Source organism: Chenopodium quinoa, unplaced genomic scaffold (genome assembly GCF_001683475.1).
Source record: "Chenopodium quinoa cultivar QQ74 unplaced genomic scaffold, ASM168347v1, whole genome shotgun sequence".
In the NCBI taxonomy this organism is placed as follows: domain Eukaryota; kingdom Viridiplantae; phylum Streptophyta; class Magnoliopsida; order Caryophyllales; family Amaranthaceae; genus Chenopodium; species Chenopodium quinoa.
In genome coordinates, this window is record NW_018744704.1 from 858648 (window position 1) to 919595 (window position 60948).

Here is a 60948-nt window from a genome sequence, read left to right on the forward strand (position 1 = left end):
TCAGTTGGATACCAAGAATAGCCATAACACCCTATATTTTGCATCATATAACAGATATGGAATGAGTAAATATCATAAATTAGTTCAGAAAGAAACATATAGTTCACTTGAGGAATATCTGGATACTGGCTGAAACAACTAAAGGGTTAATATTAAAAATGCCAGTGTTGGTTTAGTTTCGTGGAGAAATCAATTGAAAAATATAATGATGCTTATCATCAAGTGGGTAAACATATTTTAACCATTAACGTTCTGCAAGACAACTCACAAGCTCTAAGGCCTATAACATGCCAAGTTTTAGAAACTTCAGAAGACTAAATATATTGCAACACAAAGTTTTTTAAAAAAAAGTTCAGGGATTTTGGGCTTCTTACCAGGAAGTTATAACTAGGCACACGATGAAAACAGCACCTGTGACAACAATTGACACGTAATTAAGTGGTTCTTAAGAAGTACTTTGTCATGTCTAAACTAAGGCTATATGCATATAATTAAACTGAATGATAGGACTAAAACAAGAGCATATTCAGAGAAAAAGGAACATTATTAAACTTTTCATTTATATTTATACGAGACCATTAACTAGTATTAACCAGTTAATATAATAACATCTGAATCATTGCTTGAAATGCTCAAGTTTAAATAAACTTTTAGCTTCAAACAGGGTTTCTTCCTTTTATTTTCGGTGTGGAAGTATGACTTAGCCTTATCCTTACGGTCATGTCTCATGTGTATGTATGTGTGATTAGCAGGTGTTGAATGGTGCACCTTCATATTGAAAGACGTTGAACCTACTTATTTATCATATTTGCAACATGTTTGATCCGGTTGTTTTTTCTATGGACTCACGGTGAAAAGTAAGGAGAAATCGCTCAATAAAAAATTATAAAATATGGGGGATTTTTGGGTTATTCGAGAGTTACTCCTAACCGAGTAACCCCTCGAGAGTTACTCCTGACCGAATAACCCCTGACCGAACCCCTCAAGTAACCCCTGACTGAGTAACCCCTGATCGAACCTTTCAAGTAACCCCTGACTGAGTAACCCCTTAAGTACGTAACCCCTGGCCGAACCCCTCAAGTAATAACCCCTAACCTAGTAGCTCGAGTAACCCCGACCACACGGTGTGGCCAGCCACATATAAAAAATTGCCATAAAATTAAATAAACAGCACATTTTGCGTACGGTTGTTCACACCATAAGAAAAAGAAAAAAAAAGAGAAAAAAGAAAAAGATAACCCCTATGACACTAATGAATGAAGTAATCTCCATGATAACTAGACACACCATGTGGCCATCCTATATAAAAGAGGTATAAAATGAAATATGACAACAATTTATTACAACTATTCAACATTGAATAAATAAAAATTAGATGGAAAAGGAAAAAAAGTTCGATAGAATATTTTTATTTTTTCCTAAATATTTGACAAGAAGTTCAATTTTTAAGACGTACTATTTAAATCAAATTTTGAAATCATTTAATGAGGATAAGGTCTTATTGATTATTTGAATGACGAAGAAATTATGTTTTTATGCTAAAAGCTAAGGAAATTTAAATTTGACCAAACATTAATTAATTTCAACTTATAAATTGAAATTTATAGGTTCTACTTTAGAATTTTCAATGTATAGCTAGTTATAACGCCTATGTTTTTTTTTTTTTTTTTTTAAAAAAAAAAGAAGAGTAGCTCTTTTAATTTATTAAAGATTATTTGATAATTTTTTACGTTGGATATCGATTTTAAAAACATTAAATTCACCTATTCTACCATCTATAAAATAGAGTACAATTGGATGCAAGTTATGCAAGTAGGTACAGGGTGCATGTGAGATCTTTGGATTTTTGAGCGAGTTGGGAACAATAGCATTTGCCTTTTTAGAGCACAATGTTGTATTGGAGATTCAAGCAACACTTCCTTCTATTTTAGAAAAATCTTTCAAATTAAACACGTGGAAAGGATCATTAGTTGTCTATATAATGGTGATGATGTGTTATTTCTCGATGGCCTTTGTTGGCTATCTTGTATTTGGAAGAGTTGTTGAAGATAACATAATAATTCCACTCGAAAAACCTGATTGACTCATTTCTACCGTTAATATTTTTGTTGTTAGATACGTTATTGGGAGTTATTTGGTATGTCAAAATTTTAATTACTTTATTATAATGTATTCAAATCTTTATAAAATAAATCTAATAATTTTCTGCTACTAGGTTTATGCAATGCCAATGTTCGACATGCTTGAATTTTTTCTAACGCTAAAAATGAAACGCAATGCAAGCATTGAAGGAAAGATCTCATAGATAGCAGTTAAGGAGAAATCATCTGCTAAATTGCATAGTATAGTCTAACTTTGCAATCTTTTTATTTTTGCTAGTACGTTGACTTATTGTGCTATAGTGGTCATTTAAGGCTTGTATGTAAATATTCTGTCAATCAATAATACAAAACAGGCTTGTATATAAATACTCGTTCTATCTATGTGGGTGAGGTGTTTTGATGATTTTTTGTTTTATTATTTTCTTTTTGTATATTCATTTTATCAAGTAGGTAAATGTTTGTAAAAACTAAAAAAATACAAATTATAATAATCATATATAAATCGTATTCATTTTAAGAATAAATCAACTTTTATAATAATTATCAATTTTCACGTGTAATATGTTTACATTATAATTCATTGGAGTACGATAATAATTATAATAAAAAATTCTACGATGCTTTTTGCATGAATTACTTTATTTGTGGGTATATCATTCCCATTTTTCGGTTATCTTCTTAGTGTTGTAGGAGTAATTGCATTTGCAACCCTTCATATTCTGTAATTAGTTTCATGTCACCTCATTCATCCCTTTACACTTATATAATTTTTTTTCTCTCAACTTTATTGTCAATTTAGCTTTCCATCTATGTATTTATCTATCTATTTTTTCTTTCACCTTCCCATGTATTTGTACTACTTTTTCCTCCCCTTTCTTAATTCCCATATTTTTCACAAGTGGAAAAAGCATTTGGGGATGAAGGAAGTACTTAAAAAACACTTTTTTTTAAAATATCTAAATTCATAAACTTTTGTTAGATCATTGAGATGGGCAGGGCCGTCCCAATTATTATGGAGGTCTTGTACAATCAAGATATGATTAGGCCATCCTTAAAGTTCATTGTTTCAAAATGAAAATATTAAACATGGATAAAATACTTTTTAAAAAAAAAATATTTGGTGTAGGAGAGTTAAGAGAGAATATGTACAAAAATGACATTTGATCTCATGTCTTACGTAGTGCACCTCCACCCTTATACCTTTTTTTTTACGGAAAAAAATAATATTGTTGATGAATAGTCATACGACATTTATAATAATAATAAAGATTTATAAACCACAAATTTAGAAAAATTAACATAAGTTATACAATCAATCATGATTTGTAAACCACAAATTTAGAGAAATTAGCATAACTTTTACAATCATAATCATAACTAATTTGCACATTTGGCATAGCTCACACTCCATCACATAATATTGTTGATTTTGATATCTTTGTATCTTTCTAAGTAGGGACCTTCGCATTCTACGCTAATGTTTATTTTGATCGTAGAATTGATTACAAACCCTAAATCCATATGAATCCAAATTAAATCACCTTTTCAATTATTATCAGAACCCTACAAATAAAATTCTCATCCATAAATGAGAATCAAAATCCCATAAAATTGGAAAAACCCAAAAAAAGGAGGAATTCTCACAAATGGAAAAAACAAATCAAAGCAAAAGAAAACAAAAGGCAAACCAAGCAAAAAACTAAATTAAATTAAAGAAAAAGGGTTGGAAATAGTTTAATTTTTGAAGCATGCAAATTTGTTAACCAAGTTGAGGCTTACATGTTTTTATAACCAAAGATAGAATTAGGCGTTTTATTGTTGTGGTCATATGTAATGAAGTTGTTTGCACCAAAAAAAAAAATTTAATTAAGTGTCGACCAAGTCTAATATTTTTTATAATGTGTCATTCTACGTAGGTTATTATTTGTTTCTACAATATAAAATTGTATAGGTTTGGTGGATTCAAGCCTAGCGACATCAAAATTTGGGGGTAAATGGTTTTTTTTCCACAACCATATATGGGATGTTATAAAAGATTTTGGGTTATGATGTTTTTTGTGGTACAATTGTATTTGAATATTTAATTTTACTAGATCGCTTAATTGGTTTATGATGTTATTTTGGGTTATGATGTTATTTGTGGTACAAGCCATACCCGAAGAGCTTTTTTTTTTTTTTTTTTTGGGTTTTTTTCTATGTCACAACTTTAGTTGTTATTGGAGTCAATAAGGGGAAAATAGGTAACCAAATATTTTAAATGTATAAATGTTCTCACACACTTTTTTTTTATTTTTATTTTTATTTGAGGGATCTCACACACTATTCTTAAAACAAAAAAAAAGTAAAAAACAAATTAAAAAGAAAAAAGAAGGAGGTAGTTAATATTAATGAGGGCAAATATGTAACTAAACATATTAAAGACATAATTTTCTCAACAATATTCATAAAAATAGAATAAATATATTCATAAATATATATATATATATATATATATATATATATATATATATATATATATAAACTTTAAGGGGCATAATTGTGTTAACACTATTCATAAATATGACAAATATAATATAAGGGTAACAAAAAAAAACTTTAAGAGGCATAAACTTTAAGGGGCATATTGTCTTAGCACTATTCATAAATGTAACAAATATAATACAAGGGTAAATATGTAAATAAACATTTAAGGGACATAAATATCTCAACACTATTCATAAGTGTTAAGTCATACTTTTAAAAGTTAGGGAAAGGGTAAATATGTAAATAAACATTTTAAGGGGTATAAATGTCTCAACACTATTTATTAGTGTTTAGTCATATATACTTTTAATAAGGTAGGGAAATATCATTGAGCTTTGGATAACACTCTATAGAATTTGCTCACTCCTAAAATCAAATACAAATGACCTCATCCTAAAACGATTTGTTAGAGCAAGATTAGCGCAGTCTTATCTTAATACTTTAATCCATTACCACATCAGTTATTAGTTTAAATTTAATTATTTTTTTAATTTAAAATTATGTTAAGACTCCTTAAGACTCAACCAGATTTATCTCTTCATCCCTAAGACGCATTTTAGATTTCCTTAAAATATTTATTATTTTTTTCCATTTAACATATTATATTTTAATATTAAAATTCACATTAGTGTTACAAATTGCTAATCTTATTTAGATATCATCGCTGAAAAATAATAACAAAATAGATGATTCATAAAAATATATTATAATGGAATTACATGAAATTAAAAGATTTTAAAATACCTGAAAAATTTTTAAAAAAAAAAACATATTGCATTAAAATAGTTGTAAATGTAAATATTGAATAATGTAAAATTATTGATCTAAATTCAAATATAACTTCCTCACAAATAGTTGCTTACTTGACCTTTTAAAACTAATTTTTTTTATATTATTAAACTTGTTTATATGTAGTAACATGTTTTATGTTATTGATAATGGATACAATAAAATGAAGGCCCACAATCCAAGGATGGGTATGGATGCTCTTCAAGTTTCTCCAGTAAGTCTTGCTACAGCTGGATGCATACACTTTGTTTCCAAAAAAAAAAACTACAACCTACAATTACAAAAAAAAAATTTCATATAAATCAAATAATTAATTTTTAAAAATAAAAAAGTTAATTAATTTTTTAATCAAAACGCAGTGTTTTGATGTGTATATAGGTAAAAACACAGTGTACAAGTGTTAATTTGAGTCTTAAGTTGAGTCTTGAATTTTCAAGACTCCACTTGAAATTTTATTAATACCAAGCCACATAAATGCATAAAAAAAAAAAAAAAAAAAAAAGGTCTTGTCTTAATTAGGGGTGAGCAAACCGGGTACTCGGTCGAAATTTTAGAACCCGGACCTGGAATTGGTTAGGACCGGGTCCCAAAATTCGGAACCGGAATTGAAATTGGTTCAACCGGGTCCTTAAATTTAGGATTTGGAATTGGAACCAGCGGGTAACAGTTCCGATTCCGAGTACCCACTTATGTATACAAATGTTAAAATATATTATAAATTATAATACTTATATGTTTTACTCTATTTTCATTTTTAGCGTTTAACACTTGTATTTATATAAGCATTAAGCTATTTTATTTATGTTAGGTATTAATATTTTTTTTTTACTAACTACATACATTTAACATAATTTTATTTTTAAAAACTTATTTAGTGTAACATATGTTGGGTAACCGGGTACCCAACCAGTTCCAGGTCCAAAAAATCGAGAATTGGAATTGGAACCGGTTACAACCGGGTCCTTAATTTATTACCCGGAATTAGAACCACCGGGTCCAATTCCGTTTCCGGACCCGCCAGTTCCTAACCGGTTCCGGTTCCAATTCCGGGTACCCGAAATTTTTGCTCACCCCTAGTCTTAACACCACAAATTCAGAAATTGATGATGTGACCTAGAGTCTTAAGACCTAGGGCTAATCTTGCTCTTAACCCCTAAAGAATTTTCTAACCACTAAATAATTTGCTCACACTTAAAAATTATATACAATTATCCCACCCTAACAGAAATTGCTCACCCCTAAAAATCATATACAACTAGCTCACTCCTAAAGAATTTGCTAACCCAGGCATAATAATTTGTTCACCCCTAAAATCATATACAAATCACCTTACTCTTAATGAACTGCTCACCCCTAAATAGTTTGCTCATCCCGAAAAAAAAAAAATCGTTCATCCCTAAAAAATCATATACAAGTACTTCACTCCTAAATAAATTTTTCTCCCCTAAATAGTTTGCTCATCCCTAAAGAAATTTTTCACCAATAAATATCATATACAATTACCTTCCAAATAAATTACTCAACCCTAAATACTTTGCTCGCCATTAAATCATTTGCCCACCCCTAAAAATTATATATGATTACCTCTCCCTTAAATATTTGTTTTTACTTTTAATACTAAACTAAGAAGTAGTCCTACAACTCGGTGCAAGAAATATTTGCTAACAAGGATGGGGTTGCGATGCTATTTGCTTTGGGCATATCAAAATTGTTAAGAATATATGGTTTTGAATTTTGATTTGTGCAGCAATAATCTATGTGGATGTATTAAATTATGTTAGGCATGTAAAATCTATTACATTTTTACTATTTATATTCTTTCAATTTGATAGTTACATAAGTGATAAATGATAATGTTATGAGAAAGAATGTTGGATAGCTTATGAGAGGAGAGAAAACTTAATATTATTCATGAATAATACAATAGTGTTACAAAAGAGTATTATAGGGTAACATAATCACTAAAATATACCCGAAATCACGATGCATATTAACGATTACCAAAATAAGTATTTAACACAATATATAATCAATATACCAAGGTCTAAGCTACACTAAACGTGGGCCTACCATGCAAGGTAGAGTGATTTTAGAGTTCAGATACTTTACTAAGTTAGGCCCATCCTGTTTCTTTTTAATGGTTAGATGATGTTCAGAGAACGATTAACACGAGAAATGAATGTTAGGCTTACTAGTTGAAGAGTGAAGACATGAAGGAAGTTCCTTCCAACTTTGTAATACTACCTCCATTTTTTTTAGTTGACACAAATTCTTTTTAGGAACTTTATTTTTAGTTGACAAATTTTCTTTTTAGATAAGTTTTATACTTTGTATTTATTAGTCTACCCCTCCCGCTTTATCATTCTCTCTCCTCTCCTTAACACATGTATGTGTCTAATTAAACGCGTCAACTAAATAGAAACAGATGAAGCACAAATTTTGTGATATGTGGAATTGAACAAAAGATGGGAAAAAAGAAGTAAATCAAGCGAGAACACGTACTTTCTGGTCTTGAAATTAAGAGGGGGATGGGGGTACCTTTCCCCTAGTTATGATTCTTAGCTGTTTAGCTAGGCGGCAGGCATGATTAGGAGAGTTGAGAATCTCATAGTAGAAGACTGATAAGTAGTCGAGTGCAAGACCAAGACGAAGACGAATAAGCTGTGTTATAAACCGAACTGCAGAAACAAAAATAATAAGAACGATGTTACCGGGAATAAGACTGAGTCGCGGACTATGTCGCTTTTTTTAGAACATTCACGGTACTGCCTCTAATTTGTGCAAGCAGATTGAACCACAACCGGATGCTCCCCAGGATAAAACAGTCTCTCGAAATAAAAATATACCGATGGATTTGCGCAGAACCACCGGACAAACCAAACACCAAAACTATAAGAAAACTGCTCAAATTCTGTATTTTAGGAGGAAGAAGATTAGAAAATAATTTTCTGTTTTTTTTGAAATGCTGAAGAATGCCGTATATATAGGCCAGCTGATTTGAATGTTTCAAGCAAAGAATTAAAACAACATTAAACATTTTAGCATAATTAAGTGAGAATAAAATCTGCTTAAAACGGAAAGATTGTAAAACAGAATAAATTAATACGGCAGTAATCAAAACCTTCAGCAACAATCAAGGCTTTAATTACGGAATTATTAAGGCAATATTCCGTAATTAAACCTTGTTCAAAAACTGTATAAAAATTATGTTTGTTTAATAAACCCGACCCAACCCAACCCAGCCCGACTCGATTTGACGCGCGCGCGTGTTAGGTTGGTTCGGTAGGTAAGTATTCCCTCTCCACAAAATGTGGGTAGCCCTTGGGCCACACCTAAGTATACCACACTCTACATTATAAAGAAGGGAAAACTTCCATTTTCCACCAATGTGGGACTTTGTGATTTTCACAAAATTCACACCCAAAACACACTTTGTTTCAACAATCCCCCACTTGAATTTTTTGAAAACATTTTCGAGCAGAATCCTTACACATATAGGTTGTGCATAAACAGAAGTGTTTTTCAACTTGAACTTCTGCGTAGTGAATACGATTCAGATTTAACAAGGATAACTCGAAGTTTTGAACCCTATCTCTGACAACATACCACACACGACCTACTCTTGGTGGTATTATAGACCCATGCTATTACGGCCATGCACGTCTATCCCAGTATAGTGAACGCTCTAGAAATGCTGCCACACAATTCATAGGAAGTGGCCTAACTTCCACATTCACATAGGTGAATCTATCAAGAGTACTCCTATAGTTGGGTACTCCACTCCAAATGGAGTATAGACTTCATTAAGAGTTCCTATTAACTCATCCTGGATCGCTTCAGGAATTTATGTCTTTTGAACATAATCAACTCATATCACTCCATAACTTGTTATTACCCATTGAACCTATTTCTTGGGATCTCCGGTCTATAGGTTGAGTTACCATTATGCGTGACTCATTTCAATGGCAATAGTCCCATTTTCTTCGAAAAATTATGGACTTTCTCTCTAGCCAATCCTTTCGTCAAAGGATCAGCCAAATTATTCTGAGTGTGTACATGATCCACTTTAACAGCTTCGATTGAGAGATATTCTCTTATAGTGTTGTGCTTACGACATATTTGTCGTCTCTTATCGTTGTAGTAACGGTTCTGAACTTTTACAATAGTCGCGGTACTATCGCAATGGATCAAGACAGCCGGTAATGGTTTTTCCCATAAAGAAGTCTCACCTAGTAGGTCTCTTACCCAACCTGCTTCTTCACTAGCTGTAGCTAGTGCTATCATTTCTGACCCCATGGTGGACTGAGCCAAAATAGTCTGTTTCTTAGACTTCCAAGATACAGCTCCACCTGCTATAGTAAAAATATATCCACTAGTAGCCTTAGAGTCATCTGATAAGGTGTTCCAGTTAGCATCACTATATCCTTCTAGTACAGCTGGAAACCTTTTATAATGTAATCTTAGGTTCATGGTCCTCTTAAGGTATCTCATGACCCTTTCAATAGCATGCCAATGCTCATTACCCGGACAAATAGTAAACATGCCTAACAATCCCACGACATAGGCAATGTCGGGTCTAGTACAATCAGTGGCATACCAAAGGCTGCCAATGACACTCGCATAATCAGATTACATCACCAGTGTTCTTAAATAATTTTACACTGGGATCATAAGGTGTGCTTGCAGGTTTATAGTCAAAGTAACCATATTTCTTTAGAATTTTCTCAATGTAATGAGATTGATCCAAAGAAAATTCATTTTCTGTCCTATTAATATTAATCCCAAGGATTACATTTGCCTCCCCTAGATCTTTCATGTAAAACTCAGCATTCAACAATAGCTTTACATTATTCACAGTATGAATATTCAAGCCAAAAATTAACAAGTCATCCGCGTGAAAACAAATTATAGTGTGAATGTCATTCTCAAATTTTACATATATGCATTTGTCACTACCATTTATCTTAAAACCATGTGAAATGACTAAGTTATCAAATTTTTCATGCCATTGTTTAGGTGCTTGTTTGAGATCGTAAAGAGATTTATCTAGCTTACATACCAGATACTCTTTTCCTGGGATGACAAAGCCCTCAGGTTGGTCCATGTAGATTTCTTCTTCCTATTCACCGTTCAAGAATGCAGTCTTTACATCCACCTGATGCACTACAAGATTATAAACAGAAGCAAGAGACATTAGCACTCTAATAGAAGTTACTCTAGTTATAGGTGAATAAGTATCAAAGAAATCAACATTCTCCCTTTGTCTGTAGACTTTAGCTACCAAACGAGCTTTATACTTATCAATGGTGCCATCAACTTTCAGCTTTCGTTTCAAGACCCTATTGCAACCTATTGTATTGCAACCTGGTGGCAACTCAGTTAGGTGCCAAGTTCGATTAGACTCAAGTGAGTCCATTTCGTCATTTTACGGCTTCTTCCCATAAGTCACATCAACTGAAGCTAGGGATTCTTGGAGGGTATGGATCCTCCTTTACATTGAGAACTTCAAAGTCCGGGCCAAAGTCTTTTGCTACTCTAGCCCGTTTGCTCCTTGGTTCGGGTTCAACATCCAAGTCTTGTGAATTAGATCTAACTTCAGGAATAATAGAGGAGGATGAACCCCCACTATTTCTAGATTTAAAAGGAAACTTGTCCTCATAAAAATCAGCATCATTAGATTCAATAATTACACGTGCATTTAAATCAAAGAATCTATATGCTTTACTATTAACAGCATAACCGATGAATACACATTCATAAGCTCTACTAGCAACTTAGCTCTTTTAGGATCAGGAATCCTAACATATGCTAAACAACCCCAAGTTCTAAAATAAGAAATATTAGGTTGTTTGTTACGAAGAATTTCATAAGGAGAAACTTTACTCTTAGTCTTTGGAACACGGTTCAAGACATAACAAACGTTAAGAAGGATTTCACCGCACCAATGATCAACAACACCAGAATTTAAGGATATAGCAACTACTAACTCAGTAAGAGTTCTATTTTTTCTTTCAGCCTTACCATTCATCTCTGGAGAATGAGGGGCCGATTTTTCATATATGATACCATGTGAATTATAAAATTCTATAAAAGCATTAGTACCATACTCAGTTCCATGATGACTTCGTAACCTTTTTATCTTCTTGTTAAATTGATTCTCAAATTCTGTCACAAACAACTTAAACATTTCAAAAGCATCACTTTTATTTTTCATCAAATAAACATAAGTATAATCAGAACAATCATCAATAAAGGTGATAAAATATCGTTGTCCATTTCTGGTCAACTTTCCGTCAAACTCACAAATATCAGAATGAATTAAGTCTAATGGTTCTGAATTTCTCAAAACCAACTTATGAGGTGTTTTCGTAATTTTAGCATGACTGCAAAATTCACATTTGTCAAAATTATTAAGAGAAATATTAGGAATAAGGCCTAAATTGCTCATATTTTTTATGAGTCTTTTGTTCACATGACAAAGTCTAGCATGCCAAACATTAATATTGGAACACAACATATAAGCAAAATCAGATATTTTATTAATCTCAACATTCAATTTAAACATACCATCAGTAGCATATCCTTTTCCTACAAACATTCCATTCTTAGTTAAAGTAAACAAATCAGAACCTATGGTTTGTGTAAAACTGGCCTTATTAAGAAGAAAACCATAAACTAAATTCTTTCTCATTTCCGGAGTGTGCAATACATCCTTCAGAATGAGAGTCCTTCCAGAAGTAAACTTCAACTCAACATTTCCAATACCAGCAACATTAGTGGAATGGGAATCACCCAACAACACTTTCTTATCATCGGCCTTTTCAGTGTATGTTTAAACATCCGACGATCATAGCAGACATGGCGTGCCAGTGTCTACCCACCACCCATTTGATCCACCAATAAGGTTGATCTCAGTAATCATAGCCACAAGAGGCTCTTCAATCATGCTTGCCTGCGCAGGTGTAGGGTTAGGCATGTTCCTGCACTTTCGTGCCATATGGCCTGGTTTTCCACACCTATAGGATAGAAATTGACTAGAACCATTCTTAGGTGGATGAGACTATTGCTGTCCATTGTTCTTTTGAACATTCTGTTTGTTTCTGTTGGAGTTATTCTTCCGGTTCTGAGGTTTGAAATTCTTACCAGTAGGTTTGAGTACTGCAACAGATCGCTTAGGATCATTGTTCACAGTGACCTGTAAGATTTCTTCCTTCTGGTCCTATTTCCTGGATTCTTCTTCTATACCAAGTCGGGTGATCAAAATCTCCAAGGAGAATTCCTTAGTCTTGTGCCTGAGATTATTTTTGAAATCTTTCCAAGAAGGAGGCAGTTTGTCAATAATAACAGCAATTTGAAATTGTTCATCTAGAGCCATACCTTCGGAAATTATCTCATGTGTAATTTTTTGAAGTTCATGAGATTGCACTTCAACAGATTTGTCATCGGTCATCTAAAACTTCAGGTACCTACTAACAGCATACTTTTTGACACCAGATTCTTCAGTATCATATTTCTTTTGTAGGGCCTCCCACAAATCCTTAGCAGAATTTTCCATGTTGTAATAATCGTACATGTTATCATATAAACCATTAAGAATATAATTCTTGCACATAAAATCAGTTTCATTTCAGGTTTCAATTTCACTTTTTCAGATAAACTATTTCATCTTCATCAACATTATTAGGAATAACAGACCTAGGAACAGTCAATACAGAATGAACCTTTTTAACAATCAAGAAAAATTGCATTTTTTGTTTCCATCTTTTAAAGTGAGCACCTTCAAACGGAAGGGTTTGTTGAGGTCGTTGGACATAGTCATTTCTTCGGTAGACATAATATTCACGATGGCAGAAAATAATAAGAACAATGTTACCGGGAATAAGACTGAGTCGCGGACTATGTCGCTTTCTTTAGAACATTCACGGCACTGCCTCTAATTTGTGCAAGCAGATCGAACCACAATCGGATGCTCCCCAGGATAAAATAGTCTCTCGAAATAAAAATATACCGATGGGTTTGCACAGAACCACCGGACAAACCAAACACCAAAACTATAAGAAAACTACTCAAATTCTGAATTTTAGGAGGAAGAAGATTAGAAAATAATTTTCTGCTTTTTTGAAATGCTGAAGAATGTCGTATATATAGGGCAGCCGATTTAAACGTTTCAAGCAAAGAATTAAAACAACATTAGAGCAGCAACCGTTTTAGCTCAATTAAGTGTGAATAAAATCTGCTTAAAACGGAAAGATTGTAAAACGGAATAAATTAATACGGCAGTAATCAAAACCGTCAGCAACAATCAAAACTGTATAAAAATTAAGTTTGTTTAATAAACCTGACCAAGCCCAGCCCAACCTGGCTTGGCTCGGTAGGTAAGTCTTCCCTCCCCACAAAATGTGGGTAGCCCTTAGACCACACCCAAGTATACCACACTCTACATTATAAAGAAGGAAAAACTTTCATTTTCCACCAATGTGAAATTTGTGATTTTCACAAAATTTACACCCAAAACACACTTTGTTTCAACAAGATGTGATGGGAGGCAACTACAAAGACTGGCATTAGTCATAAGTTGGCTAACAACACATATCCACGATCCATGTCAATCAACAACCTAACTCTCATATAATGACCAAACAGATCATTCGAACAAACAATATAAATAGTATGTTCAAAATTTAAAAGACATGTTCAAAATAGAACCCACAACCAATAACACAAATACGTCGAACAAATAACAAACTAAAGCCATCACTGAGCCCGGGACAATGATCCATTATTCCATCAGATTGACAATCCTTATTTCAGTATGTAATTGCAAAATTTAAATGTTATATCACCAGCAGGAGAATATCAAAAGTATCATTAACAGACTACAACATCGCAGTTTATAATTTTTTTTGGACATAATTTATCCTAATAATTTTTGAAAGAACCTTTCGACATGATGATCAGATTTACAAACTCAATCGGCTACAAATTCTGTCAAAAATCAAACCCAAATAATGCATGTATGGTGCACATTAAAAGTGAGGAGGGAAAACAGAAAGCAACAAACCAAACTAAAAGATTACCTAGCAAAGAATAATCATCCATATAGTTCGTTCTACTGACCAAGATGTAGGGAAACAGAAATTAACAAAGCCGCAATTGAGCTTAGAGTAAATTTGTTATGTGGAGAAATAGAGGAAAAATAAAAACATAAATCATTGTAAGTATCAAAATAGTCTCCAATTTTCCCAAACTTACCAAATACTAAAATTAACAAAAGTATAACAAAAATTACACCAACCCACAATTTTTTTAAAGAATTAATTAATTGATTAAATAATACTTCGTATGAGAAATCAAGGGCTACAAATCTTCTAACTTCTAACAAAGTACTACGTATTTATATTAAATCGATAGAATCATAGTCCAATGAGGTAACTCAAATAAGATAATTGAAATACAAATAGAAAAAGGAATAATTCAAGGAGATGTAAATGTAGAAATTGCATAACCACTGTAATTATTTTTATTTTAGTTCAAAAACAAGAAATTAAACCTCATAATTAGAAGAAATAAAACATGTAACAATCAAGTATGATCTAAACTAAATTCTAGACTGATATGGAAGATCACAATTTACACTTAGCACAAAATGCAGAAAATAAATTGATAAAATTCAATTCAAGTTCAGATACATTACATGCTTTAGTCATTTCGATACCACAGTCAATAATATACAGGGTCTTCACCCATTGCTAGTCTGCAATATTGATTGTGTTTAGAGAATTGCTTTGAGAATCGCTTTGCGATGATCAAATCCACGTTAGAAGTAAATATGGAAATAATTTAAGACTCCTTCTGAATAATTATGCTGAATTATGCTAACATGTCAGCAATTGGAAATGCGTATTATTCTAAATAGATTAGAATTATTTCTACAACTCTATCCAAAAAGTAAATATGGAAATAATTAAGAATCCTATATTAGTTAAGACACAAATTCTAAGATGGTTAGAATATCCAACAACTATTTTTGCCTCCCTATAGAATACGCATGAAGTGAACTCATAATAATTCACATTCATACAACGTAGATTATCAAAAACTAGAGAGCACTTGCAAAAACCATATTGTAAAAAAACTATAAAAATCAAAATAATTAATCATGGAGGGAGTAGAGAAGAACGAAAACACTAGCTTTGACATAGAAAGTGGAGAAAAAAACCAAAACATGATGGTTGAAAGCAATATTAACATTGGAGAAAAGAGCGAAGTTGTCGGAGTTGATAACAATATTAACAATTTTACTGCCATGGTTGGTGCGGGTATTCTCGGTTTACCGTATGCCATGTCTCAACTTGGATGGTATGATTTTTCTTTCCTCTGCCATATTTTTTTTTTTGATGCATTATTTTTATATGATTCTAATTTTTTATAATAGGATGTACTTTTTTTTTTCTTTTTGAAACTAAGTAATAGGATGTACTTGTATGCAACAGTATTCTGATAATTATAAACAAGTGACTAAAAAAGTTCAGTTTTATTAATTAATTTCACCCAAGAATAAAAAGTATGGACCAGAATTTTGTATATTGAATTAATTTTGTTCTATGCTAAAAAATATTTCCTAAAATTTGACTAAGAGTTTAACTATTTAAAGTTGATAATTTGGTGTTGACAGTGATGATTTGTATCGTACAGTAGTCTACTTCCAATATGAACCGGATAATGCATATCAATCACAATCATTGGAGAGATTGTTACGTACACCGTATACCTATGAGTATTTTGTTCTCATTTGATGATTGTTTTTTCATTTAATCATCAAATGTGAGCAAAAATTAACTTTGGGTGTACAGTTCACCCGGGCATATATAATAAATTCCACAATTATTGTTGCATAATAAATTAAAACGACTATGCAATTCTTTAAAAAAAATATTAAAACGACTAAGCAATTAAATTAAATTATTCTTTTGAAACCCAATTTCACACTTACCGGAATTCGACTTCAAGCACGGAATCGCACAGCATGATTCTTGTGAGTCACCTGAATTCGGAAACAAATAAATTTTTGGAGAAACCATAATTTATGAGGAAATTTTGAAGGAGCAATGATTTTAGAAATTTTAATTTATTTGAACAGAAATTTTTTTTTTCAAAAAAATGTGAAGATATGCGAGTATTTCTACAATTCTGTATGAATCCAATATTGTACTCCGTATGATATAAAGGTAAAAAGCTAAGTAAATTTAACTTTAACCAAATATTAATGGATTTCAACTTATCAATTGAATCTTATATCTTCTACTCTAGAATTTTAAATTTATAGCTAGTTATAATGTCTATGTTTATTTAAAAGAGAGTAGCACTTTTAATTTGTTAAAGATTATTTAACATGTTTTACATTGGATATTGACTAAAGAAAATATTTTTTATTAAATTCAGCTACTCTGCCATCGCTTGGATGGCTTCATCTATAATAGGAGTGCAATTGGATATATACAAGTTATATATATCGTTAATATTATTATTTCTACAAAGTTTACTAATTAACTTCCTTAAAGTTTTCTGATTTTAAGACAGGTTTATTGAGGTGTCTTCTAACTAATAATTTGTTGAATTAGTCTTGTGTACAACGGATTTACATTAATTTTATTGTAAAACGTCTAGTTTGAGCGTAACTTTAATTATTTTTATGGTAAGTTTAACCACTTAAATGGAAACTTTTAATTTGTCGTTGGTTTGAATTTTATTTTAATGTGTAATTTCTTATAGATATTTGATTACATACTCTAAAGACTAATATGATTAATCTAATACATTATAAGTTTTTTGTAAGATAAAATTTATTAATAGAAAAATAATAACGTTTACAGTATAAAGGGTAACTTTAAGTACTTTTAACATAACTTTAATTCATTTTACAATAAATTAACATATGCTCGCCTTTTTGTAGAAATTGTATATTTTGTTTGGAATTTCCTACATCCTAACAACTTGAGGTGGAAACAATTTTTTAATTACTACATAAAAAAAAAAAAAAAAAAAAAAAAAAAAAAAAAAAATTGTTTAAAAAGACAAGGTTATCTAAGCTGAATAAATCTAAGTACTCCGTATTTAGTATGTTGTTACTACAGTACTGCTTTTGTCCGTAAATAAAAATTTCACTTGCCTTTACACACATTTTTAATAAGGTTAATCCAAGATTTTTTGAAAAGTGGGATTTATTTGTTTGATAATATGAGAACTAGCTAGATCTATAAGCAAGTGATGGTGCTTTAAATTCAACTATTTTTAAAGATTAAATACAAAATTATTATAATAGAGATATAATAAAAATAAAAAATAAAAAAATATTTGATTGTGAATAAATAATTTTTGGAAAAAAATTGAATAAAATTTATGAAGTAAAAAATGGGTTTTCAAAAAAAAAATGAAATAAAAAAATGGTGAATAAAAAATTATAGAAAAACTACTCCGTATCATTCATTAATTGTTTATCGAACACAATACACGTAATACAAAATAAAGTAATGTATCATTATTTCCTAAACATAGATAATCCCCTAAAAAAATCGGTGGGATTGAAATTTTTGAGCGTCCTGCAATCCCTAATTAAATCTAGAATTGATCAAGAAAAAAATTTGTACGATCCAGCTTGCAATATGATATCTCTTATAGCTCCAATGGGGGCTAAGATCGTCAGTGATGCGCTAAATATAATACAGAACTGTAATGTAAAAAAACTAAAAAATATAATAAGTACTTGTATAAAGATAAGAAGAGAAAGTTAAAAAAAAAAAAAAAAATTGATAAATTTAATGAAATTTGAAGTTAAAAACTTACCCAATTGCAAAACCAAGATAAACTGTATCGTTTGGGTTTGCAAATTATCAACCACATTATGCTAGGTAACTGTAAGACATATACAATGTATTAGTAAAATATAATATTAGATAAATAAATACATAACAATATAAGAATATTGTAGAATTGTGGAATTCTCCCCTAGGAGGCTTGTATTATGCATATTCACAATAAATATAGGAAAAGTGTGAGTAGTCATCAAGGAAAAAGTAAATAATACTTATAGCCAGTATTACTATTCGGTGGATAGGTAAACAAATCTGTGTGAATTATGTCAAAAGGAGCACGTCTTAAAGACGAAACAGAAAACCGTAGTCTACAATGCTTGCCAACTTGACAGCCATGACAAACAGTGAGGGGACTCCCCTTATTACATTTAATAAGCTGATTATGTCTAAGAAAACTAAGAATTTGTTCTCCCGAATGTCCCAAACGATTATGCCATACTTGAGAAGAGAGAGCCGCAAAAGCAGAAGATGATGATGATGGTGTGATGGAAGATAAGGGATAAAGATTCCCGACACTATTGCACCTCCGTCACTATTCTCCCCGTCCGGAGGTCCTTCACAGAATAACCAAAGGGGTCAAATTCAACAGAGACAAAATTATCGAAAGTGAATTGACGCATGACTAACGATCTTAGCCCCCATTGGAGTCAATTAGCGTGTTATAAAATATCTCAATTTGCGTGTCATTGTTTTTTAAGCCGAATTGAGTCATTTACGCTATCTTTTTTGCTTGTTTCGAGCTCAATTTGGACCCTTAAGGATCAAAATGACCCCCGTAACCTTTACGGGACATTTTCCGGCACGCAAATCGAAAAAATTCACCGGCTCCGACAAGAATGGTGGCCGCAAAAACTCACTAAAGGTGCGCTTTGCACCCAAGTCATTAGTTTGTGGTGTTTTGACTACTAAGCAAAGTACAGGGTGTTGGGTGCACCCAAACCATAGTTTAGGTCAATTTTGCCTTATTTTTATCATTCTTCTTCTTCTTCTTGTTTTATCACTCTTAAAAACTCATTATTATTATTATTATTATTATTATTATTATTATTATTATTATTATTATTATCATTATTATTATTATTACATTCCCCCCAAACTTGGTTCATAAAGTTAGTACATAAATTAGTAACCGTATATATGTTAGAGTGAAATTTAAAATATATAAATTCATTTTCTAGTAACAGAAATCATGATTCATGAAATTAGTTATAAACAAAATGGATAACTTAGCAATAATAAGTTATTAGCAATCGAAATAATCATTTAAAGAAAGTTGTCATACATGAGCAAAATTATCAATTTAGATTAAACTTGAAAACTTATGATGAGCTGGGGCATCGCTTACTCCTAAATATTGTACTGTTAAACTGTTTGATATATTATTTTATTTTGAATACGCAATTATTATACTTTTAATATACATAACTTTCCATTTCAAAAAAAATATAAACATTGAAATTGTTAGATCAATAATTTTTTACAAAATATTGAAATAATTGTATAATAACAATTACACCATTTAATACCGAATTGTGTGACATTATTATCTTGTTTTAACTCAAAATAAAAAATCCATTTCGTTTGTACTCTGATAATAGTTGTTTATCAATTTGTGATTCACTTGTCACTGTTTAATCAGTGAATAGGTTATTTTTAAGTAAGTAAATGGGGTTATTATTTTGTAAGGTAATTCGAATATAGTTTGACACTTATACTTGTTTTGCAATGTATAAAAGCAGCCTATATTAGTATATTTGTATCCGTTAGATGACTTAGATCCCCCCTTAATCAAATAATTTGTCCCTTTTCCAATTTGGTTTTCCTTCTTAGTTCATTTATTAGTAACCATTTATATAAATAAACATTTATTAGTAACCATTTATATATATAAAGGGGATCGATATTGACTCTAACAAAACATTTACACAGCTATATGCTATTAATATAGTTATTATATATAATTATAAATAAATAAACGATATAATTGGGGTTATTTATTTATTGCTTTTACTAACCACTCATTACTAAAAAAAAAGTGTGATTGTTACTAAAAAATTATCAAACTTTGGATACATCAAGGACATCGCAAAATACAAAATTGTTAAACACAAGGGAGTTTTTTGCACTCGAAATAATTATGTAGTGAATGATGTGATATATAAAAAGGGAGTATTTTCCCGAGATTATAGAGCGTCATGTAAGATTAGAATTATTTAAAATATATAAAGGATAGTTTCTTCCGGTTCAAAAAAAAAAAAAGATAGTTTCTTCACGAGATGATGCAGCGCCACGTAGGATTATAATTATCTAAAAAATTTAAAGCACCACATGGGATCCACACATGATAGAGATTATATTGCGCCAATTCAAGTAGGATTATAATTAGTCAAATTAGCGAGTGGAATTTTAGAGTTTAAATTAATTATATATCATAAGGTCATATGTATATTACACCTTTTATTTTTACAATACACCTTTTGTTTATTAATATAATACATCAGGTTCTTTTCATCTTTTGTATCCAACACATTTTAATTTAATTTTAAATCAATATTTGGTAACTATGTACTTAATAACACTACAATTTGGACATTTTAGTATGTTTGCATTTTTTCTAGTAACAGAACAATATTGATTTGTAACTACTCTTATTAATATATCACAAAAGGTCGATACAATAAGTTTGCAAAATGTTACAAGGCGAATTTCATAATATTCGTTAATAATTTTGCAAATTTGGTTAACAATGATGAATATAAAAATACAATAATTGTATATTATTTCAAGTTCGATCCCTTCCTTACGTATATAATTTAGCCTATGGCCAATACCATGTGGTTTATTGTGACATAGTAGTCACTATTCACTGCCGAATACGTCATTTAAATCGGCCACCACCCAAATTCAACACCGCACCCCATTACCACAGCAGCTTGCAACACTAGTGTAAAATTATCCCCATTAGTATCACTACTTCGTAACTACCATTAAATTGGTGAAAAGGTATCGAAGATTAAAACCAAATCCATATAAACTACTTAGTATGTACTTCAAGAAAAAGATCTAGATCTAAATTACAAGCTCTAAAAAAAAGGAATTCAACGTATTCCCCAAGTTTGAAACAAAGAAAGGAGAGGAGAGAGAAATTTGAACCCACTACCCATTCACACGAGTACTTGTTCACAAAATTGAGGACATGTACAGGAATTTTGATCCTAATCTGAAAAACCCAAAAACATGATGGATGAAAAAAAAATTAAAATAAATATTAAAACTGAATCGAATATGGTGGATTGTTAAATAAAACCAATTTTCTTTAACTTGGATTGAACAAGCTCGCAAATTCAAATATTTAGTTACTTAACCGGAAAATTTGCCGGCGTTAGTAAATTTTGTCATCTTCTCCGGCGGTTTGTTCATCATCTCCGACCTTTTTTTTTTTTTTTACTGTAATATTGAAGGAATATTAATATATTATGGGTAAAATTTGTAGAAAAAAAAAATAACATTGTAATTAATGCTTAGTATGGCGCCAACAATTTCACCCAACAAGAATCCCGCTCAATTTGCTTTATGGCGCCATAATGGATGAATTATTTCCCTCCTATTTTTTCCTCTTCTTGTTTTGGTTAATGCTGATGCGGCGAATTTTTATTGGTGTTGTATGCTGGGACCACATACAATAATTGTATGTGTATCAGCTCCCCAAAAATCAAACCCAAATAATGCAGGTATATAGTGCACATTAAAGTGAGGAGGGACTAAAGAAAGCAACAAACCAAACTAAAAGATTGCCTAGCAAAGAATAACATAACCATCTATATATGTAGTTCTACTAAGATGTAGGAAAAAAGAAATTAGCAAAGCTGCAATTGAGCTTAGAGTATACTCTCTTCGTTTCAGAATGATGTTCTTATTTACATAAATTGATGTAAGTTTTACCTGTCTTTGATCGTAAATTTTTTTTTAAATTTCACACTAGCAAAAATTATAAAAGTTAGATATTAATAATGTACTCACCAAGACGAATCAAATTAGATCCCATATGACTATATTTGTTCTTGTAGATTGAGAGAAATGTAGAAGATTCTCTCTTATTTTTTAAAAGTCAAAGATTCTAAACAGGAACATCATTGGGGAACGGAGGGAGTATTAGTTAGAAAAATATGGAGAAATAGAGGAAAAACAAAATCATAATCATTGTAAGTATCAAAATTTCTGAAAAGTCAAAACAGTCTCTAATTTTCCCGAACTTATCAAATACTAAAATTAACAAAAGTATAACCAAAATTACACCGACCCCGAAATTTTTTAAAATAAATAAATTGATTGCATAATACTTTGCATGATAATTCAAGGGCTACAAATCTTCTAACTTCTAACAAACTATTTATATTAAGATAGAATCATAGTCCAATGAGGTACGGAGTAATTTATTTTAATGAGATAATTGAAATACAAACAGAAAAACGAATAATTCAAGATGTAAATGGAGAAATTGCATAGCCTCTGTATTTATTTTTATTTTTAGTTCAAAAAACAAGAATTAAACCTCATAATTAGATGAAAACATGTAACAATCAAGTATGATTTAAGAAGATATTCTAATGTAGTCTTATAACTTTTGGCCACCACGATATTTTAAAATGGACGGTTGAGATTATTTGTTTTTTGATTTATTTTTAATTAGTAATGTTAATTCAAAATTATTTTTTAATTATTTTATATATTTTTTTTTATTTCCATAATTTTGAAAATATTAAAAAATAGTTTCAGGAAGATAAAAATATATTTAAAATTATTTTACAAATTATTTTTAATTAAAATTACTAATTAAAAATAAATCAAAAAACAAATAATCTCAACCGTATGGTAGTCAAAAGTCATAAGACTAAATTAAAATCATCTATGATCTAAACTAAATTCTAGATTAATATGAAGATCACAATTTACACGTAGCACAAAATAAATTGATAAAATGCAATTGAAATCCAGATACATTACATTCTTCAGTCATTCCGATACCACAAAATCAAAACCACAAGAATCATCAATAATCGAATGCACAAAAAACAAAATCAGAGGAAAAGTAATGACATACATCAGAAGAATTGGAGTTAGTTCACGAAGGAAGATCTCCCTATTAGAGTAAAAAGTATTGATATTAAGACTAAGAAAAAACCTAGAAACTTCACTATTCAGAGGAAAGAAATATTGATTGTGTTGAGAGAATTGCTTTGAGAATCGCTTGTGATGATCAAATCCACGTTAGAAGAATATTTCTTAAGTATTTGACTGTAAGATCAATCTTTTAGACAAACTATTAAACCAATTCAAATATTGGAATCATTTAACGTGGATAAGGTCGGAAGAAAGTTTGTTTTTATGGAAATTAGAGAAAACTTCTTACCAAAAAATAAATATTTACGGTTGAAAAAAACTAATTAAACAAGTTTAAATCACTTACAAGTTACCTTTAGATATCAATTAGTGCTGAATTATTCTAACATGTCAGCAATTGGAAAAGCCTATTCTAAATAGATTACAATTATTTCTTACAACTCTATCCAAAAAGTAAATATGGAAATAATATAAGAATCCTATATTAGTTAAGACACAAATTCTAAGACAGTAAGGATATCCAACAACTACTTTTGCATCTAGAATAAATCCTTGTATAAGACACACAAAGTGAACTCATAAAAATCATATTATTATCATACAACTAACTTAGATTATCAAAAACTAGAGAGCACTTGCAAAAAACATACTATAAAAAAATTATAAAAGTCTATATAATTAATCATGGAGGGAGTAGAGAAGAACGAAAACACTAGCCTTGACATAGAAAGTGGCGGAGAAAAGAACCAAAACGTGATGTTTGATAGCAACATTAACGTTGGAGAAAAGAACCAAAACGTCGAAGTCGATAACAATGTTAACAACGAGCTTCCGGTAGCCTCGAACCGAAAGGGGAAGTGGTGGTACGCTGCCATTCACAATGTTACCGCCATGGTTGGTGCGGGTATTCTCGGTTTACCCTATGCTATGTCTCAACTTGGATGGTATGATTTTTCTTTCCTCTGCCATGTTTTTTGTTTTTTTAATGCATTATTTTATGTAATTCTAATTTTGATAATTGATTTGGTAGGATGTACTTGTGTGTAACAGCTTCTGACAAATACTTCGTATAAAGTAGTGGTTAATAAAGTTTAGTTTTATTAATTAATTTCAACCAAGAAATTAAAAGTAGAGACCAGAATTGTGTATATTGAATTAATTTTGTTCAAAGCTAGAAAAATTCCCTAAAATTCGACTAAGATCGAGTTTGAATTTAAAGTTGATAATGTGGTGTTGACAGTGATAATTTGTATCATATAGTAATCTACTTTCAATATGAACAAGATAATGCATATCAATCACAAGTATTTTTGCATTACAAATTAAAACGACTAAGCAATTAAATTACTTCTTTGAAACCCAATTTCACTCTTACCGGAAGAATTCGACCTCAATTACTCCTTTGCATGTGTAACCTGAATTCGAGAAACAAATTTTTTTGGAGAAATCCTAAATTGTGAGGAAAATTTTTAAGGAGCAATGATTTTGGGAATTTCCCTTTAGAAGATTTTCTTTGTCGTGGTATAATGGTGTTTCTTTTTCGCGGTATAATAGTGAAGATATGTTAGTATTTTATTTTTATTTTTTTAATTAAAAAAAAAAAATGGGAAGATATGTGAGTATGTCTACAAGTACGAATCCAATACAGTACTCCATATAATATTATGGCCATGAGTAGGTCCATGACTCATAAGTGGCCCAATAAAATATGAATTAGCAACCTTGTGATTTTGGCGATACTAATTGATCCGCTTTTATTCTCTGACATATTATTTATTGTTTTTTTTTTTTGACAGACAAATTATATATTGTTAAACATTAGTAATGTAATAAGATTGCATGTTATTATATGATAGGGAGAAATTTGATTTTATTATACTGATACATAAACATTAGGAAAATATAGTTTAGGAGATTGTGTATTTGTATGATTAGTTCCCGCAATAATAAAACAAATTAATGACATTGAATGAATGTTTGCATTTCAGGGGTCCTGGTGTGACAATATTATTATTGTCATGGATAGTGACGTTATACACACTGTGGCAAATGGTAGAAATGCATGAAATTGTGCCGGGAAAAAGATTTGATAGGTACTATGAACTAGGACAATATGCTTTTGGGGAAAATTTTGGGTTATGGTTTATAGTGGCACAACAGATCATGGTTCAAGTCGGTTGTGATATTGTGTACATGATAACTGGAGGGACTTCCTTGATGAAGGTTTATAGCATTCTACTACCAAATGGAACACCCATCAGACGAACTTACTTTATCATGATCTACGCTTTTATCCAATTTTTTCTATCTAACTTACCAAATTTTAACTCTATCACCGGAATCTCCTTCGTTGCGGCTATCATGTCTCTCAGGTGAGTTTCCACAACCTTTATAGCTAGTTATAATGCCTATATTTATTTTAAAGGAGAGTAGCTCTTTTAATTTGTTAAAGATTATTTAACATGTTTTACGTTGGATATTGACTTCAGAAAATATTTTTCATTAAATTCAGTTATTCTGCCATCGCTTGGATAGCTTCATCTATAAAAGGAGTGCAATTGGATACAAGTTATGGAAGTAGGTATAGCACTGATGCAAGTCATATTTTTGGATTTCTGAGCGGGTTGGGAACAATTTCATTTGCCTTTTCTGGGCACAATGTTGTATTGGAGATCCAAGCTACACTCCCTTCTACTCCAGAAAAACCTTCCAAATTATCCATGTGGAAAGGGTCATTAGCTGCCTATATAATGGTGATGTTATGTTATTTTCCGGTGGCCTTTGTTGGCTATTTTGTATTTGGAAGAGTTGTTGAAGACAACATAATGGTTTCACTCGACAAACCTAATTGGCTCATTGTTATTGCCAATGTCTTTGTTGTTATACACGTTATTGGGAGTTATCAGGTATTTCAAAATTTAAATTAATTTATTATAATGTTTTTCAAATTTTTCATTAAAAAAACTCTAATAAATTTATGTTATTAGGTTTACGCAATGCCAATGTTCGACATGCTCGAATCTTTTTTAACGCTAAAAATGAAACGCAAACCAAGTAAGATGATTCGCCTAGTAACCCGTTCTACCTATGTCGGTAAGTTGTTGTTTTTTTATATATAGTTTGTTGTATTATTTTCTTTTCATATATTCATTTTATGTAATATTTTTTAAAAATTAAAAAAAATACAAATTAAAATCACCAAATAATTATAAATCATATTCATTTCGGAAAAAATCAACTTTTATATTAATAATCGTCAATTTTTAAGATGTAACATGTTTACATTATAATTCATTGGAGTACAATAATAATATAAAAAAACTTATATAATACTTTTTGCAGGAATTACTATGTTTGTGGGAATAGCATTCCCATTTTTTGGTTCTCTTCTTAGCGTTCTAGGTGGAATTGCATTTGCACCCACTTCCTACTATGTAAGTTTCTATTGTCACATCTTTCATCATATTCATGTATTGTTATGTATTTATTTATCCAATATTATATTTTACTAATACATTGTATATGTCTTACAGTTACCTTGCATAATGTGGTTGATAATTTGCAAACCCAAGAGATACAGCTTATCTTGGTTTTGCAATTGGGTGAGATTTTAACTTCAAATTCCATTATATTTATCATTTTTTTTTACTTTCTCTTCCTATCTTTATACAACTACTTATTGTAACTTTTTTACATTACAGTTCTGCATTATATTTGGCGCATCACTGACGATCTTAGCCCCCATTGGCGCTGTAAGAGATATCATAATGCAAGCTGGATCGTATAAATTTTTTTCTTGATCAATTCTAGATTTAATTAGGGATAATAGGATGCTCAAAAATTTCAATCCCACCGATTTTTTTAGGGGACTATCTATGTTTAGAAATAATGATAAACAATTAATGAATGATAATTAGTGTCATTATGTTCACCTATAAAATTGCTTTCTCATAAGTGATTATGATTTTCTATCACATTTTGCAATTATTAAATTTACAAAAGTATTAATGTTAATACTTCTCCAATTTTCTTCCATTAAAAAAAAAAAAATACTGCTCCAATTTTCTTTTAGTTATGTAATTAATAAACTTTATTTGGACCAATGGGATGGTCCATTGATGATCAGGTCCAATGAGTACTATCTAAATAGTGCTCAATAAATTAATTTCTCCATTATTTCAATTTTTTATCCACTTTTAATCAATCGAAGCTAACAATTTTTTTTTTTATTTGAAAATGAAGAACATGGCCCTAAGTATAAGAAGCTAAATAGGAATTGTTGATGATATATATTAACATTAATAATTACACGATGTATGCGTAATTGTTATAAATTACTAACTTAATTTTGTTTTGGAAACTATATTTAATGCGTATACTTTATTTATTTATTTTATTCTAGAATTTTTTATTCACTTTTTTTTATTTCAGAAATTATTTATTCACTTTTTTCAAATTTTATTTTTATTCAGAATCAAATAATTTTGTTTTTATTATATCTCTATTTTAATTAATTTTTATTTAATCTTTAAAAATATTTGAACTTAAAGTACCATTACTTGCTTATAGATCTAGTTCTCATATTATCAAACAAATAAATCCGATCCCGCTATTATTTTTTTTATTAACCTTATTAAAAATGTTTGTAAAGGCAAGTGAATTTTTTATCCACGGACAAAAGCAATATTATAGTAACAACACTAGATTAGTCTCGTGTGATGCACGATTTGATCAAATACTCGTAAAATTTTCTAAATTTGTTTATTTTTTTTCATACCAAAACTAAATATAAAAATTTTCAAAATAAATAAAACATCAATTTTTTGTTTTACAAAAATAAAGCTCATAGAAAAATTGAATGATGAAAAGGGTACTTGAGGAAGAAAAATTGAATTATTATTGCTAAAGAGAATATACCGTTTTTCAGAATTTGATAGTAATAATAATGTAGCTAACGGACCAAAATTTTAATAAAATAAAATAAAAATCACAAAATGATGATATCATTTATAGTTTTGAAGGGAAAAGTTCTAATCACAACTTGACATGTGTCTAATTTTAAAATAGAAGATGTCATCAGTACTAAATACGGAGTACTTAGATCTATTCAGCTTAGATAACCTTGTCTTTTAAAAAAATAATAAAAAAAGATTAAAAAATTATATAGTAATCAAAAAATTGTTTCGACCTCAAATTGTTATGATGTAAGAAACTCCAAACAAAATATTAGTTAGAAAACACCTCAATAAACTTGTCTTAAAAACAGAAAACTTTAAGGAAGTTAATTAATAAACATACGTCTTAACAACGGATAAAATCTATATATATAAACTCAAAAATAGATTAAAATGCGTGACATTTGAAACAAATACGTAGATGCAGCAAGAATTAAGGATCTATAAAATCAACATAAACAACGTCAACACTGGTGGTTCGATAGGGAAAACGCAGAACATGATAACAATATTAACGATTGGCTTCCGATAACGTCGAATCGGACGGCAAAATGGTGGTATTCCGCTATCCATAATATTACTTGTATGGTTGGTGCTGGTATTCTAGGACTTCCTTATGCCATGTCTCAACTTGGATGGTGTGATTTTCGTTTTCAAATACAATTTATGTTCGATTGCTATATATTTTACATTTTTTTATTTTTTTGGTGTTTTACCCGATTCACCCTTTGAGCTATTCCAAATTAGGGATCAGTTCTGGGTAACTTTATATGGGCCAATTCTCCTTCAAATTTGCCCGTTTCAATTGCAATCTAGGAGCAGAGTTGGTAAGGGATATAATATTTGGCAAATCTTCAATTCATTCGGATAATTGGACCATTTTTTTTTTCAGTTGTTGTAAAAGAGGGGGGAATCCCTAACAAAAGAAAAGCACTCGTAATTAAATATTAGATGTTTCAAGTTAAGTACACGTAATATATAATTATTAGATGTTACAAAGTGTTTTTTTTTTTTTTTTTTTTTTTTTTTTTGCAAGAGAGGGGAAAGACCCCGAAAGAACAAAAAGAAAAAACAAAATAAACGAAAAGCTAGGCTACGACACAAGAAACAAAACAGAAAAAATAAAACACTAAAGGGATAGAACTAGGATGGAAACAAGGCCTTCAGATTGCGGCATCTTCCGGCACCTTCCTCGCCCATGCCACACCACTAAGGTCCTCCAATAAAACAGAACGAAGATCCTTCGGGACCGCCTCAATAAGAACCAGCTTTTGATCCATCTTCACTCCATAGTTAGCAAGCCAATCCACTGCACGATTAGCTTCCCTATAGCAATAGTTAATGGCAATCTCCCAACTCCTACCATAGATGAGAGCCTTGCACTTTCGAATAATATGTATGTATGGAGAGTTAGAAGGGGTATCACCTTTTAACAAATGCATTACAGCCTCAGAGTCAACCGACAACACCACTCTTCTATGTCCTCCATTCCATGCAGTGGAGAGGCCTCTTTGAATAGCAAGAAGCTCAACCTTTGTACAAGTGCACACCCCGCAATTCATTGCAAAAACCTCATATAACTCTCCACCACTATCTCTTATGATGCCACCTGCTCCAGCTCTTCCCGGATTATCCTTCGCAGCTCCATCGGTATTCAACCAATATTAGGAGCACACCATCTAATAAGCACCTCTTTCTTTCCTTTGCGCCCTACCCCATGAAGCTGTCTATCACTTTCCATTGCTTGCTGCACAATTCCAATTCGATTAAAAATAAACGCTGCTTGGTCAATTGGAATATTGGGCTCGTGATTGAAGCTCTTTTCGTTTCTCCAACGCCACAGCCACCAGCAAGTGATTGCAAAGGCTCTCGGCCACGCACAACCCAAGTCATTGTTTTCTTCATCAATATTATCCAAAATCCATTCACGAAATGGTTCGGTATTCACAATCTTGCGGAGATCGACACCCATCTTTTGCCAAACAATTTTAGCTGCTAGACACCTTCGAATAATATGCTCTCTCCTCAACTTCACCACACACAAAATACCGCGGGTCATCCGTTAAAGTCCGAATAAAGCGGTTACTATTTGTCATTAATCTGTCTTGAATTGCAAGCTATATGAAAAATCTAATGCGCTGTGGCACAGTAGTCTTCCAAATTAATTTCTAGCCACGAACACTCTCAAAAGAAGCAGCTTCACTATTTTTCATTAACTCCATTGCCGATCGAATCGAGAAGCCACCACTAGGAGTGCCATTCCAATACACTTCATCAACAACTTCTTCATCATCTACCAACTCAAAAGAGGCAATTTGACCAATAATCAAAGCCAAAAGGTAGTCAGCGGACTCCTCAAACTTCCAGCCAATATTCACATCCCACAACTCCCTTACTGTCAAGTCTTGGACCTCAATTAGAGGATCTTCACTCGCATAAGCCAATAGGAGGTCCTTCGTGGCCCAACGGTGATGCCAAAAGAAAGTTTTATTACCATTTCCTACAGCCATATTGACACCCTTGCGCACATTATCGATACTACTCATAATGCCCCTCCACGCATTTGAAGCACAAACTTTATCTTTAAACATATCCAAGTCACATCGATTGTCGCAATATTTAGCTCTTAAGACTCTCGACCACAAGGCTGCCGGTTCATCCAACAATATCCATCTAATCTTGGCTAAAAAATCTCTATTCGCATCTCTCATAGAGCTCAAACCTAGTCCACCGTACCTTCTCCCTTGGGTTTAGTCAGCCTATCCCAAGCTACATGATGTACCTTTCTTTTTCCTTATTGCTCGACCCACAGGAAGCTTCTTAACTTTCAATCTAACTCATCACATGTTGTTCAGGCAACTTGGTGGATTGCATAGTGTAATAAGGCATAGAGCATAAAATCGATTGGACTAAAGTGGCCCTCCCCGCCATGGAAAGGGTCTTACTTTTCCACCCTACAAGCTTTCTATTGATTTTATCAACAAGATATTGGTATGATCTTTTTGAGGTTCTACCATTAATAGTTGGAACCCCTAGATACTTCCCAAAATCTTCCGTTTCTTCCATGCCCAAGCATTCATACACAGCTTCACGCACACCAAAGTTAGTATTTTTCGAAAAATAAATCTTAGACTTTGCTATACTTACTTTGCTACTCGAAGCATCACAAAACATTTGGAGGGAATGTTTCATGATTTTAGCCTGCTAAATCGAAGCTTCACAAAATAAAATTAGATCGTCCGCGAAAGCCAAATTCGAAATGGAAAGGCCATTCCGACTAGCCCTTATCACCGGTTTCCAACCACCCAAACGAACTTCTCGATCAATAGATGAGCCAATCTCTCCATAAAAATCACGTAAATGTAAGGAGGTAAGGGATCTCCTTGTCTAATGCCTCTCGTTGGGCTAAATGCTTGCATTGGTTCACCATTCCATAAAATCTGTAATTTAGCTGAATTAATGCATTGCATTACAATTTCTACCATATGTTGCGAAAGATGAAGCTCCATCAAAGACTCACGAATAAAACTCCATCTAAGCCGATCATAAGCCTTCTCAAAGTCAATCTTCACAGCCATGTAACCAACTTTGCCTTGCTTATATCTTATAGTATGCAGCATCTCTTGCAAGATTATAACATTGTCAGTAATTTGCCTCTTAGGAACAAAAGAGCACCAAGTAGAGGAAATCAAACTCGGCAAAATAGGCTTAAGTCGGTTCACAATCACCTTCGTAACCAACTTAAAAAGGATATTACACAACCCAATCGGTCTAAATTGGTTTTCTTTTTCTGGAACATCCACCTTAGGAATAAGCACCAAATAGGCATCATTAAGACCCTCTGGAAATCACGTCCCTCACAAACCAACTGTACCACACTTGGATGGACTAATTCCCAAAATCTTTGGTAGAACAACGGTTGGAAACCATCAGGCCCTGGAGCCTTGAAAGGTTTCATCGATTTCAGGGCAGCAAGCACTTCACATTCACCAAATGGGCGAGAAATTTTCTCCATATCATCTTCACTGATATTTAGGAAATAATTCAACAGCAATTGCACTTGGGCTGAGTTATCCCTTCTTTCCTCTTGAAATAATTGACTCTAAAATTGTTGAACCATGCCTTGCACTACCAAATTATCAGTAACCCATTCATCTTGATCATTCTTCAAAACATCAATACGATTTCTCCTTCTCCTTATCACCGTAGACAAGTGAAAGTATCTCGTATGCCTATCTCCATCTCGAATAGCTTCCATTCTAGACTTTTGAAACCACAAAGTCTCTTCATCATTCAACACTTCTTCCATCTCTCTGCGCAGCTTGGCTTCAAGTTTCACTAAATGTCGTTGCCTTCTCTTTGAGAGTTCACATTGGATTCCTTCAATGCGAGCCCATAATTCGGATTTTTTTCCGAAAAATGTTACAAAATTTTTCTTTATTCCACAAGTTCAATTTATCAGCAAACTCTCTAAGAAAAGGAACTATAGGTTTTGTACACGACCAATTCGTCTGAACAAACTCATGAAAATGTTGGTGGTTCAACCACGCTGACTGGGATGTAAAAGGTTTCACAATAGTAAGAATTGGTGCAAACCTCGAAATACTGATAAGAATGAGGCAGTGGTCCGACATAGCTTTCGGCAAGTTACGAACCCCTGCTTCCTCAAACCTTAACCTCCACTCATCATTCGACAAGGCTCTATCCAACCTAGCCGACTTGAAAGTATCAGGCGTTAAACCCCTAAACCAGGTATGAGCCGGACCCGAACAACCCAAATCAATCAACGCATTATTTTCAACCCAATTTGAAAATTCTCGACATCTTCTTTGCATCTCCGATCCTCCATTACCATTTCTTTCATCCATACTCATAGTTTCATTAAAATCCCCAGCAAGCATCCAAGAACCCGAATATGCTTCTTTAGGGGGCGTTTGGTTGGGGGTTATAAACAAAGGTAAAGGAAATGGGCGGGAATGATTTCCTTTGTTGTCGTTTGTTTGCCAAAAAATTTCATTCCCTTTCCCCTTTTTTATTTTTGGGTTTACCCAAAAACATGGTATGGTCATTCCCCACCCCCACCCTCCCCCCCAAGCCTTTTGCATTCCCATTCCTCTTCATTACCCACGCCCCTTTCTCTCTCCTCTCAAGCCTCTCAAGTGAACCCTAACCAACTCGAATAAGTTGCCGCCGCCGGTTAGTGGTTCCGTCCGACTACAAAACCGTGACCATCGACCACCCAGTTGTGACCGTCGCCGGAACTCACTGCCCCTCGCCGGAACGAACCTCGCCACCCTTCCCTGACCCTTGATTATTCGGTGATTCTTCCACCGTTAATGGTGGTAGTAGCTGAGTTTCGTGGGTTTGTAGGTTCTTTCGTTGTTAACAGCGATAGTAGCGGAGTTTCGTGGGTTTGTAGATCTGGGCGATAGTAGCCGGAGTTTCGTGAGTTTCGTGGGTGGTTCGTAGATCTGGGTGGTTTGTGGCAGTGGCTTGGGTTGTTGGTGGGTTTGGTTTCGTTGGTTTGAATTTGGTTGTGTGGGTCTGAGTTTGGGTTCGAACCCTCCAACCACTGTCATCGCCCCTCCGACCACCGCCGTCACCTCTACGAATCATCCAACCTCCTTGAAACCACCCACCCATCAGCTTCTGCATCAGATATGTTGATTATATTGCATTTGCTGATTATATTGCATTTCTTTGTTGATTATACTGTATTTGTTGCAATTTTGTTTGATTTAAAGACATTCTTACATTAGGGATTTATTTATTTTTTTGCTTATTTTTTATGTTTTCATATTATAGGAAAATACGAAACAAGTTTTCACTTTTTTTCATTTTACAAGAAAATATGGAAATATTTTTTTTTTTTTTTACTTATATTATAGTAACAAGTTATTATATGAAAAAATAAAAAGAAATTTAAAAATTCATGGTTTGATTCCTTGGTTTGAACCAAACAGTCACAAAGGAAATCAATGAGCAGTTCATTCCGTTTCCTGGACATAACCAAACAACCAAGCCAATTAAAGGAATTCCTTTCCTTTCTCCTTCATTCCCTTTCTGCATTTCATTCCGATTCCCCTGAGCGAATCAAACGGCCCTTAATTTTTTCAAGCTCACTCCATAATTCTTGACGAATAGTACTATCCGGACTTGCATAAATAGCTGAAAAAAGCCATGGAATTTCACCTGGTTTCTTCACCTTGTGAGATGTTGAGAATGCTCTCCAAACACCGTCACATCCACTTTTTCACCCCTCCAAAACATCCAAATACCACCACTAAAACCTTGAGCTTCAACTCTCCTTTGGCCAGAAAAACCAGTTTTATTACAGATTACTTGTGCTTGGTTTACACTCATGTGAGTCTCAACCAAAACAAGAATAGACGCGTCATTATTCGGATGAAATCCCTAATTATCGACACCTTATTTCCTACGCCCTGTACATTTCACACCATTATCTTTAAAGACATTAAACATTGGAAACAGAGGATAGGTATCATACACGTTTCTAGGAACGTTGGGTATCATCTCGAGAAACGCTTTCATCGGTTCCGCCGTCTCTATCGGTAGCATGAACGACATCAACATCGCTGCTGGGTAGTGCACAGGTGGAAGAAACGTGTCCAAGTGCATTAGCACTTTGTTCACCAAGGGGTGCGCAGTTACCATCGATGGCCCTTCCATTGGAAAGTCCACAAACGTTTCGTAGGCGGGGGGAATTTTCCTTTCCAGAGTAATTGGTACTTGGGAAGGATTCATGATTCACCTCTCCACTCCGATCTTTCGAACCAACTTCAAGAGAGCTGATTTGACGAAGAGCTTACGGGGTAGAAGTAGCAACCTCAATCAAATTTCCTTTGTCAAGGTTACTTCCACTTGTCCTTGGAGTCCAAGTCGACTTGGGGCCAATCTTTTTAGAATACGGCTTAATGATAGAATGTACTTTACTTCGGATACCCAAAGGATTCTCAGAAGATTTCCTTTGATTTTTATCCAAATTTCTAGGCCCCAAAATATTCTACGATACATTATTATCCTTTTCCACTGCCAGAATATTTTCAGTAAATCCCTTATTGCCTTCTATTCCAGCTGGAATATTAATTTCCATATTTTTAATATTCTCTCCCCTGTTATTATTATCCTTAATTGAAGCATCCAAATCCACAGTAAGGATAATTTCCATCAACGAATCTTCCTCAAGCCGTTTTCCATCTTTATCAAGATTCATCCCATAGATATCTCCTAGGCCCATTGACAGGCGCCACCGTTGCATTGTGTTCTAGAATTTCTTCTTCTACATCAGCATCATCACTGACCCCTAATATTTTGAATCTTGACCCACTTGGTTCCTTGGTGCTGGACTTAACTTGCTCACCCTTAGCCAAATCCTTCTCATTGTTCTGTTTCCGATTGCCCTATCTTGGCTTATCTATAGCCTGTTGCTTCCTAGCTTAGCCTTGGAGTTTGACTTTCTAGTCTGTTTTTGCACCAGCATCCACGACCCATACTTATCCCTTTCCTCGGGCCGTTCTCCATGAACTTGACTTTTGTCAAATATTCCCTGATTGACCATATTGTCCTTTTCTGGCATCTCCTACACCTGATTTTTCTGCACGAAGACCTTGCAATCATCTTCCTTATGTCCCAGGTGCCCGCACTTCTTCAAGCCTTCATACTGGATTCTCCAGATCCGACCATTTAATCGGAACTTTGACAACAGTGGTTTAGTGAGGTCCACCTCGATACAAAAACGAACATACTGGCCTCTATCTTTTGACTCAGTGTTTCTGTCAATTTTGATGACCTTACCAATCTTCGACCCAGTTTAATGCAAAAATTGCTTATCAAAATATTCCACTGAGAGTTGCGGAATACATACCCAAGCATTCAGCTTCTTGATAGGTTCCTCATCTGAAACAAAATTTGGTATCCATTTGCGAATCGTCAAATAACTATCGCCAATCATCCACGGTCCCCCAGTTAATACGAACTCATAATCTTCTAAACTGCTGAATCTCACCACGTAGTACGCATGTCCAACATCAGTGAGCACAATTTCACCCTGAAGACTCCATTTCGCCTTCACTCGCTTCACCAATATTTCATAACTTACCTCCTATCGAATAGCTTAATCTTTTCTTCACTTCTTTGGTCAGATAGATGGTAGGGCATCCCTTATCATCAGAATCACAATTCCAATGGTAAATCATCATCCGAGATATTATCATCATCCAATTCATCTCCCTCACACAAAGGGTTCACATTTCTACCAAATCCACTCATAGCCTGCATATGCGAGCGCACGGTTGCGCTCTCACTTCTTCAGCCATTGAATCGGCCACAAACGAATCCGTTTCCATTTCCTCACCATTACTACTCCTTGAATTTTCCTGATAATCATTGAGATTTCTTTTGAATTTCTTATTGTTGCGCTGGAGAAGGTCATTCTCCTCGCTTGAAAGGGTTTTTTCTCTCTCGCCTTCACTCGACATATTCAATTATTTGTTATAACTTTTTTAGATGTTACAAAGTGTTAAGGGAACAAAAGTTACAAATCTTTTTAGGTGTAAATACTCACAAGGTCAATTCGACTTTTAATAATATTTCCTCCGTTTTTTTAATATTGCGCCGCTTTATTTTTAAAAAGGTTTCACAAATATTGCACCATATTCATTTTGAAAAAAAGAAATATTTATGTTCACATTGCAAATACTATATACATCTTTACTTTTCAACACTTGATTTTTTAAGGAAAATTTGTCAATTGCAGCCATTTAAAGTTTGTATTTTATATATTACAGCCATTTTAAAAAAAAATTGCGAATTGCAACCCAAAAGTACTAATAAATTGTAAATTGCAACCCAATTTAATTTTTTTCATCGATTTGCGAGCCAAAAATGTTTCGTTAAGGTTTTAGGGGTCATTTTAGTTCTTAAGGACCCTAATTGAGCTCGGAATTTGCAAAAAAATAACATAAGTGCCTCGTTTTGCGTATAAAAAATGTATAGATTTGTGTACAACTATATTTTGCCGTGAAAATGAGGCTCTTACATTAATTTTTTGCCAATTCCGAGCTCATTTTTGACCTTAAGAACTAAAATGGCCCCTAAACCCTTAACAAAATATTTTTCGACACGCAAATCGATGAAATAATTGAATTGGTTGCAATTTTCGATTTATTAGTACTTTTTAGCTGCAATTTGCAAAATACGGACTTTAAATGACTGAAATTGGCAAATTTTCCATTTTTTAATTATGTATAGAATCACATGGGCAATATTGATTTTTATCTCTCTCTCATCTTTTTTCCACTATTAAAAATTTTTTATAAAACCCCTGTAATGAAATACTCCCTCCGTGTTTGAATAAATGAAATTTTTTTCCTTTTACAGCCGTGTTTGAATAAATGAAATGTTTTCTTTTTAAGAAATTTCTCTATTTTTTTTTTGTAATAATCCCTCTACTTTTTAATAATATTCTACTAACTAATGATCCTCAAAAAAAACCCCTTACTTTCTTTTCTCTCCTCAAACTAATACACTATCTATTATTTTAATAAATTCAACTAATCTTCCGAAAACTCCGTAAATGTCAAAATATTTTATTTATTTAAACACGAAGGGAGTAATAAATGAATGGAGGAAGTATATTTTATTTATCTCGTTAGTAAACTTGTAGCATAGACATTGGGACTTTTTCCAAAGTAAGCTTTATTACAAAACTATCTTGTAAAGTAGACTTGTGGCCAAACTATTTATCAAACTAAGCTTCTAGGGTAAAACGCTGTCTCGGACAACGTTTTATACCCTAGTTTTTTTAAAAAAAAAACAATTCAATGCGTAAAACGCGGTCTCATACAGCGTTTTTACATGTCGACTTTTTTTTTTTTTAAATTTCGTAATTTTTGATTTTAAAATAAAAAAAAAATAAAAATTTACAAATACACTTGCACTTATCTCTGAGCTTTTTCTGGGGGGCTCGTTGACGATAACCAAACCCCTGTCTTTCCCTCACTAAATTGCATTTAGATATGGAGTATAAGGACAGGTATAATTTAACAAATTGGTCGGCCTTATTGTCACGACGCCTGATCGAGAAAGGAAAGGGGCGAAGGAGATGCATTTCTGGTAGTATTGGACAAGCTCTCACGGCGTTTTTAGTGTAAATATTTTTTTTTTTTAAATTCTTATTTTCTGATCTTGAGACCACTGCTTCCCTCAACTCTTGATTGTGGGGGGTCTCTATCAAGATATCAGAGTTTTTGATGAAGGTACGAACCTTCGAAGAAGAGTGTGGGGGAGTAATACAGATACAGCTCCTTTCGTTTTGATAACTTGGCCATATCTTCTCGAGAAATTTTCATGCGCATGTTTGGTTTTCTTTTATTGACAAAGGTAGTTTTCCCTATCTGTTGTATTCTGTGATGTGGGTTGTTTGAACTCGGCTCCTGCACATTATCGAGCTCCATACTCTCTTTGGTTCCTTCTCCCAACAACTCTTCTTCATTACCACAACTTCTAGATGAGCTTCCAAACCTTTTATTACTTTTGTTAGTAAGTTCCTAGGCTTGAGGCTTGGTGTTCAATTGCTTCCCTTCTACTTGATTACCATGATCTTTAGCATCGAATTTTTTCTGAGTTGAAGTGATACTCATCAAAGTTGATAACTCCTTTTCTATTTCTTTATTTTTTTGGTTCTAATGACCTTGCCTTCTCTAAACCTTCATAAGCCTTATCAAACTTCCTTGATTTCACTAAAGCCTTGACATTTCTCTTACCAATTCCCTACACCATAGAGCAGTAAACAATGGCTATATTAAAGTCATGAAGTTTTATCGCGCAAGCAGCAACATTCAAATATAGAGCTATCACTAAATCCTTGAATAATGGGTTGAAATCAGAAATTAAGAATTTTAAAATATATATATATACACTAAAAACGTTGATTCGGTCAACATTTTTAGTGTAATTTTTGTTTTTTTTTCAAAACAAAAATTACAAAATTTAAAAAAAAAAAAAAAAAAGTCAACATGTAAAACGTTGTTGAGATAGCGTTTTACAATTGAATTTTTTTTTTTTATAAAAACCAGGGTATAAAAACGCTGTTTGAGACAGCATTTTACCCTAGAAGCTTGTTTGGTAAATAGTTTGACCACGAGTCTACTTTACAAAATAATTTTGTAATAGAGCTTACTTTGGAAAAAATATACTTAGGAGTTAGGACACAGGAAACTCTTGTGAAGTTGATTTCTGTTCAATGTGATGTAGACCTTTTCATTATTTTATTTTATTTTTATTTCTCACCTCACGCTTAAAATCTCTTAGTATGCATGTCCAAATTTAATGCGGAGTAAAAATACTTTGACATTTGAGGATAGGTGAATTCTAATCTAAACGAAAGGGTCTCTCCTTCCTAGGCAGGTTCCTGAGCATAGGTGAATGCATTCCCCATGCAACTATCAAATATGACAATAAAAGACACCATACCACATTCCTGATCATATTAATCAATTTTGGGTGAAAGCTAAAATTTACATTTTCTAATTGGGGTGGCATTACACTCTATTGTAAGCTCTATCCATGTCTAGTACAATAGCTATTCATCCCTCCTGCCTGTACTTAAAACATAAATGATGGAAGATCTTGCAGGCAGCAGTCCGAATACAATATTATCTTCAATGCCAAAGGTAGACGCCTATGCCTATCAAGTATTAACATTAAGCAAAATCAAACCATGCAGTCAAGTGCAATGCACAAACTTCTCTTGATAAAAGTCAATAGACGTTGCAGGACAAGATTCTAGATTGTGCATTCATTTCTAATGAATATACGAAGTATAACTCATGTTACAGCAACGGTCCAACTACAGTTGTGTATAAATTCCTGCAATGTTACACGTGACCTAAATGTTATCAAGAATAAGTGAACTAGCACATCCAATTCATGAACTATAATGACAGTAAATTTATCTTGCCATTTCAGATGCAATACAGCTAAGCGGCTGCCTTCTCAAGGACATTTTCTCTGAATATAAGAAGCTCCGTGCTCTTCATATCTGCACACCCAAGCACAGGCGTAAGATAGAAAGATGACGTGTGATATGACAAATAGTAATTAGCCAAGGATTCAAAGATCTGCAGCTGGAAAAGGAGGATAAAGAACAGTCTTACTCAGCCTTGGAGAACCACATTTGCTGGAAAGAACCAAGAGATGCCAGTATACTTCCTCCTATCCAAACACTGGAAAATATTCCCGTGAGTTGATGTAACAACATATTCACATAAAAGTCACTTAAGACACTTTAGCAACTTAGGAAAAGGAAAGAAATCTGAAATAATAAGTGCAGGGACAAACATGCTATGCCTGCATGCTAATTCACACAACTAAAATTTAACAGCAAGCATAAAACACAAGGTGCTTGACAAGGGGATCCCGAGACATTAGAAGAGCAACAAGGTGCTGGACAACAGTACAATCAAGTAATAAAACATGTCGAAGTTATTCCAACAATTTTATTCCACAACAAAACCTCATTCTATTAATAATCTTTGTCCATTGTCAGCGATCAACCCTAGCTTATAGCAGGAAAACAAACATTTGCTAGCATGGAAAGGAACTTTTCTACAGCTATGTGCCTATGTTTCAATGACACCAAGAAATTTATAAACTTACACGTACAAGGACAAATACAGTTATAACCCTATAAGCCTTGGAGGGATTGAGTAACCCAACAAAAGAACCAAATTCTATAAATAATCCACCGGTATGATAATGTTAACAGGCTAGTAAAAGTCATAATTGCTTTAATATCGTTTTACAATGACAGAACAATGATCCCCCATCTTTACTCCATGGGAGCTGTACAATTGCACGGAACAGTAGGCATCGGAGAACAAGAGCAGATTGAAATAAGAATCAACTCACCTAAACCTTCTTTCAGTAGCATTTCCACTAGCCAAAACCTTTACTCTGGCAGCTTGAGGCGACTCCTGCACAATAAGCACTAATTACTACACACAAGCTTACAACTGGAAGTCATGTTCACCTTGATGATTTAGTGACAATGAAAAAAATAGTCTTGACATATTCAAGGCTGTGATATGATTGATTTAATAACACAAATGAACTCCCAACACGTGTTTCCAACTGTTTTTGACAAGACCTGTCAAATAAGTTAAAACAAAATCCCTAACAAAGGTGGTAGAATTCAAACCAAATTAGTACCTACTTTCACCTTCAGACTCCCAAGACTATTCATCGACCAGGTCTATCTCCCGGAGGCGGAGAGAAAGGAAAACCCTAATTACCACTCTACTGATTTTCCCTGTTATTTCGTCCAATTCCGACAATTATTGACTCACCCTAATTTTTTACTTTTCTATCATTAAAAAAGGATTTTTTGACTTTTATCACCCAAAAAAAACACGAAATTGTTTTTTAAAACCAAAACTTCTAAAACTTTTATTTTACTACCAAAAAAATTCTAAAAATTGTTTTTACCACCTACCGTCAAGAAAACCGTTAAATCTAACGGTTTTAAAAAATATTCTTCGATTTTCGTGTGCAAAACATGTTCTTTATAGGTTTAAGGGGGCATTTTGGCCCTATGAGCCCAATTTGAGGTTAGAATCGACAAAAAATGATCGGAAATGCCTCGTTTTGCGTGTTTCACGCAAATTGAGGTATTTTTAAGTAGGAAAAACGAGCCATTTACAATCATTTTTTGTAAATTCTGACCTCAAATTGGACTCGTAGGGCCAAAATGCCCACCAAAACCCCTAAATACCATGTTTTTGGCATGAAAATCGAAGAATTAAAAAAATTCAGTTAGGTTTATCGATTTTTTTGACGGCAGGTGGTTAAAAAAAAAAAAATTTATTTATTTTTTGGTGGTAAAATAAAAGTTTTAGAACTTTTGGTGGTAAAAAACAATTTCGTGATTTTTTTTTTATGGTAAAAGTCAAGAAAACCTTAAAAAATCTGATTTGCAGGTCCTTCACGTTCAAGGCCTCAACGGAGAGGGGTTCTTCAGAAATCTGTCCCCAACTTTCTCCATACTCCTAAATATCAGGTTTGTAAATTCTTTTGAGGACTCAATTGCATCACTGTCCTTTTAGATTGGAGCCCTTCTCCAGCTTATTTTAAGGTGCCTTGTGCAATTATGAATGCTGGTAGGTCAAGGGGGGACTTTGCTTGCATGTGGTTTGGTACCTTATTATTGAACACATATACTTCCTCTCCATAACTCTAGTTTGCAGGGTCTGTTCAAGATGCTGGTAGCTACCATTGCCACCCTGAGTTTCCTAGCCATACTTTTTCTATTTTTAAATTGCAGGAGATCTATCGATTTATATTTGTCAATGATGGTTTTATTTGGATCAACACTTTTTAAAAGGGTTATGGCTCTGGTGGATGCGATTGAGAAACGTGATAATGTACACACTTCCTTGTGGCTTTAGGATCTGTACAGCAGTTTGAAATTCAGGTTGCTGGATGATTCTAATGTTTGCAGGTTTGGGGTTTGATCGTCCAGTAAATATCCTGAATTATAATCTGCATTTAATACAAGTTTAGGCAATACAGTTTTTGTACCTCTAAAAGGTCTTTCTCTAGACGTTCTTTCAGTTGTTGCATTGACGCTGTACCTCCAGCAAGCTGCAAAGAAAAGGAAATCAATATTTAGAGTACAACATACACATGCTGATTCACATTAACAAGTGTCATGGATGTTATGTGACAATCGTGATGAAATTTCGCAGAAACCAAGGAAAATAATCTACTGTATAAAAAACCCAGTGCACCATGTGACTTAATGCAAAGAAATGATAACGATTGGCAGCCCAATTCCGGTCTAGGTTCAGTAGAAGGTCCAGATTTAATGCATGACCCACCCTGACACTTCAGGCCAGTAATTGAGGCAGGAACATATTTATAGTATGTCAGAATCTTTAGTGTTGGGCCTGGCAGACAAGTCCAGCTCAGAAGGTCAGGATACATTATGAGATAGCAGGACTGGCAGCCCAGCAAAGGGTCTATTACTTAGTGTGGAGCAGTCCCAACCAGTGTCTCAACAAATCAACCCTGCCTGCTGTCCTTAAAGTTTTTGAAAATATTTTGTAAATTTCAAATTGTCTCTTCTGCTCATACACTAATAAAATTGAAGACACATTAGAATGATTAGAGTAACAGAAACAAAGTCGAGCTTATGTAGTGTGATGTATTCTCACGTTATGGCAGACAAATTTGACTGAACACATCCTGCTAATTGAAAGTAGACAGGTTTCAGATAATCACAGGAGATGAAGAAAGGGGAAAATTAGGCCAACTACACAGCAGGATAAGAGAATGCTCACATAACACATCATATTTAACAATAGCAATGATATTAGAACATAATAACAGCTCCTAATTTATTATTATTATTAAAAAAATAATAATTAAAAAAAAAAAAAAAAAAAAAAAGGATAACTCAGGTACTTAAGATAACAAGTTTGTGTCTTTATGTGACTTGAGCAGATAAGGGATGTGATGAGGAAGTGTTTCAAACAGGTGCAAAATTAGAGAGTCAGTAACTTTTCTGTGAGAAAGATAAACTACTTTTTAAAAAGTCTATTAAAGTGTGCAAGGCCAGCCACATACATAATAAAAACACAAAAGGAAGTGTATAGCATTCGAAAATTACCAATATACTACTGAAAAGTTCTCTTCGGATGTCAACGTCACACTTATTTATGCTTTCAATAACCTGCATTGAATATCAAAGCCATGAATATTTACTAAGTATGAAAAATCTTAAGTAACACTAAATTTCTCAGGTATTTGAAGATATTTCCATCGGAGTCCTACCAAAAAGTAGAAATGGAATACATTAAAAAAAATTAGTACAAGGATCTCAGTCCCATTCAATAATAAAGTGTAACAATGCTTGACCACTCTTCTAAGTTTAAAATCTACAACTATTACTTTAACTACTCATAAATTTTAAGGCCACTCTTCTAAGTTTAAAATCTACAACTATTACTTTAACTACTCATAAATTTTAAGGCCACCATTTTCCCACAAAATGATTTCATGTGCTGAAATGTGCAATTTTTCTCCAATTTTATATTCTGATATTCAAATAACCCAAGCAAATTTTAAATGTACAACACTGTTTCATTTCATCCTTCAGCCTAACCTATAGGGCAAGAAGCATCAAGTTTTTGAAGAATACATCTACTTGTGTAGTAACTTTCAAAGAATTGGAACAGAAATTTGAAATTTGTGTCTGATGCAAGCTATTAATTAAGAGGACGAATATTATAGTTTTCCACAGATAGAGTATTTATTTTCTTTTAATAGTAAGAGGAGTAACAAGAAAATCAGAGGAATTTGATGCCTGATTACCGATTGAAAAACAAAATTACAGAAATTACCATCTGAGGCAAACCACGGGCTGAAGCAGCAGTCTCTACATAACTCTCCATGCCAGGAATAGTCTGCAGACAAATAGGCAGACATTATATTAAATGAAAATTGTCACTAAGTTATTAACACAAGTTGAATACAAATAATATGGGGAATTAAAATAGACTACAGGAAGCAGAGTATGCAACACTTAGACATCATTAATCATAACCAGTAAAGAGAGAACTTGTAGAGGAAAAGTCACAAACAACAAGCAGAGACCATACAAAAGCATCAGGCTAGTTAAAGAAAATTTTCAATGAAAATTGAGTCAAAGATTGCCTAACTGCAGGATTAAGGGGCTATATTATTAAGATAATCTCACGACAATTTCTAAGACAGGACATGGATAGCTGTCGGTACAGGTGGAGAGTCTCTATGCTCTATTGGCAAAAACATTCTACGGCTTCTTTGGTTTTCTTTTTGTGAGTGCAGATAGTAACTAACTAATAAAAGAAGGTTTTGCAGTCAAAAACCACTTCAGTTAACTTATTTATTTGCGTTCATAACTCTACTTTGTAAGGCAACATTATGTTAAAAGTTAGTATAAAATAAGTTTTGCATTTTCTTCAATCAATCTTTCTTTTTGTGCGATTGTGCCCAGTGGTGGTTGGGCATCGTCAAAGTGGTAATCAAATTAGAATTATATCTCTCTCAATGTCCAGTATTGCTAATCTGATATTTTGCCCTGCTCAGAAGGGGTAAATCTGGCTTCTAAGTGTTGGGAATAATAATGGGGATGACTTTACCTATATCTCTCCATTTCTCTTCTTTAATAGGTTGAATCCTGATGTTCATTGTGTGTGTTGTGATTTGCTAATAGTTGGGGAACACGAGTACACGATGATGATGACAGTGTTGGGCAATAAAAGAATTCGATGGTGGGGTTTACGATGGTGTGGCTGGGTGGAGGGGGGGTAACACAGTAAGAGTGGTATGATTGGGAGGAAAGTATGATAATTGTGGGGGTGTAGCGGAAATTGGGGAATTGAAATCCCAGGGGATGGAAGGAGAGTGGAGTCTGTGTAGAGGTCTTTGTGGTAATTCTATTCTACAAATTCAAGAAAGGGTATTTGTGAGCCAAACATACACAGAATTAAGCCACTCCGCACCTTCGTTCTCATAGCCACCTAACAAACAGCCCCTAAGATAGCTAATGAACATAATTATGTCCTGAAATGATAATAAATGAACACTTGACAAAGAGAACCATACATATGATAGGAGCTTAAGGTCCACGAAAGCATCAAATCCAATAAACATTACCTGAACCAATGATGGGTTGAATAAAACATCAGGAGTCTTGAACCTATCTGATCCAATTTCAATTGTCCTGCGATGTTTACACAGTTAATAAGCATGCATGACCATCATTGATATAATTTACTGTACAGAGTCTATGAGTATACTGGTTCAAATGAATAATATACAGCCAGACTAACACTGTTTCCATCTAAAAAAATGTCACATGGTTTCATCCCCTCAAAATAAAAGAATCAGCATGATTTTTTTTTTTTTATAGGAATTTTGTATCGAAAAAAAAAATATATATATATATACTTCAAAATTCCAGGTGAAAGAGAAGGGGGGGAAGAGCTCTAATTTCCCAATACATCAGTGAGGGGCATGCTGGGGAATGCCAAATGAGTGAGAGATCAAAGATACCCTAAATACACCACTCTCCCATAGAGTACTTAAACAAAACTTCCAGCCACGGACAATCCAATCATTCCACTCCAGCCAAATCACCTAAATAAGGGCCAAATCTGCAGCCTTCCACATTATCTTATGCCTCTTTGCCTTCCAAACAGCATATGATTTCATTAATGTATCTGATTACAATCCAAAGGACCAATCCAATGAGTCCAAACAATTCCAAATAACCTCTAAAAACATAGTACGATAATGCAAAAAAAAATGCGTCTTCACTAGCAAGATGCCAAGAAATAGCAAATAAGAGAAAGGTGTTGTGTAGTCTCCAAGTATGGAGCTTTTCCATACTCACCACCCAGGCTAAAACTTTCACTCACTTAAGAACTTTGGCCCTCAGTATGTATGTAGGAAGAGGGAAGGAATATTTTGGTGAATTATAAAGGTGATAGTATTAGAGCAACAGATAAAGAGTCAGCCAACCCTACCTTCCAACTCCAATCCATTTGGAATAACCCATTTATGTTCTGAGTCACATCATGCCACAGTGACTCATGTTCAAGACGAAAATACCACAACCACTTACCAAACAGAGCAAATAATTTAGAATCTAAAGCCCCAGTCCTTTTTCCAACTATACAATTTTCTTGAAATTCTCAGGACAACAGAAGGTATCTGACGCAAACCCAAATAGCTAAATGGTTAACTCTGGATCTCACACCCCACTATAGCAGCAAACTCCCCAATTACACTTCAGTTCCTCCATCTTGAGAAGAATTTCTACGTGGGCTATATTAATTTATACATATTAAGATGAAAAGCTCTCATCAGTATATTTTTGTAAATTATACAAATACATAATGAAGAATAATAATCACAGAGAAAACAACTATGCTTATGCAAAAGGTAATCTCCAACTATAAGCATATGATGAATGAGTTAATTCTTAACAGCTTGCTAACAACTTACTGTCCATCAGGAAGCTCATATGGCGTCATAGGAATATTTGAGTATGAAGTTTCTGTAACAACATCAGCAAAATCAGATAATTTTAAAAGACAGTAAAAGAGGGGGGAAAGCTTAATTGTTTCTGGGATCATTATAATTCAAAGATGATACCCAAAACTATGCAATAAAAGCAGAATGAACTATGTAAAAAAACTATTTAAATCTTAAACCAGTCAAAAGAAGCAGAATGAATACACTATATAAACAATAATAACCAATCCCTATTCCTTAATAAATTCTTTAAATGCACAAATATTTCATTGCATTGGTATTTCAAATTAATGGATTACATGGGATTTTGAAAGTTGGTTCAAGTAGAAATAATTGAATGGAAGGGGTAACACAGTAAAAGCAAATATTTGTAAAGAACGCGATAAAAGAGAATTAATATGTATTTGTCACTTGTACAAGAATAACCATTTGCAGGTACTAATGAGAATCTAATCACAGATACTTCAAATGATCTTCATTACACCAACAGTATATTTCAAACCACACAAAAAATGGGTGAAAAAATTATGATATACCTCCAAAGTAAGAGACAGAATATGTAATTATCTTTGAAATAAACATTCTGTACTCTGTGTTAATCAGACATGGAGAGATTAACTCAAATGACTCGTGCAAAATTTCATGTTTTTGGCTGGTGTATCAAGTGTCTATACTCTATACCCATCACCCATATTAAACTATTGATGATAGGACACCTTAAAACCAAACACATGATCAACATGGCCATCAATCTTACAGTTTTATACCTCTTGTATAGCAAAAAACATAAAAGAAAGCCTGATGGAACTAATAAAAACAGTCAAGAAATCATCCTTTGAAACTAAAAAGAATAAAAGGATCATATGCAGCATTAATCTAGAAGAGCATAGTAGATTATTCAACCACAGATATCAACCAGCTATTGAGTGCTCGGGTTCCAAAAAAAATAGCAGACACCAGTGAACAAAAATTAGTCAATATACTAAAAGAGATTGACACATGGAAAAAAAGTATCAGTTCATTCCTATATTCCAAGAAAGCTCATATATCTATTTGCAAAACATGATCCAAAAAAATGCTTAACGAGGACAAAGAATTAGAGCTTAGTAAAGAAAGTTGGACATAAACAAAACCAAATCTGTACAATAGTCTACATTTTCCAAACAAAAAACAGCAAATAATAAAGAAATGAGAGAAAGAATGGGAAAGAAACACAAACCATCATAAGGTGTATCAGGTGCACGACACACACACTCTTTAATGTCACTGGCGATAACCCTCTGTAAAACAAAAGATTCTTAAAGCATTCAATGATACAAAATCAAGAAGAGAAAAAAAAAAAAAAAAAAAAAAAAAAAAAAAAAAAAAAGTGCAACTTTATCATACCTGACAGTAGAGCCTGTAACTTTCTGTCGTATTTGGAAAATCAAGATCAACAGTCTGTATGGTTCCAACATGAAGAGAAAGTAGTAAATAAAACTTTTTTTTTTTTAAATATTTAAATTAATGCCTAATTGAAGTCAAGTTCAAATAACTCAGTTGTCATGCAATAATACGGATGACACATAGTGAAAGTGTACATCCAAGTAAAATCATAGGCTGGGCAGGGAAGGTCAAGCAGTGACAAATACCTGAAATTCCCCAGGACGTATCTCCTTTCTTTTAAAAGAATACCTAGGCTTGATCTGTCAAATTGGATACAAATAAAATGAGACATGCTCAAATCATGAAAAAAGACACAAAAGTCATTCCTTGAATCTTACAATGATGCCTTTGCTCTCCAAGCTTTTTGTCAAGCAGTCAGTGAGAAATTCTCCTCCGATTGGTGAAGTCAATACAGCCTAAATGAGATTACAGATAGGATATAATGGCAAAAAAGAACCAAAGGGAAAGTTTAATACTCAGTACACAAACTAAAATATAATATTTCAATTAGTGTCGGTTATATATTATTCAGAACACCTGGCTGGACACAGAAAATTAAACACATATATAGCTTTCCACGCCATTGATGTACACAAACTCCTATAGAGGCTAAGTTTTCCATTTTGAAAGAGAGGAAACTTGGGCCAACCCGCTTCATTAGATGACCAGAAATTTCTTTCCCTTTATAATTTATTTTGAGTCTTAAATCAAACCTTTTGTCTAACAATGTATTTATATCAACTAAACAACTCTTATACCTTCATCCAAAAATTTTTGATAATAGCATACCAAAGTACTTAAGATTCTTAGTCAAATAGCAGTTTAATTCAGTTTTTGAATTTCTAACTTTCCATATAGGCCCCGTTTGGTTTGATGCAAAATGTTTTCATGGAAAATGATTTTCCCAATTTTTCTCATTTTCCTTTGTTTGATTTGTGAAGGTGTGGAAAACAATGTTACCAATAGTGGGAAATTGCATCCTTAATGGTGGAAAACAATTTCTTTTATAAAACAAGGAAAGCTACATTTTCCATCCCTCCTTCTTACCTCCTTTTTTACTTTCCTCTACTCCATCATCACATTTCCACCCCTATCTTTAATTTCTCTATAACTTTTCTTGATGGAACCAAACAAAGGAAAACTAATTTGCAACTGTGATTTTCCTTGAAAATGTGTTTTCTATGAAAACTAATTTTTCATTGAAAGTGTTTTACACCAAACCAAACTGGGCCATAGTGTTTCTTCGATTTCCATTTCTAATTAGATCCAAGCAACAAGCACAAACAATTAAAGATATAGTCTTCACCATATACCCATACTTGAAATCATGCTAAAAGTTCTTAGTACCTTAATCAACAGCCAAGGAAATCAACTATGCTCAAACTGACAAGGTTTACCTTTTGAAGAACATAACCATCATGCACTGGGGCAACAGTGGTTGAACCTCCTCCACTGTAAAGGTCAACAGTTAGCAGTTATAAGCTGAACTACAGTACGAACAAAAGTCTTATAACAAAAAATCATCTTTACAAAATCAGAGAAGCTACAATAATAATACTTTAAATGTAGCTACTTCCAAACTTCTACCTGTCAACTACTAGAGAGGTTGCTCGTCCTGATGCAAATGAGGTAAGAACCTAGCAATGAAGATAAATCAATACATCAAAGAACCCAAAAAAAACATGGCAGATTTTAAATGATACAATACCATCAATATTCAGGTGTACTAAGAAAAAATAAAAATAAAAAGGCATACTGCATTCTTGGCCAAAAATAAAGCTGGAACTTTGTATTTTTCAAACATCAGCTCTGCCGCCCTGTTAAATGCACAACTTGTTAGAATTTGACACAACCACATAAAACATAACTCATACAATACTTGTGCCATGTTGTATATCAGAAAATGAGTTAGTCCCAATAAAGTAGAAGCAGATAACATCATGCTTGTCACAAGCATTCTAAACCTTTCACTAAATCTTACAAATGCAAAGTGAAGCTCTATCGCACTCAAAGAGATCAAAGACAAGAATCAAACATGGATCCTGTGAATCTGTGATACTGCCAATGGTAATGTCTTGGGAGGTCAAAATATACACAACTTTACCACTAACAAAAAGAGAAGCCAGGGAGACTCTTTTCTGAAAACCCACTCAATTACATTTTGAAAGAGATATCATGACTTTAAAACCAGTGAAAACTGACTGAAAAGGGTGAAATCAAGCAGGAAATATATCATGCCATAATAATAGTAACACTACTTATATACAAAGTATAATTATGAGATTAATGACACACAGGAGTGGTTATAGTGAAAGTTTTTTTGGTAGTAGTTACAGCACAACAATGACAATAATGAGTAATGACAGTATTAGTGATGGTAACAGCAATTGATCCACTGTAAACTAAAAAGTATAATCTTCCACAATATATAGCTTCAAAAATAAAACCCTTATAAGCTAAATGGTCCTCCAATAGTAAAAAGAAAACAACCTAATTTGTTTTTCACAACCTAAGAATGACAACCATGAAATTAAAACAAGGTTGCTGCATAATTGGAAGATGGGCTCAACTTCCCAACCACAAAAGCCATTCACTGCAGAGAGAACTGACATTGATGAATTTACAATCCTTTTACAATATATATGATGCAGCTACTAGAGCCTGTACTAAAGGTCTTTGAAAGTGGAAGGTAATTTGGGCACTCAAGGGGCAAAGGCCCAAAGGTAAATTTCTTTGTCCTTGCTACAGGAAGAACAATCTTGCTTGGAATAATAAAAAAACCTTTTAAATTAATTTTTTTTGTTATTGTGGGGAAGCACCCTTTAAAGTTTATTCATCTTCTTTTTTTTTTTTTTTTTTTTTTTTTTTGCCTAAAACCACGTATTATGTCACTTTTTTTTTTGTTTTACCTCCAAAATCTCTTTACTTTGTTTTTCCTTCCCATGTTTCTATTAATTTTCTTTCTTTACTTTGTCATATACTTCTGATGAACCTCATTCAGTTCACAGCATGAAAAAAAAAAAAAAAAAAGAAGGAACCAAGGTCATGGCCTTTAGTACAGAATAATAAAGTTAAAGAACAAGATAAACTATTGTGATAAACCACAAATGTGCGGTGTCATAAACTAGGCTCACTGGGAGGTGCCCTGTGAAGGAGGCTCAGAAGCATAGATAGAATTAACAAGTGGAGAGATAATTTTATGAACAAGTACATGAAGACACAAACCTTTTCTTTTTAGTACGACCTTATTTCCTGCTGTTAAGCAATATGCTGTTAAACTGGCTAGGGTATAACAAAAGAGCTGCACTCTAAGGTGAGAAATTTGCATGGTTTAATTGACAAAGGAAATGGAAGGACTTAGGTGACTGTTCATACTGTTTATGACAATAGGTCAAACAGAATTGGAAGTTTTCGAAGATGGGAGCCGAAACTGATGTCCTTTGAGGAAAAGTATCTTCGCTCTCTAGGTTTCCAGCTTCACTAAAACTTTATAGGTGGCCTTGACCATATAATATACCCTTCTTGATTTACGCCAAGCATATTTGTAAACGAACTTCCTAGACTCAGTGAAGCCATAAAATCCTGACTAAAAATGTGCCTTAAAAGCATGAAGCATATTGGCAGCCTGACTGGTTGCATCAGACTTCTTTATGGCTGTTTACATAATTGCTACTCCAGCATCAAAGCATCAGTTTATACGTTTTCCTTTTCTGTCTGTCCCAGATTAGTTTACACACTTTCATAGCACTTAGAGCCCCCTTAAAAATAAAATAAAAGAAAGTAAAGGGCCACATTCTCCCTCCAATCTAAAATTTGCCCAACACCTATTTTCATCTACTCTATATTAAAAATACAAAGTAGATGGACATTGATTAAGATGTGTTTAAGTCGGGGTGGCTTAAATGGAGAGTGGCCATGGGAGTATTATGTGACCGGAGCATTCCCTTAAAGTTCAAGGGAAAATTCTACGGGACTACCATGACCAGACTAGTGTTGCTCTATGGTACAGAATGTTGGGTTCTAAGAAGAAGTACATCAAAAAGATGGAGATTACGGCAGTGCGCATGTTAAGGTGGATGTGCGGGAACGCTCTAAGAGATAGAATCAGAAATGAGGTTATTCGCAAGAAAGTGGGTGTGTCAGGCATTGTAGACAAAGTAAGGGAAAATCGCCTGCGTTGGTTTGGGCAGGTAAGACGGAGACCCGAGGGTGCACCGGTACGAAGAGTGGAAGAGTGGAACCACGGAGGGATTAAACAAGGGAGAGGGAGACCAAAAATGACTTGGTTGGAAAGAGTTAGAAAAGATATTAAATATATGGATTTGCATGAGGATGAGGCATTAGGTCGTAAGGAATTTTGTCGATGACTACACGGAATAATCACTTTTGGTTCATGTAGCCGACCTCACTTATGGGATTAAGGCTTTGATTGATTGATTTATATAAAAAAAAAAAATACCCCATATATGGCCCACAACAAAATCCTCTCATAACTTTTTTCCCAAAAAAGTGTGTAAACTTATCTGGAAGAGGGAGTAATATTTACCAAAAAAAAAAGAAAGATAAAAGAAAGCATAATCTTACTTAAATTGGAAAGGATTTGAACAGTGTTATGCATTTCTACTCTCATCCTCTCAAATTATAATAATAATAATAAACCCTTCTCTCTCTCTCTCTCTCTCTCTCTCTCTCTCTCTCTCTCTCTTCTCTCTCTCTCTCTCTCTTCTCTCTCCACCCCCTACCCCCCCCCCCCAACCCCCCCAAAAAAAATCCATCAAATAAATTAAAATATCCACTTTAGAATTTAAAAGCAAACAACATTCTTCCAATCACAAATAAGTTTACAGGATATCTAGATGAATTTTAAAACAAAAGACCATACTACTAGCGGTGAATTGGAGCTAAGGACCAGAAGTTATGCACATTGACCAACATAAAAGACAAAAAGAGCAACACTTAACCTATAAAGCAAACATACAATTCTTGACATGGAGGGAAGGGGGAATATTGTCACTCATCAGACACACCGTTTGCATTCAGCAGGATCTCTACATAAGATGTCCATGCAACCATATCACTATTATTACGATCTCTAAACACTAAGTCCATACATAGCTCAAGCTCACCTTTCTCTTTGCTGTTGATTATTTGCAGATGGCTCTGCAAGTAACATCGGGTGCTCTTTTGGATCAATCAGTAGACATTCCCTACAAGTGATATCAAATAGATCACAATGTGCCTTGTATAAATACATAGCTTAACTAGGAAATAAATCAGGCAAGGATCATACCATTGAAGAGGCTTATAAAGAGGATAAAGATCAAGATTATAAGCTATATATAGCTTTTTTTTTTTTCCAAAAACAATAGTTACATGGGTTAAAACAATAAAACTGAATAAATTTACATTAATATTTCTGAAACTCAAGCATATAAGCATAGGAAGTAAATCACTAAAGCACTGAATTTACAGATACAGAGAAATATAAGGATCGCAATATATATACAACCTTAATTGAATTTGTTCCTTACAAAATTTCTGTTAAAAATAAATAAATAACAAGACTTTTAGTAGAATTATTTATTGAATATAATTGGCCAAGTGAAGTGATTGCACGGAATAATCAAATTTGGTTCATGTAGCCGACCCCTCTTATGGGATTAAGGCTTTGTTTGATTGATTGATTGAATAGGCCAAGTGAAGTGATGAATTTTGTTTACATACATGCTCTAAGACATCCGAAGGTTTACCGAGTTTCCTCTAATCAATGGCAAAAAATTTATTGCCAAGGGATATTAGGGACTTCCCAATCACCTAAAAAAAAAAGATCAATCACTAGTACCTTAAGTAAGGTTCTCGGCATCGCAAAGATCCACTGTAATTCTAGAATGATCAAGTAACTTGCAAGATATTGCATCATGACACTATCAAATAGTGCAATTAACCTAGACTTTAAGCCTTTGGAATCAAGGCCTAATTTGCTTCAAGCAAGATGAGAAAAGTCTTTATATATGAAATGTGTACTGCGTTATATCATGACCTTGGTGATCATCTACACAAAACTAACAAAGAAAGTGACCGGCTACTCTCCTACAACCTCAATCAATAGTCGATATTCACATACAGCTCATTCAATAGAAACTAAGCCAGAAAATACAATAGTGAACATTTTTGAAGGCACAAAACTACATTCCCAGAGCATTATTACTATCATCACTTTCAACATTAGTATAATGTCCACTCCTTTCACATTAGAAACCAAGAAATTAAAACATTCCAATCACCTGAAACCGTGGTCCAATATGCTGTCAACGATATCCCAGTCTGCAATCACTCCGTCTTTAAAGGGAGATAAGACCTGATGCAGTAGAATACAAGATACCATAAGATTTTAAAAAAATCAAGAAATATATGGTTCATTTTTTAATATGCTAAATTAACCACAATGTTCCTTCTGCTACATTAGAATTTATTTTATAACAAGCAAGAAAGCAGGAAAGTGTTATCTTTCAATAATAATCCCTGTTCAGGTAATCTTACAGCCAGCATTCAATTATATCCTCCACAATCACAAAATAATGAGTAAGAAACCAGAAAGAGGACCTATAAGGGAAGAATTACATCAGTCACTTGCCTCCATATTATCACGACGAAATCCCAGGGATTGCGATCCGACATAAAATTTGCGTTTACTCTTTTCTTTCTCAGATTCAAAGGTTTTCACAGTACTGTTTGAATCAGGAGCTGAACCCAGGTTCTTTTCAGGGTTATCAGGAACATCAACCTCCATTTGATCAACTGCTCCAACCACCTTGATACATTAATGAAAAGAAAGAGGAGAAATTTAGATAAGTGAACCACTACACTTAACAACAAAGAGACAACTAAGATGCACAATCATGAACGTCACTGTTATTGTTACTTCGTCACCAAAACAATAATACTCTAATTCCTTAATGCATAAGTAAGGACTTGTAGAAGAAAAGCATCCATTATAAGACATAACCATAACTCATGAGAAGAATAAACCAATGACCAAGTTTTTTCATGCACTGGAGGAGAGAACATAAAATCTGTACAGTAATTACAAAGAGCCCAATATCAACTAAAGATAACAAGACGCCAGATTCTTTTTGTATAATGGAAATACCTGAGGTGGTGACACCTCTCATACAATTTACAGTTTTACACAGACTATTTGGGGAAATGATAACTGAACAAATCCATGCAGATGTGCATGAGGAATCCCATTTTGAGATCTTCACAAGGCATAAGCAACTGATAAACAAAATATTCTAGCCTATAACACTATGTTAATTACAAATAGGGGTCTTGAGGATATGCATGTTGGAGTGAGGTTTAATAAAAGCTGAAAATGAGCTTTGCCACACTCCAAGGGAAAAGCTGACCGTTAGGGCACACTTTGACGTTGACAAAACGGCAAAGGAAAGATGTTAATTAAAAGTTCGCCAGACTTGAACAAAACTGCCTAATAGGGTGCGAATTTAAGCAGAAAAAGTCCAGGAAAAAAACAAGTTTTCTTCTCTTTGATTCCTTTTGTAACAGCTTCCTTGATAATCTAAAATAAGGTTGACCTTTTGGCTTTTATAAGTAAATTCAAGAACAAATTCCTATTAATATGGGGATTTCAAACTCTATTTTCTCAAATTGATTTCTCTTAATGGCACTGACATCTCATGAATTTTGGTATCTCCTTGCTGCTACATAAACCATCTTCTTCAATATGTACTCAATGGCTCTCCATGAGAAATACACACAACATTGTTTATTCATCTTCTTCCTTTCTTCTTCTTTATTTCTTCCTTTGTGGGAATAAGATCATGTAACTCTAACCTCTCACCCAAAAAGTGTCTATGTGAGATCAGTGTGTAAACCTAAGGTAATGAATTGGCAAATACAATTGACTAATTGAGTACCCTAGTTGCGCTGAAATCTCATGTTCATAGTCCCTACTTGATGCGACATACCAATTTCAGTTCACCATTGTTTTGTTTAATTTTTTTCCTAGTATTAGCCTTGGAAAATCCTTCAATTCCAACAATGCTAGCATCCTATATGATAGGACTAAAGAGAGTAAATTAAAACCTAGTTTACCATCGTAGAGCTCCTATGTCCTATAGCTGTTGTAGCCCTGTAGGAGTAGATGAACGAGTGACAAGGAAAAGTTCTGCCAGTTCCTAAAGAAGGACTGTGAATGTTGTCCAATAGCCTAAAATCAGGCTCTAAAGATTCATGATGGAAAGGTAAAGAAGTTCCAAAAGTAATGCTCTGATTTGAAGAAGCCATCAACATTATACAACTTTTTAGTTAAACCCCTCTCACCATTTCCTAACTATATTTCTTTTGGAACAACATCCTAAACCAAAAACTTATCGATTTATATTAATTAGAATTGAAGGATAAAGTATCAAGTAGCATTCCTTAATTCAAGAAAAGCTACCAAAGCAGTACAAAAAACCTTAACATTTACTGGAATAATGACAAACAAGGGAACAAGAAGCACTCGAATTGGAACGAAGAATATGACGAAGCACTTACAGAAGGAAAGACAGCCTTGGGAGCATCTTCACCGGCATAGCCTGCCTTGCAGGTGTGAGAGCCCATGTCAATCACAATTGCTGATACTTCATCTATTTTGCAGATATAAACAAAAAAGGATTAGAAACTACACATCATTGGAAAAAATAAAATTTAATCTGCAATAAAGTTTTTGGAAAACCACCTCCACCCCAAAAAAAAGAAGAACATTTCAATCATCAACAAAATTCCTTTTTGATAAACAACTACAAAAATACAACTCTATTATAAAAGAATAAATGGGGGAACATAGACGAAGAAGTTCATGGAAAGTTCAAAATTTTATGATAAATAAAATGGTTTCATTCAGATTAGACGGATGTTCTTGAGTCCTGTACAGCTTCAGCTAATTTGCAGTTGAATTTTAACAAGAACAAAAAAAATGTAATTCATATTTATTAATAGACATATACACCAATCATCGACGAAATTCTTCTTGTGACTAACCGATAAAAGCATACAACTTTATCATAAAAAACTTAAAATAATAAAAAAGAAAAAATAAAAAGAAGTGAAACCGGGAAGTTCAGGGCAAGTTTGAATTTCAACAAAGATGGGTTCATTCAATTTACAGGGAACGTTCTTATACAACTATAATACAATTGTATTTCTAAAATCAAAGTTTCATTAAATAATAGCAAAATACCACCAGCTAATACATAAAATTCAACAATGTGACAAGAAATTTGAATTTTACTAAAAAATTGATCTGCAACCAATTGAAAAGAACAACATAGAACTAGAACATAAGTTAACTATCCCAACAATTTGTCCCTAAAATGTAGAAACAATGTACAATTGCAGTTATCAACTTCCAATTCAGCCGTAAACATAAAATCATAAACCCTAAAACCCTAGCAAAAAATAAAAACTTGAAAAAATCCATGAAAATTAACGATTCCAAAGAAGTGCATAAATGATGGAGAATTGAAGTAAATTTAGGGCGGAATACAAAGGAAAGAGAGGGAAAAAGTGAACTTACCGCCACCATACATGGTTGCGCCTTCTGTCTACGAATTGCGTAAATGGTGGTCTGGTAAGTTGGGGTTTTGGGAGGGAAGAGTTGATTTTTTTATTTTATTTTTTTTTATTTTATTTTTTTTAAACAAGGGAAGAGTTGATATGTGAAGTGAAAAGTGTTTTGTTTGAGTTTTTCGAATTTTGATGTAAATCCAAAAGTATTTGTTCTAAAAACTTACGAGTAGTGGTCTTAATAATGGAGCTCCTACATTGGATTTTTCCCCAATGTGAATCTAATTTTAAAAGAATTTTGTAAATTGGTTGCGTGACAAAACTATTTACCAAATTAAGTTTTTAGGGTAAAATGCTGTCTCGGGCAGCGTTTTATGCCCTGGTTTTCTAAAAAAAATTCAATTTGTAAGACACTGCCCCATACAGTGTTTTACCTATTGACATTTTTTTAAAAAAAAAATTGTAACCTGTTAAGCTGAAAATATGAAGAAAAAAAATTAAAATAAGGTAAAACGCTGTCTGAGGCAGCATTTTACCTGTTTAATGAAACGCTGCCTCATTCAGCGTTTTTGCAGCGTCTTCTTCCTCTCATTCCCTGTTCTTCCTCACATTCCCTCATTTCAATCCCCTAACCCAATCTCTCTCTCACTCAAGCTCTGTCAAGCAACCCAAATCCCCCCAACCACCGCCGCCACCCTCCGACCACCGCCTGCCAACCACCGCCCGCCGACAGCCCTGAGTAGCCTCACATCACCCCGATTTTGGTACTTACCCTGTCTTTCTTTGGTTTTTAAAATCTAGGGTTTTTTTAATGGTTTATTTGTGTTTTGGATTTGTGGTTAAAATCTTAATAATGTTGAATTGTTAGTGTTGATAATGTTGAATTGTTAGTGTTGATAAGTGTTGGTACTGTTGAATTGTTAGTGTAGAAAATTGTTGGAAATGTTGAATTGTTAGTGTCGATAATTGTTGATAATGGTTGATAATTGTTGGTTTTTGAGTGATTATGATAACCTACATTGTTGTTTATTAATGTTGATTTAGGGCTTCTAAGCTGTGTTAATTTGAAAAGTATGTATATTGTTGTTTAATTATGGCAATTAGTGCCTTTAAGTGTAATGTGTTTTGGTTGTTATGTAGAATATGGCTGCACAAAATGTAGTTTTGTTATGCCGGTGGGGAGGTGAAATTTTGTTCGATGGACCCCGTGTCGAGTATAGTGGAGGAAATATGGAACCACTAACACTTGAACCGAACATGACTTTCAATGATTCGATGAATGAGGTTTATAGTAGTATTAGTTCAAACCTAAGGAACGTTGAACTAAACATTAAAATGAGGTTTGAGACCGGCAATGGGTTCAAGTGTTACTTATTTCTACGAATAAACATTTGAAATCTTTGAGGAGCGTTGTTGCAATGAAGGGTGTTCCCACTGAGATATATGTAGAAATGGTGCCTATATGTACCCAACAAAGTACTCGGCCAGATCAACAATCTACATATATTTCCGGTTACAACGCAGAGCCCTTCCAAGTGCCCTCACACGACATTCCATCAACTGAATATGGGATGGGATGTTTCTGTCGAATGCTCCACGACGATCAATTTCACATACCGTTTAGTTCTCATATAGCGTCACCTGTACATGGGGGGGCATATGTGGCAATGACCGACCAAGCTGGGCCTTCGACATCAAACACCGTCACACCTTCACCGGTGTAATTGCATAGTTATTCGCCTATGCAAGATGATGTTCAAGCATCGCCATCTCAAGTTGTGCCAAATCATCTTGAAACTATTGTGAATAACGAATTGTCTGTGTATGATGTGTATACAAATGATGAGGCGGAGAGCGGAGAGGAGGAAGATGGACTTCAGAATATGGATGTTGGACCTGCACACATGGAAGTTGGCGAGCCCCTGGGTAGAACTCCCGTACCTTGGTTCAGTCAGGTAAACAAGAACTATGAAGTTGATCAATATTGGGCCGAATCGGGTAGCCATACATCGTTTGTTCCCGGGGGAGAATTTGAGAAGGGGATGTATTTTGGAAATAAGAAAATGCTTCAAGAGATGGTGAAGATGTATTCCATACAGAGGAATCAATTCTACACCACAGTGACATCGAATGAGAGTGTCCTTCATTTGCGGTGCAAGAAGAAATGTGGTTGGATGCTACGGGGTACCAAATCAAGTGAGCACTCACGTGGCTTTACCCTAGTCACGTACAAAGGCCCGCACCAGGAGAATTGTGTCACTGAAGTACTTATACTGATCATACGCACTTGGATTCGTTAATAATATCAGAGTATGTGAAGTCCTTTGTGCGAAAAGATCCGTCCTTGAAAGTTGAATTCATACAGGAACTCATCTCCAAGCAATTTCATTTCGATGTTCTGTATTGAAGAGCATGGTATGCCAAGGAGAAAGCAATAGCTGAAATATTTGGGGATTGGGAGAGTTCTTACGGCAGACTTCCGCACTTCAT

At 33.5% G+C, this 60948-nt stretch overlaps 2 protein-coding genes across 2 annotated transcripts; one reads left to right on the forward strand and one right to left on the reverse strand.

The window, feature by feature from the left end:
- The first annotated feature begins 23926 nt into the window (after nt 1-23926).
- On the forward strand, nt 23927-27808 carry LOC110702822 (lysine histidine transporter 2-like). Its single transcript, XM_021880569.1, has 7 exons — nt 23927-24351; nt 25396-25779; nt 25920-26313; nt 26395-26500; nt 26750-26841; nt 26941-27009; nt 27109-27808. The coding sequence occupies exons 1-7, from the start codon at nt 24092-24094 to the stop codon at nt 27205-27207; spliced, it is 1404 nt and encodes a 467-aa protein (XP_021736261.1). The 5' UTR covers nt 23927-24091; the 3' UTR covers nt 27208-27808.
- Nucleotides 27809-40103: 12295 nt separating this feature from the next.
- LOC110702872 (actin-related protein 4-like) lies at nt 40104-58608 on the reverse strand. The gene is made up of 20 exons (XM_021880619.1): nt 58469-58608; nt 57448-57539; nt 55523-55699; nt 55173-55246; nt 54015-54095; nt 50645-50705; nt 50476-50525; nt 50286-50340; nt 49227-49304; nt 49095-49148; nt 48850-48903; nt 48683-48743; nt 47434-47485; nt 46081-46147; nt 44784-44846; nt 44051-44113; nt 42961-43023; nt 41293-41357; nt 40539-40607; nt 40104-40423 (listed from the first exon to the last, which is right to left on the reverse strand). The coding sequence occupies exons 1-20, from the start codon at nt 58479-58481 to the stop codon at nt 40378-40380; spliced, it is 1338 nt and encodes a 445-aa protein (XP_021736311.1). The 5' UTR covers nt 58482-58608; the 3' UTR covers nt 40104-40377.
- Between the last annotated feature and the right edge of the window lie 2340 nt (nt 58609-60948).

What these genes read in the sequence shown, in the direction of transcription:
- LOC110702872 (XM_021880619.1), bottom strand. An exon ending in ATGGTTATGTTCTTCAAAAG is followed by an intron (nt 49,305 to 50,285) that starts GTAAACCTTGTC and finishes AATCTCATTTAG; the next exon opens with GCTGTATTGACTTCACCAAT. An exon ending in TACGTCCTGGGGAATTTCAG is followed by an intron (nt 48,904 to 49,094) that starts GTATTTGTCACT and finishes GGAACCATACAG; the next exon opens with ACTGTTGATCTTGATTTTCC.
- LOC110702822 (XM_021880569.1), top strand. Translation starts at nt 24,092, where the DNA reads ATGGAGGGAGTAGAGAAGAACGAAAACACTAGCCTTGACATAGAAAGT. An exon ending in GCTATGTCTCAACTTGGATG is followed by an intron (nt 24,352 to 25,395) that starts GTATGATTTTTC and finishes TTTGCATTTCAG; the next exon opens with GGGTCCTGGTGTGACAATAT. An exon ending in AACCCGTTCTACCTATGTCG is followed by an intron (nt 26,501 to 26,749) that starts GTAAGTTGTTGT and finishes TACTTTTTGCAG; the next exon opens with GAATTACTATGTTTGTGGGA.